The sequence below is a fragment of the Lepidochelys kempii genome, chromosome 1, assembly GCF_965140265.1.
Source record: "Lepidochelys kempii isolate rLepKem1 chromosome 1, rLepKem1.hap2, whole genome shotgun sequence".
NCBI lineage: Eukaryota > Metazoa > Chordata > Testudines > Cheloniidae > Lepidochelys > Lepidochelys kempii.
Genome location: NC_133256.1, coordinates 323417957 through 323490045, shown reverse-complemented (window position 1 = coordinate 323490045; position 72089 = coordinate 323417957). Strand labels below are relative to the sequence as shown.

Below are 72089 nucleotides of genomic sequence, written 5' to 3'. Positions count from 1 at the left end.
CCATGTTGCATTTCAGTGTGGAGGAAGTCATCCAAAACCTACACAGGAATATCAGCAGTTTCTGTTAATAAAGATCTAAAGTTGATTGAGATTTTTCAGAAAAAAAGGTGCTATATAAATGTGAGTTATTTCATTTTTGGTACAAAATTACGCAAAATTATATATTTTTAAGAGCCTCATGGGTTTCTGGCAATTATTATAAAGTTTGGACACCCTTTCAATTTGAGTGACATGATTGACGTCAGTACTAAATCAAGGGATATTAATTTATTAAAATAATGTGTTATATGATAAAAGATCTGTTCATCTTCCAACAATAACGTTCTTTCTTCAATTCTTGTTTACTTTGCTTTATGATGGGATTTCATGCAGTTGAGATAACTGATGGTGAGGATAATTATTACATTCCTTGGAATTTTAGAATCCATGATGATCTAAAGAGAACTGTAGATCTCTGTCGAAAAGCTGAAGCAGCTGGAGTTTCCTGGATTACAGTTCATGGTAGAAATATAGAAGAACGACATCAGCCAGTACATTATGATGCAATTAAAATAATTAAACAAAATACGTCTATACCTATTGTAGCTAATGGAGACGTTAAAACTTTAAAAGATGCAGAGAATATTCATCATATGACGGGGACAGATGGTAAGAACTCAGCATACTTTGGGTATTATTTCAGTAAACTTGGGAAACATACTTTTTAAAATACACAATTTGTCTGTAAGTTGAATTTATATTTGAGCGTTTTGCACTCTTCAAGGAATGAACTGAGATATGAAGTTCATTGGTTCCAACATCTTAAGGATTCATGAGCAGACACACTTAAAAGCTGTTACCCACACAAAATTCTCTGTTACGCACTCTAGGGGCACCCACCTTTACCCTTCCATGGTCTCAAGGTGTAACCTTCTTAATTTAGGCACCCACCCTTACCCCATTCCTAGGGCTCAGGCGTAACCTTACACTCTAGGGCACACACCCTTATCCTGTTCCTAAGACTCAGGCGTAACCCAGTTAATTTAGGCACCCCCATCCTTTCCCAGTTCCTAGGGCTCTAGGCAAAAGGCACCTAACTTTACCCCTCTGTGGGCTCTGGGCTCTACTTCTCCGGGCTCAACATAAACACCCATTCCCTGTGGACTCAGGGCTTAATCGTTCGAGGGTTTACAGGGTCTTTTACCAGTGAAAGAGCCTTACACAGTAATATCCTGCTTAACCTCTATTTATTAACAATCACCAAAACAGAATGCACATGCGACACATACAGTGCTCACCACTCCCAATAAGAGAGATGAACTTTTCTTGATGGCCAGTCAGGATCAGGTCATCTGGGGGACTCCAGTTTCTGCTCAGTGTCATTGGCAGAGTGTTGAGGTCTGTCAGTTCTGATCTTGGGCCTGTGTCCTGGAGTTGGTTCCCAAAGAAATTCCTTTTGGACCACGGTTTATATAGTAAAACTTGAGTCCTGCTAAAATGTACCTTAACCAATCATTTTACTAAAATATTACTAACTAATCCTACCATATAGTAAAACAATTATTTAACCAATCATACTCCACTTAAGTGATCACTTAAGATGATCCCACCTTGATTATCACTACAAAAGGTTTTCTTTCCCCGGCGCCCCCCGCTCTCCTGCTGGTAATAGCTCATCTTAAGTGATCACTCTCCTTACAGTGTGAATGATAACATCCATTTTTTCATGTTGTGTGTGTATATAAATCTCCTCACTGTATTTTCCACTGAATGCATCCGATGAAGTGAGCTGTAGCTCACGAAAGCTTATGCTCAAATAAATTGATTAGTCTCTAAGGTGCCACAAGTACTCCTTTTCTTTTTATTTACACTGACTGTCCGCAGGCACGGCTGCCCGCAGCTCCCAGTGGCCACGGTTCGCCATTCCAGCCCATGCTGCTTCCTGCAGCTCCCATTGGCTGGGAACGGTGAACCGCGGCCGCTGAGAGCTGCAGGTGGACAGTCAATGTAAACAAACTGTCTCACGGCCCACCGCAGGGTGCCCACCACTGGTACAAGGGGTGCCTCAGTGGCAGCCATTTTGGCCCTTGCAGGTGGGAGATGGATCTGTTACTGTGGCAAATAAAGGGAAGAAGGAGGAGTACTTTCTGTCCTGGATTTTGTCAAGTATCTGGCTAGTCAGTTTCAGCATTATTGTTTCCTTGTACTCCCCAGTCAGTCTGTCTGTGTCACAGAAATGTAGGGCTAGAAGGGACCTCAAGAAGTCATCAAGTCCAGCCGCTAGCCCTGAGGCAGGACCAAGTAAACATAGACCATCTGTTCTTATAAACCTCCAATGATGGGGATTCTACAACCTCCTTTGAAGCTTATTCCTGTGCTTAATTGCTCTTATAGTTAGAAAGTTTCACCTAAATCTCCCTTACTGTGGATTAAGCCCATTACTACTACTTCTTTGGATACAGAAAACAATTGATCCCTGTCCTCTTTATAACTTGCCCTTAACAAATTTGCAGTCTTATCATCAGGTTCCCCTCTCAGTCCACTTTTCTCAAGACTAAACATGCCCAGTTTTTTTCTCCTTTCCTCATAGGCCAGGTTTCCTAAATCTTATATCATTTTTGTTATTCTCTGGACTCTTCAGTTTGTCCACAGCTTTCCTACAGCGTGGGATGCCCTATTCCCACAATACAACTGGATGCCCTATTCCAGCTGAGGCCTCACCAGCTAGTGCAAGTGTTCTTTAAGTCATTTGAGTTACACAAGAGATGAATTTGTTTCCTCACTGTGTGTCAATCAGTAATAAATTTTGCTCAAAAAAACAGGATCATTCTATGTTTTAACTAATAAAAAGAAAATATTACTGGAGGACTGGTTGTGGTTGTTCAAAGAACTGGGAAAGAAAAGTTCCCATTCTGTATATGCTGTGTTTTCTTTCAAATTCTCTATCATGAAGTGCTATTAAGCTGGGTAGACTGGACCTTTAAATATCACAGGTAATCTTGGATTTGGACTGTTAAACAGAGTTTCCCAGGGTGCAACTGTCATATTGGCTTTTCAGCTTCTACTGATCTGTAGTTAGCTATTCACAAGTATTAGATACTGTGGTGATGGGTGCTATACAAAACCCTCAGGTAAACATAAAAAAGTTAAAAGTTAAATTGTATATTAACACTTCTCAAATTTTCCATTTGAAGGTGTAATGGTTGCTAGGGGACTCTTAGCCAATCCAGCCATGTTTGCAGGATATGAAGAGACACCTTTGAAGTGCATCCAGGACTGGGTTGACATTGCTCTTGAACATGGGACTCCTTTTACGTGCTTTCATCATCATTTAATGTACATGATGGAACGGATAACTTCAAAACAGGAAAAAAAGGTTTTTAATGTTTTATCAAGCACCTCAGCGGTTCTGGACTACCTTAATGACCACTATGGGGTGTAACAGCTTTTAAAGTATTTTAATCATGTGAATATTGCATTTTATATTTTAGAGCTGCGGGTACATTGTTATAGTGATAGGTTTCCCCATGCTTATATTTATTATTCAAAATCACAGTGCATGAAAGATCTCATGCAGTGTAACATTACTGGACATTTCTGAAGTGATCATTTTATATTAACATTATTTTCCACTCAGGAAATATTCATGACTTGAAAATAGCTTTTTTATATATGGCAATGCATTACCATACATAAGATTGTGATGCTGTAAGCAAAGTGTCTTATTAGAAAATAAATTACATATGCAGTACCAAAGTGCTTTCAAAGATCATCCCCAATGCTGCTACCCTTACTCACGTGACTAGAAGAGCCACAGGAACAGGCTCAAAGTGTATTAAACAGAATTACATAGAATTGTTCACTTAATTGAGAAAAGCTCAATTGAGACGCCCAGCAAGTATTTATCTAAAGTGAAAATTCAGTATTTATATTTGGTTTTAATTATATGGGCCCCTAAATCACAGAAGAGAAAGGCTTCACACAGCTGCCCCTCTTTAGGTTTCCCATTTGCTGCTCTGAAGGCCTGAAATCCCTTAAACTGGCATTGAACTCAGTAGAGTTCCAGATTTTCTTAGCCAAGTGGAAGAAAATTAAGAAATTTTAGTTTCCACTCCTTAATTGATTTTCAAATGGAAGATGTGTCTCTTTAATGTTAAGGAATACTATAAATCCAGAATGAAATTGTTTTGGTAACTCAGCTCTCGCGTCAGACCTTGAATCAGTACTTGAAATTAAGCATGTGCTTGTACTGTCCCCTTCACTTCAAAATAGGGCTATGTCTATGCTTCAGGTTAAACACATGTTTAAGTAACTTGCAGACTTAGGGCACAGATCTTAAAAAGATTTGTTCAGCATGCACTATGTACAGTATATGTTCCTAAAATCAAGTGGGTGAGGTGATATCTTTTATTGGACCAACTTCTGTTAGTGAGAGGTAAGAGTTTGAGCTTACACAGAGCTCTTCTTCAAGACTGGGAAAGGTACTCAGGCCACTTCAGACCTATCTCAATACAACTACGTTGCTCAGGTGTGAAAAATCCAATTCCCTAACCCACTGTGTAGACTACGCTATGTCAATGGGAGAGCTTCTCCCATTGATATAATCCACCTTCCTAAGAGGTGGTAACTAACTACAGAGCTCTCCCATTGGCTTAGGAGTGTCTTCACCAAGACCAACTCCTCAGAGTGTTACAGCTAACTAGAAGGTGGAAGAGGTAAGGGCTTAACATCTTTCAAGAGACCATTCACGGTGAAGTGGGTAGTATCACCTCTACAGTCATAGAATAAAGGAGGCATTAGTAGGTTGCAGATTTTTATAATGAGCCATAGATCCAGTGTCTTTAAGTCCATGATTTTTGGTGTCTAGCGGTTATGAATTTGAGTTCCCAAGCTTGTCTTTTGAAAGTGTTGTGCAGGTTTCCTTTGAGGATGAGGATAGAGAGGTCAGTTATGAAGTGATTATTTTGTGGAAAGCGTTCACCCACCCCAGACATCACCAAACTCAACCATTTAATCCTCACCCATAACAATCTTACATTTACCAACAAATAATTTATCCAAATCAGGGGGAACAGCCATGAGTACTGGGATGGCTCTCCAGTACATCAGTCTTTTCATTCTTCTTAAGGAAGAATTTCTGGACAAATGCACCACAAAACCAAGGATACTGATATTTTCATTTGCTGGACAGATGACCTGAAGAACTCTGTGTAAGTTCAAAAGCTTGTCTCTCTCACCAACAGAAGTTGGTCCAATATATTATTTCATCCACCTCATTTCTCTAAGATCATGGGACCAACAAGGCTACAACACTGCTAACAGTAGATGTTCCTGTACAGCAGGGGTGGCTAACCTGTGGCTCCAGAGTCTCATGCGGCTCTTCAGAGGTTAATCTGCGGCTCCTTGCATAGACACCGACTCCAGGGCTGGAGCTACAGGTGCCAACTTTCCAATGCTCACTGTTCAACCCCTGCCTCTGGCACAGGCCCTGCCCCCACTTCACCCCTTCCCCCAAGGCCCTGTCCCTTCCCCAAGCTCTTGCTCTTCTCCTCACCCCCCAGAGCCTCCTGCATCAGGCACAGGGAAGGAGGAGAGATGCTGATCGGCAGGGCGGCTGGCAGGCAGGGCACTGGAGCCAATAGGGGCTCCTGACATAATACTATGGCTCTTTTGCAATGTACATTGGCAAAATCTGGCTCCGTCTCAGGTACAGGTTGGCCACCCCTCCTGTACAGTGTATAATAATGACATGACAGTATGTAACAGAGCATAGCAGGGCCCCCTTTGCTCCTGCCTCACGCCAAAAAAAACCCTCAGAGACTTTGTGGTTTAGCAATCACTGGTGCAGTTTATTTACAGCATGTAATCCCACCACCTTCTCACCATACACAGCTTGGGGGTTTCAGCCTTAAGGACTTGTCAGTTTCTATAACCAAGAGAGAGGCACTCCTACTCTTCTTCCACTCTCTAGCTTCCCCATTTTTCTCTGCCTCCTTGGCTTCTTTCCTCTGAGGCTTTTATGCAGCCGCAGGCTAATTAGGCTGGCAGCTGTTCCCCTTTGCCAATTAGGCACAGGTTTCTCTAACGAGCTCTAATCTACCTTGCATAATTGGAGCTGGCATGACAGAGGACAGGCTCAGCAGTTTGTGCCCAGCACCCTGTCACACAAAATTGGATAAAATGAGTGTGGGTAAGAAGCAGTCTTTCTTCTGAATCACCAAAAAAAAAAAAAAAAGTTAGAAAACTTTTAAACCTGGTTCTCTCAGCCAGGTTTTCACGATCTTGTCTTTTATAAATTGTTCACGCAAAGCATGATTGTCACTATGCACTGTGTTTTCCATAAGCAAAATGTAGTGAAAATTAGAACAAGGTAGTAACATTCTACACCTGCCATTTGAGTCCAGTATAATAAAGATTTTGAACAAAAATCATGTTTCATATGGGGTATGTTTATAAAGTAATTCATGCCAATAAGTGATAAATTATAAGGAATTAGGAGTTTGTTGACTCTCATACCTCTGGAAGTATCAGTATAGTTAAATATAAAAATATTTTCTAATTGTCTGAATCATATATGTAATCATTTTGTAAGTGATTAGACCTGATTAACTTTTGTATTAAATCCTTCATAAACTGTTCTGGGGTGGTGTTCTGATTCCCCCAACCCTGCGTTTTATTTTGGAACAAATGTTTTTTACATGAGAATTTTTAAATATGACAGCAGAAAAGATGAGAGTCATTGTTTAGTTTTAATGAAGTATGTGCCACAGTTGAGACATTACAACAGCATTATCTAGGTTTATTTATTGAAATAAAGACCGTTTACAATTTTGAGTTTTTCTGTCCATAGCATTCAGGATCCTGTACTATCCTGCTCTGGTCAAAAACCTGACCAGTATGAATTTATTACTCAGTTCGCCGCTCCCTCGATGTGGGGAGGAATATACACACCAGCCCTTCTTAACTGAGATGAGATTTTCCCAAATACTTCACTTAAAAACACATTGATTAAGATAAAACAAAACAAATGTATTAACTACAGAAAGATAGATTTTAAGTGATAGCAAACAGATCAAAGCAGATTACTTAGCAAATAAACAAAACGCAACTTAAACCTGATATGCTAAATAGATAGGATTTGGATTAGCAATTTCTCACCCTTACTGATGATACAAGCAGTTCACCAAGCTTCCATACACAAGCTAGAAATCTCTTTAGCTTGGGACCAGCATTTCTCCCAGTTCAGTCTTTGTTCCTCAGGGTTTCCAGGTGTTCTCATGTGTGGGGAGTGAGGCCAAATCATTATGTCATTCCCCACCTTATACAGTTTTTCCATACGGCGGAAACCCTTTATTCTAAGCTAAATTTCCAGCCCAGTTTATGGAAAAATACAGGTACCAAAATGGAGTTCAGTGTCATGTGGTCTGGTCACATGCCCTTGCATGCCTTGCTGAGTCATAGCAGCCATTACTCATAGGTTAGCTGAAACATTCCTGGGTGAGGACAGCCTTTTCCATGGTTCATTGCCTTTGCTGATAGGCCATTAGCACTGTCTAACTTCTTCATTGTTGTACCTGAAAGGCTCGTTGTAGGTGTTTCCAACTTCACAACATATTGCGTTAACACATACATAGCAAAACTTCATAACACCAAATACAATGATAGCAGGTACAATCCAGTGAGATATTAATGTTTAGCAGATCAAGACATTTAGAATGATACCTCACAAGGCATACTTTGTACAAAATATAATTATATGACAGTGGTGAATATGGGGTACTAGGGTGTCACAGATGGATCTTGTTTTCCATTGAAATAAATGGTAAAACGATTCAGTTCAGTAGGATCAGGATTCTTTATAGTGTTACTGTATATACCCTTGGAAGTTTCATTAATCAAATTTTGTACTCAACCACCCACTACTTATCTCTAATTGCTGAGTTCTTTAACTCTTTGTTTTATGTACTCATCATGAGCAGGCCTGCTGAGTTCAGAGAGTCAAGAAGGGAGGATTATTAGCTGTGATTTCTTAACATAATTAATTTGGCTTCTTTTAACATTTGGAGATTGTTTATTTAATCCATGGTAGACCATAGGTCAGGGATGGGCAAACTACGGCCTGCAGGCCACGTCTGGACCATGAGACCTTTTAATTTGGCCTCAAGCTCCCACTGGGGAGCAGGGTTGGGGGCCTGCCCTGCTCTGCACGGCTCCTGGAAGCAGCAGCATGTCCCCGCTATGGCTCCTACATGTAGGGGCAGACAGGGGGCTCTGCACGGTGCCCTCGCCCCAAGTGCCAGTTCTGCAACTTCCATTGGCCGGGAACCGCAGCCAGTGGGAGCTGCAGGGGCGGTGGCTGCAGATGGGGCAGCACGCAGAGCCTCCTGGCTGGCACCATGCCTCCGCGTAGAAGCCAGAGATGGGACATGCTGCTGCTTCTGGGAGCTCTGGGAGCGGTGCCTGCGGATCTGTGAACCCCTCGGGCCCAGCCCGGAGCACCCTCCTGCACTGCAAATCCTTCATCCCCAGCCCAACCCCAGAGCCCGCACCCCCAGCTGGAGCCCTCACCCTTCTCCTTCTTCCACAGCCCAACCCCCAATTTCATGAGCATTCATGGCCCGCCATACAATTTCCATACCCAGATGTGGCTCTCAGGCCAAAAAGTTTGCCCACCCCTGCCATAGGTGCTCGAACAAGGGGTGCTGGGGTTGCTGCCACACCCCCTGGCTTGAAGTAGTTTCCATTATATATGGGGTTTACAATTTGGTTCAATGGCTCTAAGCACCCCCACTATAAAAATTGTTCCAGCACCCCTGTGGTAGACATAGAATGCTTGCCCCATATTGGGATTTTTTTAATATTTATTACCTGCATATGCAGTTGGGTGTTACTAACTTAGGTCCTGAACCTAAAACAGTAAGCATCTTCTGTACGGGGCTTTCAGCTCTCCAATCCAAGACATCTGTGCCCACACAGAACTTAATTTAAATGAATGGGGCTCCATGTAGGCTCAGGGTTTACCTATGGAAAGTAGCATATACAACTGGGGCATTAGCTGATACCAATAGTAATTTAAGGGTTCTTGATTGGACCCAGTTCTCCACTACTGCAGTCAATGGAAGTTTTGCCATTAACTTAGGGTTGCCAACGTTCTGATTGCAGAAAACTGAATACCCTTGCCCTGCCCCTGCCCCGCCCCTTCTCCAAGGCTCCGCCCCTACTCACTCCATCCCCTTACCCAGGGGCAGCAGGTTTGTATAATTTTTGGTGGTGCCCAGAACAGGTTCCTCCACCACACTCACACACACACACACCCCTGCCTAAGGCTCTGGGAGGGAGTTTGCGTGCAGGCTCTGGGCTGGGACAGGGGGTTGGGGTGCAGGAGGGGGTGTGGGAGGGCATGTGGGCTCTGGGAGGGGGGTTGGGTGCTGGGTGCGGTCTCTGGGCTGGGACAGAGGATTGGGGTGCAAGGCATGGGGCTGGGCCAGGAATGAGGAGTTTGGGGTACAGCAGGCAGGCTCCCCCTAGCTCTCTCCCCACCGGCAGCAGCGAGCTCAGGGGGAGAAGGGCTCTTCCCTGGGCCTCCCGGCACTCACCCAAGCCGCCCCAGGCTGCTACTCGGAGTCACCTGCTGGGGGGGGGGGGCTGCCATGCGCCTCCTCCCCCCCACCCCCCCGCAGGCGCAGTAGCCACCTCAGCCTGTCCCTGGTGCCGCTCCCTTGTAGCCATCAGTGGCCAGTGAGGGAGTGCAGTGTGGAGCTGCAGGGGGCAGCTGCCTGCTGCCTAGGGCAGGCAGGGACACTCGGGGAAGGCGCGCAGGGGTGGCAGGCGGGGCCAAGGGACACTCCAGGGGAGGCGCGCAGGGGCAGCAGGCAGGGCTGGGGAAGAGAACCGGACATGAACATTGGTGGAGTTGGGCCCCCCAGGCCCTGAATTTGCTGGACCCCGGGCATACAACTCCCCGCCCCTGCCCCTACCTCCATCACTCACTCTCCCTCACCTTCGCTCACTTTCACTGGGCTGGGACAGCGGGTTGAGGTGTGTGGGGGGGTGAGGGCTACAGCTGGGGTGCAGGCTCTGGTGTGGGGCCAGGGATGAGAAGTTTGGGGTGGAGGAGGGGGCTTTGGGCTGGCGCTAAAGGGTTTGGGGTGCAGGAGAAGGTGCAAGCTCTGGAAGGAACTTTGGGTGTAGGCTCTGGGAGGGAGTTTGGGTACGGGAGGGGACTCTGGGCTGGGGCAGAGGGTTGGGGTGTGGGAGGAACAGGCTGCGTGCTCTGGGAGGGAGTTTGGGTGCAGGAGGGGGTTCAGGGCTGGAGCAGGGGTTGAGATGTGGGCGGGGTGAGGACTCCAGCTGGGGGATGCAGGCTCTGGGGTGGGGCTAGGGATGGGGTGTAGAAGGGGGCTCCGGGCTGGGGCCAAGGGGTTCGGAGTATGGGAGGGAGTTTGGGTGAGGAAGGGGCTCAAGGCTGGGGCAGGGAGTTGGGATGCGGGAGTGGGTGAGGGGTGTGGGCTCTGGGTAGTGCTTACCTCAGGCGGCTCCTGGAAGTGGCCGACATGTCCTTGTGGACCCTCGGCGCAGGAGCAGCCAGGTGTCTTTTTGCGCTTCCCCTGTCTCCAAGCACTGCGCTTGCAGCTCCCATTGGCCATAGTTCCAGGCAAATGGGAGCTGCAAAGCTGGCGCTCAGGGAAGAGGCAGTGCACGGAGCCTCCCTGGCCACTCCTGCGCCTAGGAGCCAGACATGACAGCCGCTTCCCAAGAACCATGCAAAGCCAGGGCAGACAGGAAGCCTGCCTTAGCCCCACTGTGCTGCCGATCGGACTTTTAGCTGCCCAGTCAGTGGTGCTGACCAGAGGCGACAGGGTCTCTTTTTGATCAGATGTTTTGGACCAAAACCGGACGCCTCACAACCCTATATTATCTTCAGTGGTTGAAGGTTTAGTTACATGGTCCTCTGCTCTTGCCAGATGGTATGTGTGGGTTGACTTCTGCCCATATAGAATGTATTGCATGATGAATCCTATGCTAAGAAGATCATAACCTTAGTTGACAGGCACTTCAGAGTAGGGATATACATATAACCTGCCATGAACACTGTGCTGCAAAACTACATGAATAACAATACATTTAAAAAAATTGTTTTAATCTGGGTCATATTATTCCAAATAAATCAATTGATCAGAGTAAAAAAGAAAAAAAAACCAAATTCCAACACCAGTGCTATATGATGCAATATAAATACATAATATTCAAATAAGGAAAAAGTATCACCAGCAGGCAAGGTATCACAGAGAGAGCAAAGAAAAGAAGACCACCATACTGAATATCTTAGAATCAAATTCAGTATAGTTTTTAGGCTGACTTCATTTTACCTGAGATCTAAAGACCAGCAGATGCCAGGGACAGACACCATGTTGCTACCCACACTGCAGGAAGCGCCTCATGTTGCCAGGCAGTGAGTAAATACCTCTGGTACTCTTTAAGCTGCTGTCCTGCTATTTGGAGAGGACTGGGTGGGAGGCAAGAAGTCCTAGTTCTAATCTTGGCTATGTCTGTGGCTCAGTGTCAAGGCACTTTTCTGTCTCTGTTTCTTTGTATGTAAAATGGTGATAACAATATTTATAAGGCTTAATTACACACACAAAATTACATTAAAAGGACATTATTAACGTTGGAAAGCCAAACATTCAAAAGTTAGGGAATGCCAGAATTACGGTTATCTGTGAAACCTCTGTGACGCTCTGTACCTCAGCACCCCCATCCTTGTAAAATGATTGTGTGGTATCCAATGCAAAGTTTGTCATGTCAGGTGTCTTTGGAAGGCTCATGATGCACTGAGCATTGTTGTTACAGTAAGGTTATAGGTTATAATTTCATGTATGTAGTTATGAGGCTGAATATGTACCCTCATGGCTTAAAATAAGCCTAGGCAAAAACTCTCCAAGAGCAGAGAGGCAGTTCACACCTCATCAGGACAGGTATGGGACAAACCCAGCCCTGCCTTACAGGAACAAAGGACACTGGCCTAGGCAGCAACAAAATGATCTGTTGGACTCTCGAGTGAGACACCCCCTTTCCTTTGGCCAGTTTGGGTCTGCGATGAGGTAATGCTCACCTGACTCTGAAGATGAGGCTCAAAGCCAAGAGGGAAGAAAGAGCATGATAAAAGGGAGAGACTTTGCCATGCTCTTCCTCTCTCTTCCACCTACATCTACAGATACTACACCAAGCTGATCAAAGGGGAGAGCCTGGCTGAAGAGCAACCAGCCAGCCTGTGGTGAGAAGCATCTAAGTTTGTAAGAGCATTGAAAGTGTTAAGATAAGCTTAGAATGTGTTTTGCTTTTATTTCATTTGACCAAGTCTGACTTATGTTTGGACTTATAATCACTTAAAATCTATTTTTATAGTTAATAAATCTGTTTGTTTATTCTACCTGAAGCAGTGCATTTGGTTTGAAGCATGTCAGAGACTCTCCTTGGGATAACAAGCCTTGTACATATCAATTTCTTTGTTAAATTGATTAACTCATATAAGCTTGCAGTGTCCAGGGGGCATAACTGGACACTGTAAGATGGAGGTTCCTAGGGTGGTGTCTGGGACTGGAGATATTGACTAGTGTCATTCAGTTGCAAGTAGCTGGGAGCCGTTTACATGCCAGAGGCTGTGTGTGAACAGCCCAGGAGTTGGGGTTCTCACAGCAGAGCAGGGTAAGGCTGGCTCCCAGAGTCAAGGATTGGAGTGATCTAGCAGATCACCGGTCCAGATAACACCAGCGGGGAACATCACAGCCTCAATTGAGCCCTCTTGTGCATATGTATTCTGGTAGTCTTCAATTACATGATCCCATTCTGTACACTCCACAGGACCCCTGCCAAAGGCCTGGTTCTGACACAAAGGCCACCCCCCTCTCCCACCAAACTTCAAGCCCTGGTTGGGGCATCCAAGTGTTTCAAATAAAATGTCTCAAGAATTTAACAAGAGCAAAACAATGTATATTACCTAGTCTCATTTCTGGAAACAGCTGAACGGTTCTGGGTGACATTAAAAAAACCGAGCCTGACACCCAGCATGAGAAATTTCAGCCCAAATGGCTAAAGCCTGGCACAGTTATCAGCAGCTGTAAACAGGGTCATGTCAGGGGAAGCATTTGGCAACCTTAACAATAGGCAGCGCCCCCAGTGGCACCTATAATGTCTGTAGTACTGTGAACATGCTTTAAGCATGCTCAATATTATTGCTCTGCCCCCACCGCACCCCCTGGAGTTCCTATGGGGTGGAGTTCTCCCGGAGGAGCCAGTTTTGGAAGAGCCAGAGGTAAACAGGGTTGCCAACTCTGACTGAAGCTATTCCGGGAGATTCCCCCCCACACACACACACATGACATAACGTCATTTTCTTAAAATATCCTATTAAAATCTCCTGGGTTGCTTTAAATAGTCACCAGGAGATCGATGTGGATTCTGGGAGACTCCAGGCCCATCCTGGAGGGTTGGCACCCGTAGAGGTAAAGGTGGGGCGGGAGCCTGACTTGGGCAGGCAGCGGTGGCCTCTTTTGCCAGACCCAGCGGCGGCTGCTGTCAGTGGCGAGAGGCAGCAGGGGCGTGGAGGCGGGAGAAAAGCCAGAAGCCGCAGGAGGGCAGAGCCACCAGGGGCGTGGGAAGGTGAGAAGAGGGCCAGTCACGGCGGGGGTAAGGGGGCTGGGATGAACACGGCCCAGCCCAACACTCGCTCCCTGGGGAGAAGGAGGCGCCTCCCCTATGCACGAGGCGTCCCCGCCCCAGACGCCCTCCGCCCCGGGGGGGCCCGCCTGCCCGCAGTCCCGCCCCGGCCTCCCATTGGGCGGGGAGGCTGTGACCGAGCCCGCCGGCCCGCCTCAGGCGTCCGTCAGCGGGTGCGGAGGACAAGGCGTCGCTAGTCAGGCCACCCCCTTTTCCCCGCCTCAGGCAGGCCCGGCCGGCCTCACGCTCCGCGGGCGGGAGGCAGGTTTCCGCGGCTGCCCCGAGGCGGGAGGCAGGATTTTGTTCCGTGTGAGTCAGTGCGAGCCTGACACCCTCCTCGCTCCGTGCCGCTCCCCCGCCGTGCCTCGGCCGCACATCCCAGCAGCCTGGGCAGGCCCGGCTGAGCCGAGCTCCGTGCCCCGGAGCTTGCCCAGGCCGGTTGGCGGCGGCGGCGGCGTTTCCGGGCGCTTGGCAGAGGCTTTGGCCTCTGCGCCGGGGAAGGGCTGGGGGCTCCCTGTGCAGGAGCGTTGTCTTGGGAACGGGAGGGGGGGGAAATCTCTCAGCTGCCCCCCCCCCCACGCACGAGGGAAAGGAGTCGCCTGTAGCGCCCAGGCATGATTCCTCCCCGGTGGCGCTGGGCGGCTGCCCTCAATACAGCGCCCTGGCCCTGGGCGGAGGAGAGGCTGTTTGTGCAGTCTCGAGGCCGCCCGAGCTCTTCATGCGGGGAGGGGAGGGAAGGGAAGGCTTGCGCGTCCTCCGGACTAAGTTACTTAAAATCCCGGCCCTTTGCCCAGTCACCCACCTTGAGACCCCTCCCGGGCATGAGGGCGTGTTCGGGCCTTAAATATCCGGTTTAACTTGAAATGGGGAAGCTTTGGCTCAGCCTGAACTCTGCTCGCTGCGGGATTCATCCTGCGTGCCTCCAAGCCAATTTGCAGTGACTGCTCTGTCTGTCCCCCCCCCCCCCCCCCTGCAGGCCGTCCAGGGAGAAGATGACTTTTCAGTGGACAGCAGTTGCAACCTTCCTGTATACTGAAATAGGAGTGATTTTGCTCCTCTGTGTACCGTTTATTTCTCCACTAAGGTAGGGATCTACTGTACACTAAATGGCCTTGTCTTAAGACATCTTATAAGGTTTTTATTTACATGTTGCTGTTGTAACACACCTAACATTGTGGTTCAAGTATATTTTCACTACTACATTTGGGGCTGGTTGAGAACTGAATTCAATAGGAGCTACTTGGTGCTTAGCGCTCTTGAACATCAGGCCACTTATTTAGGTGCTTAAACCCACACCAAGGAGCTTAACTTTAGGCATCTATTTTTGAAAATCTTGGCCAGAATTGTTTTTTTTTCTGTACCAGTTGCTAATAATTATTTATTTCTAGTCATAATTCCAGTGTGCCCTCCTCTCACGCTCTGTTTTAATAAGAGGAAAGTCAATCCATTTAATTTTATTTTCTGAATGGTCAGTTTAGAGGAGAACGTATGGCTTCTTTTCATACTAAGTTATTAGTGGCTAAATAGGCAGCAGCCTCTTTTCAGAGGAATCTGAATTATCAGAGGTGAATGGGTAGCTATTTTCCCTGGTGTGGCCTTGCGCCAGGCATTGGGAATGGAAGGAAATATAAAGCAGTCCTGCTTGTCTCTGTTGACTAGGTGTAATTTGTGAAGATTCTTCCAAAAGTGCAGAATTCTCCTGCTTGATGTATGGAATTTAACAGAGCAGTAAGAGAGGCTCCTATAAGCTTATATGAGAACCAAAGAAATTGGTGTTAGTCCTAGAAACACGCCAATACATAAGTGTTTTAAAACTAATTCCCCCAACCTTTAGTAAGGGGAAGAAGCTGAAAAGGAAGTAAACCAGCTACCCTCTCTTTATGCAAAGTACTGCCTTCCTTACCTAATTTTCTTAAAACAACTTTCTCTCGTACCACTGCTTACCTTTGATCACGTAAATTTATTGTTTCCCCTGTGTGGGAGAGCCCTGTTAGCTCCAAAAATGTTGCTAGAGGATTAAACCGTAACATTTTGTAGAAAACTTACTATTGCCTCAGAATATAACATAATCTTCTATGAAATATGTTTATTTTCTGCGGCCTAAGACACCAGTTCACATCGTCAGAATGAAGAAGGTAACTTTTCCCACTAATTAATCTGTGGACTTCTTATAGTAACCTGAGCAGGAGGATGACTTTCCCTGTCCTATTCTTAAAATGAATTCCACACACTGTAGAGTCAAAACTCAACCACTTCCTGGGGTTTGCGCTTGTCATCTTATTGTTAGTTTCTGTATTAACGAAGTTCAGCTCTCTAGAGAGCCACTCCTCCACCTGCTTAACAACACTTCCACACAGCATCTGTTGCTGCTGCTATGTATACATCCGCTAATAGTTGATACTTCAGAGTGGAATGGGACATCCCATTTCCCCCACGCCCTCTGAAAATCTAGCATGAGAACTTACGCTATACCTGATCTCCACCAGGTTGGAATGCTGAAATGGTTCTCAACCGATCTTAGACCTTACAAGTGGAAATGTGATGGGTTGGCATAAAATATATTTAGATTAATTTTTTTATTCTGTCAAATCAAATTTAGAATTGTCAAAATAAGATTAATTCTAGAGGCATCATTCATGCAGTTAGAGCTGTGACATTTATTTTAGGATTTATATTTAGTGTAAGGTTTTGTATTCCCATTGCCGTTGTATCGGAATGCCTCCCTTACGATTTAAGAGAGAGATGCTGTAGGTCCATAGTGATCTCTTCATTTTGATCTGAATTGTGCTTCCGGAAATTACTGTAATTGTAGTTATCCAGTACAACTAACTTTTCCACTTGCTGCCCTTAGTACGTAGCCACAGCCACCCAGAAGGGTTTCTTGCCCAGTCCCTGAGCATTCCAACTTCCTTTTCTTCTGCCAAAAGGGAGAGATGAATCCTAAATCCATATTTCTTCACAACTCCAAGAGCTGATTAAGGGCCTGTTCCAAAGTCTACTGAAGTCAATGGAAAGGCTCTCATTGGCTTCAGTCAGCTTTGGATCAGGCCCTGCAGCAGAATCTCTGAGGTTCAGGCCTCACAGATTACTCACTAGGACAAAGCAGTGAAGTACGAGACAGAGTACAAATGGAAGCATGCTGGACAGTTGATTGGATTGCTGCTGACTGACTGCCTAGTAGCTGGAGTGAGCCGAACGGTATAATTTGGCAGGAAGATCAAAGACTTGGGAGTTGGAGGGAAAAGGAATCTATTCTAGGGGACTGGGAGGAAGAGTTTCTTTTTGGATGTGAGGGGCTGAGCTAGTAGGGAAGAGCTTTTCTCTGAGAGTGGTGGAAGCTTGAGGCAGAAGTAAGAATCTTCCTTGAGGGGTCTCCCAATATTTTGATGGATCTGTGCCTCACTTAGCCTCCATCCACCCATGCACAACTTTAGATCTCGTTCAGTTTGGATTTACACTGTGTTCATTAGCCAGACAAGTGTTTCCCCTTTAGCAAGGGTGGGTCCTGTGGCATCATGTCTGCCAACAGAAGTATTGTCATTACTGTCTGAGTTCTGGAAAACAACTGTATGTCCTGTGCTTGCTCTGTAATGGTACCATTCCAGACAGCTATATTTATTTCTAAATAGATTTGTCACCGGTCACATCGTGTGGGTAGGCTTTTTAGCAGGTTGCATGGTACCAGAGATTGAGATATTTGGGCACAAACCTTTGCTAGCAGGGAGGTATGAGCCTCTGGAAGTATTGTGAAGGCAACATGCTCCACTTATGGAAAAAGAAGTGACTTGCATCATTCTGGCTGGCACAGGAACTGAATTCAGTGTCTTGGGTAAGGCTTTGAGGATGAATGAAAGAAAAGAGGGATGTTTATCCTTAGGCTTGGAAGACTCTCTGAAATAGTTTTATTGTCTCCTCTCTGAAACATTTTTTTGGGGGAAGCGTCAAATTCATTGCTTAGGTGATTAAGAAACTGTCAGGTATAGAGTTGCCAGTACTATGCAGTGGTGGGAGGCCAGTGAGGAAGGGGTTAAAGAGATCCTGTGGGCACAGTCAGGTCAAATCTAGTGCCCCTGTGAGGCCCTTCAAACCTGGAGAGGAGCTCCTTCAAAGGGAAGATCCAAACACAGCACAGGATGGCACTCTTAGAGAAGCACAATGGGAACATAGATCTCCCAAACCCCTTGGAGCAGGGACTGCTTACCAGCAGAGCTGCTGAAGAGCTTCAGCTGCTTGGACCCTCTGGAGAGGTGGAAGGACCATCTTTACTTCATTTTTTTTTTTTTTTTTTAAATCAAATCACAGAGCATGCAGCCTGGGCCCCTAAGGCACTCAAGGTTAGGAATCCAGCTCTCTTTGTAGAGATTATTTACCTTTTGCTTTCTGAGGAAAAATGATTTGAGCCCGGAGTGTTTTGTGGGCTGCAGAACATAACATAAGAACGACCATACTGGGTCAGACCAATGGTCCATCTAACCCAGTATCCTGTCTTCTGACAGTGGCCAGTGCCAGGTGCCCCAGAGGGAATGAACAGAACAGGTAATCATCAAGTGATCCATCCTCTGTTGCCCATTCCCAGCTTCTGGCAAACAGAGGCTAGGGACACCATCCCTGCCCATTCTGGCTAATAGCTATTGATGGACCTATTCTCCATGAATCTATCTTGTTCTTTTTTTTAACCCTGTTATAGCCTTGGCCTTCACAACATTCTCTGGCAAAGAGTTCCACAGGTTGAATGTGTAGTGCCTGAAGAAATACTTCCTTTTGTTTGTTTTAAACCTACTTCCTATTAATTTCATCTGGTTACCTAAATTCACTGTAAGATGCCAAGCGGCCATGCAGCAGTCTATCAAGGGCCACACAGGTGGGAAGAGGCACCCCTCCCCTAGCCCAGCCCCGCCCCGCTGGAGCTGCCGCGTCTGGGGAGAGGCGCCCTGGCCCAGAGCTGCCGCAAGAGAGGGCTGGAGGGAGTCCTCTCTCCCTGGGGCAGCCTGCACCCCAAACCTCTCATCCCTAGCCCAGAGCCTGCACCCCCAGCCGGAGCCCTCACCCCCCACACCCCAACCCTCTGTACCAGCCCTGAGCTCCCTCCTGTACCCCGAACCCCTCATCCCTGGCCCCACCATAGAGCTCACCTCCCCCAGCCAGAGCCTGTACCCCAACCCTCTGGCCCAGCCCTGAGCCCTCTCCCACACTCCAAACCCCTTGGCCCCATCCCCTCCATGCATCACCTCCATAATAAAATTCATTCCACACATGCAGGTAAAAAATTAGAGGGTACACTGCTGGTTACCCCTAGTTCTTGTGTTTATAAGAAAGAGTAAATAACACTTCCTTATTTACTTTGTCCAGATTTCATAAACTATCCCCCTTTAATCGTCTCTTTTCCAAGCTGAAAAGTCCTAGTCTTATTAATTTCTCCTCATAGAAGGTGTTCCATACCCCTAATAATTTTTGTTGCCATTTTCTGTACCTTTTCCAATTCCATTATACCTTTTTTGAGATGAGACGTCCAGATCTGCACACAATATTCAAGATGTGGGTGTACCATGGATATATAGAGAGGCAATATGATATTTTCTGTCTTATTATCTACCCCTTTTCTAATCATTTCCAACATTTTACAGGATTATTTTGTTTAATTTCTTTATTTTGGATTGCTATTATACCCAGAAGAAAGGGGGAGCTGCCTCCCTAAGACTAACAGCGGAGGGCTCCACTTCAGACTCCGAATAGGCAGTACAGCAATGCCTACAGCCAGAGAAGGATGTCTGGGACAAGAGAGGTGCCCACTCTCATCCCAAGGGGGTGTCTTAGAAATACAACCTATGACATGGTGGAGAATGTGGGCATTTGCTTCCTAATCCGACACAAGGGTAAACTGGAGGAGATTGAAAGCCCATGCATGTGAGAGATAGGAGAACCCAAGCAGCATGGATCCAGAGCAGTGGTGCAAGTGGCTAACAGAGAGCCAGCAACAACAGGCAACTCAGTAACAACAGCTCCTTCAGCAGCTATTGCAACAGTGGGGTGCCCCACAACAGCTGCAGATGAGCCAACATCATCAGCTGCTATGAGAGATGACAGCCAAGCAGAAGGACCTGCAACAAAACCTGGTACAATAGTGATTGATGGGCCTACAACCTGATGGGGCAGCTAGGGTTCAGCAGTTGGCCGTGAGCCCAGGGCCAGTGCTGCCACTGGTATATATGAAGCTGATTGAAACAGGTCCTGATGTCAAGAAAGATGTCCACTTTAGAGCAGATGGCAGTGGCCTCCCAATGTCCTCCAGAACATTGGACCCTGCCCAGCACAGGCAGACTACCAAGGGCGTGACCCAGTGGCTGCACAGAATTATACACTGGTTAAGGCTGCCATCCTGGACTTTTTCTATATTAGTGAAGAGAGACACAGGTGCTGCTTGCAGTCAGAAACATATTTGTCGGGAACATGGCTACAGTGGGTGGCCCAGAAATTGAAGGACCATTTGCTGGTGGTGGTTGCAGCCAGAGGAGCAAACTGGAGCTCAAGTGGATGAGTTAATAATGGTTGAGCAGTTCATATGAATAATTCCCACTGGGGGACCACCCAGGGTCTTTAACTAAGGTGATGGAAAACTTGATGGCTGTTGAGGAACCTCCAGGAATTTGGGGGAAGGACATGCTTGGGCTAGAAAGCTGACCAGTCTGATGTGAAGCCCAGTCAGGAGATGTCCCTGATCAGCAGATGATGTCAAGTATGTGCCCTTTCCGTTAAGATGACACCTCCTCACCCTAACTCTGAGCAATTCACAGCGACAGGTGAGGAACGGACTGGACAAAGCGTAACCAAGGCAGTTGGTCCCTGTCCCAGCTACTGAGACTAAGTACGGATTTAAATGCCAAACACACCTACAACAGGCAGGGTTGTCCTTGGTCAAGAAAATGGGCTCACACCATGACATGGTAACTTGTTTCTTGTGTGGGCAGCTAGGAACCCAAGAGAATGCCCCCTTATGGAGTAAGTGTGTGCCGAGGTATGGACAGCAAAGAATAGCATAGAAGTAAGGACCCACCAAAATAACGGACCAGGAGGACAAAAGTGCAGTGTCAGTTGGATTCAGGATGTGGCCAGACTTTGGTACAGATTCCCTTAGTCTCACCTGAGGTCCCTTTTACCCTGACCATCGTCCTCCAGTGCATAAATGGGGATGTGAAGGCCTACTCCAGAAGACTGTGTCAGCATACGGATACGCTCCCAGTGGCTATATCCTCAGTACTGGTCTACCGTGTCGCTACTGGTTGGGATTGGTGGTACTTTCGGGAAATTATCCACAAGTTAGGAAAACCAGAGACCGCAACCACTGACCCAGTGTCAACACCTAGGGTTGTTCCTGGACTGGTAGAACTAGCTGAGTTAAGAGAACCAGAGGATCTCTATGAGAGGAGTTTGAGGCCCACTGGACACCCATCCAGGATGCAGACAGGCAGTAGCCAGTGGATGACTGTTGCCAGATTTAGAAGCCCTGACTCATGATGCAGGTTTTGTCTGTGAACTGGAGGGAGCGGGGGGAATCCTACACTGAGCAGGGCTTATGATCAAATTCCTGTTGTAAATGTTGAAATTTTGATGTCTGAGGCAGTGGTTCCATTTCATAATCTGTGAAGTATGCCTATAGCAAGTTGAATGCAATAAACAGACTGAGGAGGTAAAGATCCAGTTATTGGTACCTCCATTATCCAACCAGGCACTCCTACAGCTAGCTCATGACATCCTATCTGATGGGCACTTTGGACAAGGTTTTCTCCCGGTCTATGTATTGACTCATTTCTGCTGGCCCACTGACCACCATTAGCTCAGAGAATACTGGGTCTCTTGTCCATAGTACCATTTAACTACCCCAAAGGCTCCTTTGATCTCATTCCCCCGATCAAAACTCCCTTAAGGCAAATCATGACTGATCCTGTAAAACTCCTAGAGTAAAGTGTGGTGGGCAAGGAACTCTTGCTTGTGATCCTGGCCATCCCCACTACACTACACAAAGGCAACAGCACTTGCCCTGGAACTTTGAGCAAGGATTCTCCCCCCCCCCCCTCAAAATACTGACCAATCAAGGGACCAACTTTTCATCCCACTTAATGGAGGACTTATGCTCCCTATTGAAGATCAAGTCTCCAAAGACTTATGTCTACCATCCGCAAACAGATGGATTAGTTGAGAGATTCAACAAAACCCTTAAAGTGATGCTAAAAAACAATTTCTGTCCTCTGATCCCAAGTATTGGGACCAATTACCCAGTACTTCCTCCCTTCTTGTTTGTCATAAGGGAGGTACCCCAAGGTTCCACTGCATTCTCTCCCTTTGGTCTGTTTATACAGGTGACAGCCTTGAGGAATATTTGACCTCCTATATGAGGGCTGGGAACACCATGGCCAGATGATATCCAGTATGGCCCAGTATGTTTTCCATGTCAGGGAGTGCCTCGAGTCTGGGAGTTTTGCTTGTGAAAACCTGTTGGGGGGAGCTTGCAAGAACAAACATAGCCAGGATGCATGCCTACTGACCTTCCAACCTGGGTAATGAGTACTTTTGCTACTCCCTAGCATGGAATCCATAGTGCTAGACAGGTGGCAAGTGCCTTTTGAAGTGGTTTTTCAGTTAGCCTTGTGGACTACAAAGTCTGCCTGCCTGGCAGGAGGGAAGAAACCAGTGTTTCCCGTGTGAACCTGCATAAGCCTTGGAAAACCAGGGAAGGGATGTTTAATGCTTCTCACCTACCAGAACCCAAACTGGGGTTTCAAGCCCCCGTTTACCAAGAGTCTGCACAAGTGCAGATGGGTGCCAGTTTCCTAAACAAAGAGCCTAGGTTTTACATCTCGTTGAGGCCTTCTGCAATGTATTCTCCACTGCACCCAGATGGAATTGACTAATACACCACCATATCAAGACAACATACCCTATGCCACAAGTGGATGAGCTGTTGAAACATTTAGGAGCTGCCAAGTATCTCACTACAGTAGATTTTACTTCGCTGCTGAATCACAAGGAAAAACAGCCTTCCTGATACCCCTTAGGGTCTTCCACTTCCAGACAGTGCTTTTTGGCTTGCATGGAACAGCTGCAACATTTAATGGACAAGGTTCTCAGACCTCATCAGCAGTATGCCATTGCATATTTGGACAATATATATAGCAACAACTGAGATGATTATGTGCGGCAAGTACAAGCTGTTTTTCAGTTGCTGGCTGAGGGGTGAGGGCTCATGGCCAATCTGGCCAATCAAGAAGTTAGTTACTTGGGTCATAATGAGGGAGGAAGCCAACCTGAGCCATTGATTATTATAGTGTAGGCATTGTCAGCATGTTCCATTCTCTAAACAAAGAAAGAGGTAAGATGCTTTCTTGAACTAGCTAGGTGATTTGTCCCTGGCTTTTACCACTATCGGGACCCCTCTGATGGATCTAATAAAAGGTGGTAGTCCAAAGAAAGTCCACCAGAAAGACAACTGTTAGAAGACTTATAACACCCTGAAAAAACAGTTTTTACAAAAGCCAGTTCTCTTCACTCCATAGCACATAGCAGCCTATGGAGAATTTCAGCTCAAAGAAATTTAAGAAAGCTATGCATAACTGAAAAAGGTATTCTGGAAGTTAAACTAAACTATAGTGATAATCTGTAGAAAGAAAGCTGCTGTATGGATGTCATTACAGGTTGAATAAGAATATCTGGTTTTATGATGTACGCAGATATTCACTGTGAATTAAAACATTAAACCCAGTTTCATTTATGCTGTAACTAGGATTTCAGTTGTCTTCCCAGTTGATGAGTAATTCATTAACCCACAATACTACTAGCTCCCAGTATTCATTCAAATGTTAAACATAATGCTTGATATATTATGGCACAAATGAGCCAGAGTATAATGGGATATATTGGGCTCTTCTAGAGTCCAATTTATTTTGTGCTAGCTCTGAGGTTGATTTGCAGCATTCAGGTCTCTTAAAACATTATTTTGAAAGAACAAAATCCTTTTTTGATTTAAATTACATGTTTAATTATCTCGTTGACAAAACTGTCACTGTCAATCTTGCTGGATCAAAGATGACGTTTAGCACTTGTGACAATACCTTTGGGCAGTGGCTTTCAAGTTGTGCTCTGCAAAGCACTTTTAGATGGTCTTGTGAGCTGTGTGTGTACCTGCTTTAACTGCTGTGACAGTTGAAGCAAGAAGTGGTTCTATTGTTCTTGAAAGTTTCAGTTACTCAGGCCTTGTCTACACTGGCACTTTACAGCACTACAACTCTCTCCCAGCGCTGGTGCCACGACTGGTGCCGTAGCTAGTGGGGACATGCCCTCACTTGTCTGTTCAAGCAGCGCTCCTGTGTGCCTGTGCTTGTTTGGGTTAATGACCAGATATTAAAATCCTGATAATAAGCAAAACTTCCTGTCCGGTGAGTATATTAAAAATACCAAAATATCTGGATGGATGGAACCAAGCTGCCAAGTGACTCATAACAGAGGAATTGCCATATTGGATCAGATCAGTGGTCAGTATCAACTGCTTTTGAGGAATCAAATGTCTGGAATAACCTGTGCACAGAAGAAGTTTCCTCCTAATAAATCCCTTCCAAAACTTTTTTTGGGAGGGCAGGGGGTGGATGAGGGGGAGAGAATGTCCACATTTATTCTGTTATAACCTGGGAAGATCACAGTATTGTGACTATAGGCAGTGAAAGGAAGTTAGTGAATTCCTACTCTTGGTGAGAAACAAGCAGATACAGTGGGTGGAGGGCATCACATTAAAGTAAACTTATTTTATCTTGTGCTTATCTAATATTTATGTAACTTAATGTTATAGTTGACATAGGGCAGCACTGGCAAGGCAGCTGTTCCTGAGAGGGTCTCTATCTTAAGTGGTCCAGCATATAAAAATTGAGAATTTCTGCTTATGGGATTCAACCTTTAGTGTCTCCTTTAAGAATCACAAATCTGCCTTAAATCAATTTTTTTAAATTAGCACAACTTCTGAGCATCTTCTGCATATAATGGAAATTTGTTATATTTATATGATATTTATTTGGATAATATTGCACAAAATTTTTTAAATCCTTCACCTGAGGATTGATGAAGAGATTCCTCTCCTTGAAGAGACTTCCCATTACTTTCAAGAGGATTTGGATCAAGTCCTTAGTAAGATGCAAACCAACAGAACACACACAACCTAACAAAATACAAATTTTAAAAATATTTGTGCATCATAATTATTTTCTGATGAAACCCTCTGGCTCAAACATTGAATAATTCTCAGATGATAAACCACTACTAGATTTGGGCCAAATAATCTAGTGATGTAAATTGGCATAGCTCCTTTGCAATCAGCAGAGCTATGCCAGTTTGCACCAGCAGAAAATAGGGCCTTCTGTCTTCCAGTTTCTCTCTTACTGGTTTGCAGTTCATTTAAACATTCCAGACTTCTTCTGTTGTACTCTTTGCTTTGAAAATCTGAAGTTTTTGCAGATCTGTCCATTAATGCTGAATGACTAAATAAAACAAAGCCATGACATTCATCATCCAAGACCACTGTTTTTTAAACATTATTTGTCGGGGTGAGGGGTTTGTTTCCATTTTCCAGAGAATGGCTTCCATAGTGTATATATCTTTACTCTTGACCAGAGATGTTAACTCCCTCCCCTAAAATGTAAACCCAAGAGTAGGATACATCTCTTCATTTTTAAGGAGGAATGAGGTGCCCAGTGGGGAATTGCTCAATGAGGTGGAGAGCTTTTTCTTTTTCATTGTTAAAAGATGTGCCCTCTGGCAAGGAATCACTCTGGCAGAATGAGTTACAGCCACTATTTTTTGTCAATTTATTTCATTTTAATGTGGGGATCTTATGATTTACAGATAGCTTTTTCCTAACTCACCTGAAAAGACTATTTGCAGGTAGCTAAAAATTAAATGGCACACTATGGATTATGCATTTTCCCCTGAAGTTCTCTGTTCTGTAATGGGTGTAGAGCATACAAGTAGTAAAGCTAAGTTTATAGGCAAAAGAATCTACAGTTGAAAATAGCTAATATTTTTGTAACAGATTTTTTTTTCAATATGAATAAACACAGTTTGTAACCTTTTCTGTTTTGGGGTTTAAGAGAAGTTAAATTGGGTTGTAGGCAAAACTGTAGTTAGCTTAACACTGTTAAATTGCAGTTGAAATAGTTGTTACTAGATCTTGCTGATTGGTTATTATGAATTAATATTATTGATAAACTCTTGTATAAGGTGATCATCTTCTAATGTTTAATTTTTGGGGGATTAACACAATGCTATTTTACAGATGGCAGAAGATCTTTGTGATTCCAGTATGGAATAAAATAGCAAATTATTGGAATAAGGCATTCCTAACAATAATCGTTCTACTGATTGTTTTGTTTCTTGGTAAGTAGTAAATCTTTCTTGTGTGTTGAAAATTGCTTAGAGGGTACACAGGGTCCATGGGCAATAGATAAACAGAGTACAAACTGAACATGACTAGAAACATTTTTGATATTCTTTAAATTTCAGTTCAAACACTTTTTTGGAGGTGGTACATTTAAACTTTTGTGTGCAGACTTAGTAACACATACACAATAGTACAGTATTGTGATGATGCAGGAGAACAAATGGAACTTCAGCCAGACCACTTGTTGTCATGCCATCAGAAATTACAAGCCAAGTATGATTAAGATACGTAAGTCATTGGATGGTAGATTTCCAAGGAACGCTTAAGTGCTGGTAGGAAGATGCTTCAGTAGGTGGCACTCTTTCTCTGGACTAAAAGAAAAGGAGGACTTGTGGCACCTTAGAGACTAACCAATTTATTTGAGCGTAAGCTTTCGTGAGCTACAGCTCATTTCATCGGATGCATCGATGCATCCGATGAAGTGAGCTGTAGCTCACGAAAGCTTACGCTCAAATAAATTGGTTAGTCTCTAAGGTGCCACAAGTACTCCTTTTCTTTTTGCGGATACAGACTAACACGGCTGCTACTCTGAAACCTTTCTCTGGACTGACATTGAAATAATGTCCCAGAACGATGGGGAAAAGGCAGTGTTCTGTTGGAGGTGCTTTTTCTCAGACTAGGCATAAAACTGAGATGCTGGCCACAGCTGGTTTTGAGGGGGAAAAGAACATTGGAACCTTAGAATAGCATCAAAGTCTAGTGAAATCTGAGCTTGGGCAATAACATTCTGCCTGGCTAAATTCATTGTACTTCTGTCACAAATTACTCTGCGGGGTTTCTGTGTGCTGTTGAACATCTACTGTCTTTGGTGATGGAAGTGATTCTTTTGCATGAGAAGGAGAGAAGATAAGTTAGTAAAATGCTTTGAGGTGAAAAATGTTATGTAATTCTAAATGACTTTAAACAAAGTGAAACTGACTAGATTTACTGTCTAGGATGAATGAAAGAAATGCAAGAAGTAAACTTCAAAAAGAAAACTAGACTGGAAAATGTTCTTTTTAATAAACTAACTTGTAGTAATGCAAGTACAGACATCTAAAATATAAATAATATTTAAGTGCCTATTCTAGAAGACCTCCAGAAACCTTAACTAGATATTGTGGAGAATGTCAATACAATAGAAAAAATAGAAAAGTGGTGGATTTTTATTTTCCTCCCTGAGCTCCAACTGGAAAGATTGTGAGTAAAGTTTGGTCAAACTTTTTGTTAAGGAAAAGCAGATTTGAGCTGAAATTAAATATGGGGTATCCTTGTGAAACCGTAATACAGCTGTCTTAAGGCAAGGCCTGAACATTCCCATGGCATAAAAGGATGGAAATTGGTTTGATCTTTTCAGTTTGAATACATTCAATATAAAGTTTAACCCCAGAACTTCTTACAAGTTATGTGCATGTAGAAAAAGAAGGTTATTATAATGGTAGCTTGTATGTAGTGACATGCAGATGCTTTGCTGTAAAGTGAAATGCAGCAGCAGATTAACAACACACAGTGTTGATACTTCAGAGTTTTAGGACAGGAAGTGAAAGGTACCTTTACCTTGGAAGTGATATGTTAGGTAATCAGAATTTGATACTTGAAATCAGACTGGGAAACTAGGATTAATACCTTACTCTTTAAAAAAAGTGGGTTTTATGATGACCCCAAGTTTTGTCTCCAAAAGATGGCAAATCCAGCAGCAAATCATCACATAACACGATGATGAGGGAATTGGTTCAATAATGCATTGGAGGGAAGAATGTGACTTGCTGAATTGCCAGCATCATCCCCTACACTGTCTATGTGCTCCCGGGAGGTCTCCCATTCCAATATTAATTTAGCCCAACCTGGCTTAATGCTTATGTACACTTGAGATGCCACATCGGCACAGCTGCAATGATTTACTGTAGACAGTACCTCTGATGATGGGAGGGGTTCTCCCATTGGTAATAAACAGTGCTAATAAATAATGGTCACATAAACACCACCCTATACCGGAAACCTACTGACCGCTATTCCTACCTGCATGCCTCCAGCTTTCACCCTGACCACACCACACAATCCATCGTCTACAGCCAAGCTCTGCGATACAACCGCATTTGCTCCAACCCCTCAGACAGAGACAAACACCTACAAGATCTCTGTCAAGCTTTCTTACAACTACAATACCCACCTGCGGAAGTAAAGAAACAGATTGATAGAGCCAGAAGAGTTCCCAGAAGTAACCTACTACAGGACAGGCCTAAAAAAGAAAATAACAGAACGCCACTAGCCGTCACCTTCAGCCCCCAACTAAAACCCCTCCAACGCATTATTAAGGATCTACAACCTATCCTAAAGGATGACCCAACACACTCACAAATCTTGGGAGACAGGCCAGTCCTTGCCTACAGACAGCCCCGCAACCTGAAGCAAATACTCACCAACAACCACATACCACACAACAGAACCACTAACCCAGGAACTTATCCTTGCAACAAAGCCCGTTGCCAACTGTGCCCACATATCTATTCAGGGGACACCATCACAGGGCCTAATAACATCAGCCACACTAGCAGAGGCTCGTTCACCTGCACATCCACCAATGTGATATATGCCATCATGTGCCAGCAATGCCCCTCTGCCATTTACATTGGTCAAACTGGACAGTCTCTACGTAAAAGAATAAATGGACACAAATCAGATGTCAAGAATTATAACATTCATAAACCAGTCGGAGAACACTTCAGTCTCTCTGGTCACGCAATCACAGACCTGAAGGTCGCTATCTTAAAACAAAAAAACTTCAAATCCAGACTCCAGCGAGAAACTGCTGAATTGGAATTCATTTGCAAATTGGATACTATTAATTTAGGCTTAAATAGAGACTGGGAGTGGCTAAGTCATTATGCAAGGTAGCCTGTTTCCCCTTGTTTTTTCCTAAACCCCCCCCCCCCCCGATGTTCTGGTTTAACTTGGATTTAAACTTGGAGAGTGGTCAGTTTGGATGAGCTATTATCAGCAGGACAGTGAGTTTGTGTGTGTATGGGGGTGGGGGGGTGAGAGAACCTGGATTTGTGCTGGAAATGGCCCACCTTGATTACCATGCACATTGTAGGGAGAGTGGTCACTTTGGATGAGCTATTACCAGCAGGATAGTGAGTTTGTGTGTGTGGTTTTTGGGAGGGGGGTGAGGGGGTGAGAGAACCTGGATTTGTGCAGGAAATGGCCCAACTTGATTATCATGCACATTGTGTAGAGAGTTGTCACTTTGGATGGGCTATCACCAGCAGGAGAGTGAATTTGTGTGGGGGGGTGGAGGGTGAGAAAACCTGGATTTGTGCTGGAAATGGCCCAACTTGATGATCACTTTAGATAAGCTATTACCAGCAGGACAGTGGGGTGGGAGGAGGTATTGTTTCATATTTTCTGTGTGTATATAAAGTCTGCTGCAGTTTCCACGGTATGCATCCGATGAAGTGAGCTGTAGCTCACGAAAGCTCATGCTCAAATAAATTGGTTAGTCTCTAAGGCGCCACAAGTACTCCTTTTCTTTTTGCGAATACAGACTAACACGGCTGTTACTCTGAAACCATTGGTATCAGTAATCCACCTCCCCTAGAGGCAGTAGTAGGTCAAGGGAAGAAGTCCTCCTCAACCTAGCACTGTCTACAAGGGGACTTAGGTCACCTTCACAAAATCACTCAGTGGTGTATATTTTTCACACCCCTGAGTGACTGAGCTGGGTTGATCTAATTTTCTTGCATAGACCAGCTCTTAGTTTCAGATGCTGCTGATTGCAGCCAAGGCTGTTGGCCACTTACGTTTCATAGGAAAAGATGGTAAATTAACATACTTCGCCCACACTGTATTTAGACACTATTTACAATAATACAACTCATCTGAAAGGATTTTTTGTATACGTTAGTGAATGTGAATAAATTTCATTATGTTTGATTGGGCTCCAGTAAATACTTTTTTCATAGTTACAGTGTAAAGGAAATATAAACATTGCTTCTGTCTGATCAAATCTTAATTTGAACCATATATGCAACATCTACTTAGCAAGAGAAATCCTTAGGGAATGGGAGGGAGATCCGTTTTTGCTTTTCTCACTGCTCGCTAAGCAGCTGGAATCTGGTCTGCGTTGGCAGTATCAGAAGTCATTACCATCTGATGTGACTCTGCTAGTGTTTGTGGAATGATTTTTTTGCCTTGGTCCAGTTCCTAATGGGCAGGTACAAAAGATACCATCATAGCTGGTACTATTGTATCTAGTCAGAGGACCGTGATCTAGCATGGTGACTGAACTACCTAATCACTCCACAATGATTCCTTCCGGTGGGTCAGGCACATTTCAAGAGCCGTTGAAGTTGGTACTGCCACTAAAGGGATTTTGCTTCTTTTGTGGACTGAAGAGACTGCATATATTTCTAGAGCTCTGTCTTACACAGTAGCCTAATACACTGAGCCACAAACGCACATTAAAAAACAAGGCAAAACAATTTTTGTTTTTGTTTTTCAGATGCTATTAGAGAAGTGAAGAAATACTCAACTGCACATGGGACCGAAAAGGCTGCAAATATCAACCCCAATGCCTATGATCATATTCAGATGAAACTTTTTAGGTCACAAAGAAACCTTTACATCTCTGGATTCTCTCTGTTTCTCTGGCTGTAAGTATAAAATTTACTATTCCAATTTGTGGACAGTGTCTCTCGTACAATAAATACTGTACAAGGCAGTAACAAGAAGATCAGAAAGCTGGATGGACAGATTTATAAGAAAAGATTGAAAGAGCTAAATAGGGATGGCTTGGCTAAGATAGTATAAATGCTAAAAGTGAAAAGGAATTACTGAATGTAATATACACAGATATAACTAGAAAAGGAAAATTTGGGGTGACCATTAGGAGAAACATCTCAGTCAAGCAGTTATTTGGCAGCAGGTATTTCCATGGGGAAGTTGTAGGAGCCCAATCTTGAGACTTTAAATCTAGACTAGATAGGATAATAGAAAATGTATTTTAGGGAACAGACTTGGACTTGTAGTACGATGGGACTAGATAATCTAGTTCTTTTTAATCTCTCTGACTTCTATAACTGTTGATTTCCTTCTTGGAATTTGTCAGTTATGAGTATTTTTTTTTAACTGCAGATTTGCAGTAAATAAGTTACACCACCATTAAAATAATTCTAGTAGTCAGCATGTTGGTATTGAGAACCTAGGCTCAACTCTAACTTGACTGTTTCACTGAAACTCAGCAAGAGCTTGGATCTTTAGGAGCAATATTCCCAGCCTCCAAGACAGACTGCATATGCTTGGCTATTGAGCACTTTCTGAGAGATGGCTAACCACTATATCCTTTTCAGCAGGTTTAAGTGGTTATGCAGCTAATAACACAGATCAGTGTAAATTTCTGAGTGAATGTTTGTGTTAACAATAGTAGCTAGCCCATTTATGTTAAGGAAAGATGGGCAGAGCCTACCTAGAATTAAAGACCCACCCACTAAATCAAGGGAGGGGGCCACAGGACCAAGGATCAACTAATTCCATGAAACAAATAATGAAAAGAACAGGAGTGCCTGTCCTTGATTTAAAACAAAGGCAACAGATGGGGACATTGAGTAGTGAATCTAGTCAGTGCCCACTACTCAGTTAAAGCAGTCAAAGGAGTTGACATATGCCACCGAGAGGAACTCTGCCCAAATACCTGAGACACATAGGTACCAAAAGTAGGCATCACAGTTAGAGAGAACCTCTTTGTCAAGCTGCTTCTTCCTGGACTGATGTATGGCTCTTGGCCAGTGCCGGTAGGAAGTTGACTGAAAGGTCCTGTTACATCATCAGGTCATAGACAAGGAGTTAATAAAGGAGAAGATATGGAGAAAGGTGCAGCCAGAATCTCAGCAGGAGGTTGTGGAAGAGCCAGAAGAGAGGCTGCAACCTGGTCTGCGGAAGTAGGCATGGTCTAGGGTCTCGCAGGGGACAAATACTGCGTTCCATGAACTGTGCCTGCAGAACGCCTGTGCTCACTGCTCCATGGAGGAGCCCCCAGATTAAGTCCTCAGTGGACCATGGAACCAAGGTGGAATGAAAGCTGGTGCACTGGGAACCTCACCCTCTGCAGGGGGTAAAAGGTCTGACCACTTTGTATCAGGGTGAGACATGCTAGTGAGGAAGTGGATGGTGTGAAGAAAGCATAAGCTGTTCTCGAGTTACTGTTCAGAGGTGGATTGCCTGGATATCGTTCCCCCTACTCAAGTGGGGCATGGAGGTGAGGGAGAGGCCCAATTTCTGAAGTCTGAACAGTCCTGGGATAGCGATGGGCATGGAGAACCTTCTCACAGCACGAATTTGAGATAAGCAAGAGAGGCAGGGAGCAAAGCAGCCTTCACCTCTGGAACCTCGTGGGGACATAGCGGGTTGACAGCCTCATGCACTGGACAAGCAGTGTTGGATCCACCAGTCCCACTGAGCACAGTCCAGGAAGTCTCAGATTCTGATGACATTAGTCAGGCTGGTCCTTCAGCGCACCAGGGGAACCATATTCACCTATGAATGAAGATGAGAGTTGTGCAGCAGGGGCTTGAGGAAGATGCCTCTCCCCATCTCCACAGCGGCCACAATGCACTTCTTTGCAGAGCTTCCAAGTTCTGAGAAGGTCCTGGTAAAAATAACAGTACCTCAGAGAGATCTTGGGTTAGAGAGCCTCCCCCAAGGTGGTTATGAAAACTTCCACAATTGTTGCTAAGTTGATAGCTCTACAGACTGAAATATTTTCTTTCAATTGAAAACTCTTATTTTAACCTGTAGAACAGATAGAACACAAGTCACAATAGCACAATCTCATTACCTCGTCTTGCTTCTACCCTGCCCTGGAGGGACCACATCTAAGGATGAAAGGATGGTTAATTGTTCATGATTCCTTGGCCTCTGTGCTAGGACTATCAACAAGGGGCTCAACTTAATTTTTTGGGCCCAACTTGGTTTTTTACATTAATTTATTTCAACTCATGAAGCTCTGTAGGTGCCTGTTTCATGATTTGGGAGCCCATTATCTCATTTTTATATACACAATAGTAAACATGATAGAATATAATCTTATCTCTGCCACCGGAATATGAATGGGATGTATAGTAAAAAAGTGAGTGCGATACAACAAACTCATTCAACTAAACCTGTCCATCTCAAAAAGTAAGAGGAAGTGGGAAAAGATGAACTCTACTGCATGCCTAAGTGTATGTCTACGCTACAAACTTTAAGTTGACATCCAGCTGCCACAATAATTAAGTCAGAAGTGCATTTCCACACGAAACTAAGTGGAGCGTGTCCCACTAGCAGTGCTTGTATTGATGCTGATAGCAGTATACCATGGGTAGCTATCCCACAGTGCAACTCGCCATGGGGTTTTGGGAAGGGCTTTCAATGACTCATGGAACCAAAACATTTTCATGGGGGAACTGGGATCCTGGCTTCAGCATCCCATGGTGCATCCTCCTCCCCCGCATCTCAACTGCAACTGATAACATTTCATGCCTTTTTTCAAAACACTGACAAAGCTGCATGTGCACCATCTCCTGAGAAGCCTGGATCCCGCTCAGCAGTGACTATTGTGAGCATTACAAACACCACACGCCTTATCTTGCAGTATTTTCAGAGCGACGAGAGGAGCCGCTGAATGTAACATGGCAATGTCCTTCAAGCAGCCATGCTGGAAGCCATAGAACGAAACAATTCCCGATTGCTGCTGGCAGTCGTACAGCAGCTGAACACAATGGAGCGTCGTTTCTGACCCAGAAACAAGCGCTGACTGGTGGGATCACTTTGTTATGTAGTTATGGGATGACTATCAGTGGCTGCAGAACTTTGTATGTGCAAGGCCGCTTTCCAGGAGCTGCGTGCGGGGCTCCCAACAGCCCTGCAGCACAGCAATACTAAAATGAGATGTGCTCTGACAGAGAAAAAGCAAGTGGCAATCACTGTGTGGAAGCTTGCAATGCCAGACTCTTACCGGTCAGTAGGGAATCAATTTTGATTTGGTAAATCCACGGTGGGGACTGTGTGATCCAAATATTCAGGGCCATTAATTGCATGTTTTGTTGAGGGTAGTGAGTCCCTTGGCAATATGCAGGACGTATTGGATGGTTTTGCTGCAGTGGGGTTCCCTAGCTGCAGTAGGGCAATAGGGATATGCATGCCATCTATCTTGGCACCAGACCACCTTGCCAAAGAGTACATAAACAGAAAAGGGTACTTTTCTCCCCATTCCTGCTGAAGCCCTGAGCCCCGGCAGGCATGCCCCTTGGGGCTGAAGCCCTGAGCAGGCACCTACTGTGAGGCTGAAAGCCCAAGACACCCCTCCCTATTTGGCAGAAGCCAGAGGTGACACATGGAGAGGGGCACATGGAGTCACGTGCCCCCCCAGATTTTTGCCAGGGTTTGCTGGACCTGCTTGGTCACCTGGTGCTACCAGGCCCCCTACCTGCATGGCAGCTGCGGGAGCTGGCAAACTGGGAGCTGCATCTGTGGGCAGAAGCAGCAGCAAATAGCAGGGAACTGCACGGAGAGCTGTTGTTTGTTGCTGTCTCTCCCCACGGAGCTAAAGCAGCGACCCCTCCCGACAGCTCCCAGAAAAAAGCATAATGTGGGAATCACGTGCACTATTGTTTGCAGTCCGAGTAATTGAAATGAAAACTGCCACCATCTCCCCTAGGTGACCTCAGCTGATATCATCCTCCTGAGGGTAGCAGAGGCAGCAAGGGAACAGATGCTGCAATGATGCCAGCAGAAGTAATATTGGAGTGGTGTGGGAAAGTGCCCTACTGTGGTGGAAGAAATAAGGCGCCCCCCCCCCCCACCCTCCCGAAACCTTCTGCAACAGATTGCAGAGTACCTCCATGAATCTTTCCTGGAGATCTCTATGGAGGATTCCCAGGCCATCCCTCTGCACATAAGCAGTTTTATCCATGGGGCTCCCTCTGCCTAGCTGGTGCAGCCACTGGGAAGCAGATAGCCACTGTTCCTCATCATTTTAAAAAAAAAATAAACAAGAGTATAAGAACATGTGACCCCAAAATATTAGCTGGAGTTGCATACTCACCAGAGATGCCTTCCCCGGCATCAAACTTGACCACGATGCTGTTCTGTGACGGGCTGGATCGTTCCTGGGTTTCAAACAGCTCCTGGCTTTCTGGGAGAATGGATCCGCTACTCACTTGTTTCCCATTCTCCTCTTCCTCATCCTAGTCCAAGACCAACTCAGTGTTGCCTGTGGTGGCCTAGGACTCCAATTCCTCAGAGATATCCAGGCTGCTATTGGGGTCGTTGATGGGAATTGCACGTAGGTTAGTTTAGAAGTGGCATGTCTGCGCTGCAAAACCAGAATGACTGTTTCTCTCTTTTCTTCTGGTATGCCTGCTGAAGCTCTTTAATTTTCACACAGAACTGCTGCATGTCCCTAGTGTAGCCCTTGTCCCCAGTGCCACATGCAATCTTTTCATAGGTGTCTACATTTCTACGGCTGGATCGGAGCTGTGCCTCTACAGACTCCTCGTCACACAGACCAATAAGATCCACCACCTCCTGTGTACTCCAGACTGGAGCGCATTTGGGACATTGAATCACCATGATCCACTTGGCTGGTGAGCTCTCCATGCTGAACCGACAGGAAATGGGAATTCAAAAGTTCTTGGTGCTTTAACAGGAGAGGTGCTGTTTCCTGTGTACCTAGCTGTTGAGCAACAAAGTTGAAAACGTTCACCAGAACAGTCACAGTGGAGTATTGTGGGATACCTCATGGACGCCAGTAAAGTCGACGTAAGCAACACTGTCTACGCTGCCTCTTCGTCGACCTAACATTGATTTAAGCACTACGCCCCCTGCAGAGATGGGAGTAGTTAAGTCAATGAAGCAGGCAAGTTACATAAGCAGAATGGACCTGGTAGTGTAGACACAAACTTTTTGATCGATGTAAGCTGCCTTCAACCAACCTAACTGTGTAGTGTAGACCAGGCATAAAAGGTTAACAGGTCTGTTAAAGCTTCTCCCCAGAACAAGGGTGAGGCAACCACTTGGATTTATGAATCCAGGCAGCCATCTTACAAAGTAATTTTTGCTCACTGCTGCCTTCAGCTTTAACAGAACCAGTAACATATTGCCGAAAGGCTCTGGTAATGTAAGGAGGGAAAGATGCATCAAAATGAAGTGGAAGTTTGTGGGTGTTCAGAATAAAGAGGATCTTTGAGAACCTGAATTATACCACTTAGACTCAAGTGTTCTTTTGAAGCATTGGTAGGGAGGTGAAATTGGTGTGTGTTCCTTGTCAGAATTATGGGGAGCTGTCATATTTGGATATCTTGGAAGTAATTATCACTTTAAAATGAAAAACTCTCAGACTTTGTCACACTTTTGTCAACGTGTGTTTTTGTATTTTATTATTTGTGTTAATACAAAACAAATGTTTAGATCCAAAATCATCAATAGAATACATGGGATGTAATATGCAAAAATTACAAATACATTTTAAAATTAAATTGAAAAGTGCTTTTACCCTTGCCTCCTACAAGGGTTCTTATACCATGCTTATTACCATAATATCTTAGCATCTGAATCTTGAGTTCAGGGTTCTATGTTTCTTCTATAACATTAAATAACAGTACAAGCACCTTCAACCTTGTAAGCAGTGGAGGTCCCTGCCCCACTTTTTAAATATGTGTAATGTTATCCTTTGGAACAGTTGACATTCAGAACTGGAATTCAGGTCCTGAAAGGTTTTTCACTTTTCAAGTCCTAATTTTAACTATTTGTCAACATTAAGCTTATGCATGTGTCCTATTAATTTAAGATCCTAAACAGTCTCTTAAATTTATTTATAGAAGCATTTTGTTCACCTTTACATCTAAAATAAATCTTAACTGAAAGCAAAGAATCCTATTAGGAAAAGTAATGATGCTTAAATTCTCACTGTGTTTCTTCCTCAGTGTATTGAGACGTACTGTCACCCTTATTACTCAGTTGGCAAAAGAGATGGGAATTCAGGTAGCTATGGAAATTCAAGTAGCAAATACTAATGAAGCTGCCAGAAAATACATGGAGGAGAATGAATTATTGCAACAGGTATCTTAATTACCTTTTTAATTATCTTTTTTTAAAGGAAATAATTACAGCAAAAACTGTATGAGCTGTAAGACCCATAGGGTATGTCTACGCTGCAGACACCCATGGCTGGCCCATGCCAACTGACTCATGCTCGTGTGGCTCAGCCTAAGGGGTTACAGTCCTAAAGCCCAGACTCCAGCCTGAGCCCTAAAGTCTACACTGCAGTTAAATAGCCCCTTTGGGCTCCTCTCAGTTGTGGAGCTGCTTTCTGGGTGGGTTCGCCAAACATGAAAACCATTCTTCTGCATAGTTCAGCCCACTAACTACCCATCATTTGTATGACTCCGTGCTATGATGCCAAAATGTTAATAAGGGTTCTTTGTCTCAAAAACTTTCTATTTCAGTCAGTGATGCGTTCCCTGGGTAAGTGCTCTTTTCTTAGTCTCCATAGGCTTGTGTAGCGTTTCAGAGCATGTTTGCCCCTACCCTGGCTTTTAGGTACCAGCAGGAGGGGATGAGCTGCATAGGTTTCAAGATTTCCACTCAGTTTATGGCAGTTGTTTGACCCTACCACTGTGGTTACCTCCTCATGCTTCTAGAACAGTGGTCCCCTAATTGTGGGACATGCCCCTCAAGGGGGACACGGACAAATGTTCGTGGGTGGGGGTGGGGCACATGGTGGGGCCCGGGCCAGCCCCCACAGAGGTCAGGGAGAGAGAACCATGCTTTCAGCCCCACTCTGCCCCCAGGCGCAGTTCCACCCCTAGACCATCTCTGCCCTCATTCCCTCTCTGTCCCCAGGCCAGCTCCATCTCAAGCCCCAGCTCCTACCCCATCTCCAGTTCTGCCCCCAACTCTGCCTTCAGCCCAAGTTCTGCTGCTGAGGAAGCCTTAGCTGTGCTGTAATGGAAGGGGTCATGGATGGATTCCCTTACTGGTAAGGGGGGGTGGAACTGTAAGAGTTTGCGCCCCACTGTTCTAGAACAACGTGCAAGAGGGGGATGTGCTGGAACTATGAGTTTCATCCCCTATGATTTTAATTTAAAAAAAAAAAATCTAATTACTGTGATACTATTGGATATCACAGGTTCAACTGAATTGGAATGCATGGAAGACCTCCAAGGAACAATTAAAGGCTATAGGAAATGGTGTAGGTGATTCTGTAGATGGCATTATTTCCTGTCAGTATTGAGCTAGGTAGAGGGACTATTATGTTGATGGAAGTGCCATGTTTCACAAAAATAGAGAAATGAGATCCTGACCACTTGTGATCATGAAAGGAGTATTTGGATCTTTACTGGTAGCAGAACCTCTACTCTTAATCTGGCCAAATTCCAGTTTAGACAGTTATATTCTCTCTACTTAAATTTCTTCTGCAGTTGAATTTTACTAAATTTGTATGGGGTTTTTTACTGGTTTTTTTTAAACTCCTTTATGCATTGTGGTGTTACATTAAATGTTTATATCACCCCAGAGGTGGTTATATTTTAGTAGTGGCTGATGTGATTGATATCTCTAGTTCGCATTTCTTTCTGCACAGGATTTTTGAAACACACATTTATATAGCACTCTTCTTAAAAGCTGTTGTTCACTCATAAGAACAGCCATATTGGGTCAGACCAAAGGTCCATCTAGCCCAGTATCCTGTCTTCCAGCAGTGGCCAGTGCCAGGTGCCCCAGATGGAATGAACAGAACAAATAATCATCAAGTGATCCATCCTCTGTTGCCCATTTCCAGTTTCTGGCAAACAGAGGCTAGGGACACCATCCCTGCCCATCCTGGCTAATAGCCATTGATGGACCTATCCTCTATGAACTTATCTAGTTCTTTTTTTAAACTCTGTTCTAGTCTTGGCCTTCACAACATCCTCTGGCAAGGAGTTCCACAGGTTGACTGCATTGTGTGAAAAAATACTTCCTTTTGTTTGTTTTTAAATCTGCTGCTTATTAATTTCATTTGGTGACCCCAAATGAACCCCTAGTTCTTGTGTTATGAGGAGTAAATAACACTTCCTTATTTACTTTCTCCACACCAGTCATGATTTTATAGTCCTTTATCATATCACCCCTTACTTGTCTCTTTTCCAAGCTGAAAAGTCTGAGTCTTATTAATCTCTCCTTATATGGCAGCCATTCCATACCCCTAATCATTTTTTGATGCCCTTTTCTGAATCTTTTCCAATTCAATAATTTTTTTTGAGATGGGGTAACCACATCTGTGACCACATCTGCATGCTGTATTCAAGATGTGGGCATACCATGGATTTATATAGAGGCAATATGATATTTTCTATCTTATTATCTTCCTTTCTTAATAATTCCCTACATTGTGTTAACTTTTTTGACTGCCGCCGCACATTGAGTGGACGTTTTTAGAGAACTATCCACAATGACTCCAAGATCTCTCTCTTGAGTGGTAAGAGCTAATTTAGACCACATCATTTTATATGTATAGTTGGGATTATGTTTTCCAATGTGCATTACTTTACATTGATCAACATTGAATTTCATCTGCCAATTTGTTGCCCGGTATTGTGAGATCCTTTTGTAGCTCTTCACGGTCTGCTTTTGACTTAACTATCTTGAGTAGTTTTGTATCATCTGCAAATTTTACCCCCTCACTGTTTACTCCTTTTTCCAGATCATTTATGAATATGTTGAATAGGACTGGTCCCAGTACAGACCCCCGGGGGACTCCACTGCTTACCACTCTCCATTCTGAAAATTGACCATTTGTTCCGACCCTTTGTTTCCTATCTTTTAACCAATTACCAATCCATGAGCAGACCTTCCCTCTTACCCCATGAAAGCTTACTTTGCTTAAGAGTCTTTGGTGAGGGACCTTGTCAAAGGCGTTCTGAAAATCTAAATACATTATATCCACTGGATCCCCTTTGTCCATATGCTTGTTGACCCCCTCAAAAAATTCTAGTAGATTGAGGCATGATTTCCCTTTACAAAAACCATGTTGACTCTTCCCCAACAAATTCTGTTCATCTATGTGTCTGACAATTTTGTTCTTTACTATAGTCTCAACCATTTTGCCCGGTCCTGAAGTCAGGCTTACCAGCCTATAATTGTCGGGATCATATCTGAAGCAATTAGATTACATCCACAGTTAGTAGTTCTGCAATTTCACATAAGAGTTCCTTCAAAACTCTTGGGTGAATACCATCTGGTCCTGGTGACTTATTACTGTTTCATTTATCAGTTTGTTCCAAAACCTCCTCTAATGACACCTCAATCTGGGGCAGTTCCTCAGATTTGTCACCTAAAAAGAATGGCTCATGTTTGGGAATCTCCCTTACCTCCTCAGCAGTGAAGACCATCTGAAAGGATTAATTTAGTTTCTCCGCAGTGGCCTTATCAACTTCCAGGGTTGCCCAACACTTTGCTTGAATGAGCTCATGTAATAGCATGAATTGATTTAAATCAAAGGATTTAAATAACCGATTTTAATAATTTAAATAATAAATTTTAATAGTGTTTGCTCATTTTAATCATACTTTTAAGTTATTTCCTAACAAAGTTGATTCTCATTGGTTGGTAACCATTAAAACATGTTGATGTGCAACTAAAGATAGCCTTTACACTAAATTTGATGTTTCTTTTTGCTAACAATACACTTATTTAAGCAATTATATCGCTTAATTTATATTTAGGTTAATGATTTATGCATTTATTTTTTACCAGATGAATTTTTATTTGTGATTTGTGTTAAGCTCTATTTGGATGGAAGTTCAAAGTTGATTAAAATGCACAAAAACAGAATTTAATTATTTTATTAAATCTACCTTTAAATATGCTGGATACACTATTTTTATGTATCAAAACATGGTTTGCCTTTCAAACTAATTTATTAAACAAAGGAAATATCTGTAGTTAGTAAATTGAACTGATTAATTCTGGTCACCATGTCTTTCAGAGTTTTAGAACTTGTAAATTTCATCCTCTCACACTTTGTTTTCATTCATAGATTGGACGAGAAAAAGAAGTTTCATGCTTTTTCAGCTCCCAGTTGGTTTCCTAACTCTGAATGAACTAGTCATTGAACTGAACTAGTTCAATAAACTGAAATGAGGAAAATGGTCTTTCTGCACTTGCAGAAGAGGCCACTGCTATCAAAAGCTGGCTTAGCACTTCAGCAAGCTCTGATTCCAAGTTGCTTAGCCAGTGACTTCCACCAGTTCAGTAGTTTGACTTTCATTAAAGCTTGGCAGCAAATACAGATTGCTTAATTGTATTTTTTAGTATTTAAATTATTTTAATTCATTAAGTTTAGGCCTTCACATAGATTAATTTCAAATTTCATTGTAAATATATTCATTTTTTAAAAAGAGATCAGTTTTCAATTTAAATAAAAATCCAATTTAAACTAAAACTAATTTTTATTTTTTCTTAATTAATCCACCATGTCATATAATCACTTACACAAACATCTAGTATTATGTTAGCTATTGGCATGGTAGCTACTTTCATTATGGCTGTTACCTGGGGATTAGCTAATTTGTTTTTACACTTAAGATTTAAACTTTTCAAAAAATATTGTTTTAGGAAAAGTAGAAACAAAAGGTTTAAAATTTGCCATTTGAAGTAATCCTCTGGCTGGTTCAATACGCAGTATTGTTAAGGAAGGAAAATTAATTTCATCAGTATTGTGTAACATAAGGAATTTTGCCTGGCACTAACTAGTTGGATCTTTGTAGGAAAAAGTTAAGCAAGAAGTCAAAAATACAAATTTTGGCAGTTTTGTTTCACAACTGAGATTCTGTTCAATAAAACACATTATCAAAATAAAGTTATCTAGAGGTGTGTTCAAGTGTACCTTCAGTGTAAGTAGGTGGTAACAGCTTGTGGAGCCAGGAACCATAACTGTTTTACTGGTAATTCGGGTAGGTGTCTTGTAAGGAAATAAGGTCAGTAGAGTGGATTGTAGGCAAGTCCTTTTGTGTAGTCCATGGTTGTGTGTGTTCATGGAATTCGGCATGTTGCCAAACTGCCACAATCCCGTGTTTTGGCTGGGATATCTGCCATTTTGCTCTAGCCAGATGCCTGACATCTTGCATTTTCTGTCCTGCTGGGTTGTGGCTGCAGCTTCATCTTCCTCTTTCTGTGCTGCTTTCACTACAAAGGGGACTCTGTTACATAAGAAGTACATTCTCCCCTCTTGTGAATAACAGAGTCAGAAAGCAGAGTAGCCCTCCTGGCTCTCAGGATCTTCCTTGCATATCTGTGGAGGGGTGTGTGTGTGCGCCCTGAGGGGAGAACTGTGGCAGCCAAGGGCCACGCTGGTGGGTTGCAGGTGCCAGGCAGAGCTCCATCCCGCTTGGGATGCAAAGCGTACTGACTACTCCAACATTTTATTTGGTAGCTCCTCTTTCACCCGTCTCAGATGATTTCCCAAGATTTTTATCAAGGGCCTTTGCTCTTTCTCCTGAATATTCTGAGCAATCTCATTTATCTCATGAGTTCAGCTCTTTTTCCTATGTACTTGACTCTTGTATCTACCTCTTTACTTTTGAATGATCTCCTCCACCCTCTGTCGCTCAGCACAAGAAAATGTGTTGCTCCTTTTCTTCACCTAGAAGCTTGCCTCTTCTCCTGCTCTCCTTAAATGGGACAGTTCACGTTCATGTGTTTGATGTGGGAGGTCAGATGAGCAGAGGATTGAATTTCTTTGAAGGGAGAATACTGGGGAGGGAGGAGTACGCGCATGGGAAAGGAAGTTGCAGGAGAAATGAGGAAAAAGTCACAAGAAACAGTGACTAATCCTGGATATTTTATCATTTGGTAATTAAGGCACAACTGTTTAATTGCTTGAAATGAAAAGATTCATAATAGCAAGTACAGTAAGTACATAACTTTTATTTAGTGCCTAATACGGCTTTTGGGGGGACTTCCAGGTGCTTAGCATTTCTGGAAATCAGATAAAACTGTATTTAAGTACCTAAACATCTTATAAATATAAAAGGTTAAGTGATGACTTGATCACAAAATACAAATATTACAAGGGGAAGAGATTTCTGATAATAGATAATTATTTTATCTGGCAGATAAATGTTTGGAAGCTGCCCCTGGACAAATTCAGAGTAGAAATAAAGGTACAATTTAACAGTGAAGGTAGCTAACCATTGGAGAACATGTGGTAGATTCTCTATCACTTGCGGTCTTTAAATCAAGACTGGATATTTTTTTTTTTTCCCAAAGAGATGCTATAGTTTAAACACATTATGCGTTTGATGCTGAAATTATTAGGTGAAGTTCTTTGGCCTATGTTATGCAGGAGGTTATAATAGACAATCCTAATGGTCCTCTTCAACCTTAAATGTTATCACTATATTTATGGATGCATCTGTTTGGGGTGGGTTTTTTTTCCCCTCCAGAGGTGCTAATCTTTTCTTGCTTCTTTTTGACATCAGTGTGAATTGAAGACATCCAGCACAATATAGGATCAGGGCCAATGTTGTTTAGTCATTTGTATTAGTATCGAGCAGTAATTTAAACTAATACTAACTATATCCACAATTTTTTTTGATAGGCGTTGAATGAAAAAGGGAAGTGTGAAAATGAACAGGCACTAGAAGAAGACAATAAAAAACTGAGGCAAGAAACTGAAAAACTGAAAGCGGAATTAAAGAAAACTTTGAATGGTAACTTTTTTTTTTAATTGCTTTCTTTTTAATGAGAATGACTTGGCATTCTATGCCTCAAAGCTTAGCAGTTTGGTCCTTAAATTCAATAGTCTAAGAAATGTCCTAACAAAAATATCAGATTCCTCATATTTATTTGTTCAAGTAATTTTGATTTTATTTCCTTTTTAAAAAAAATAAATTAAGCTCACTTGATCAAATAATCCCTGGTGTAAGTCAGGTGAACTCCACTTACTTAAATGGAATTTTGAGACCTTTGTAAGCAGGTGCTTTTGGGCCAGTATTTCAGGTACAGTCAATGTCACTTTGTCTTACAGTAAACATGTGTTATGCAAAGTTGTACATTGTAAACAATTATAATGTAACTAAGGCACTAGAATTATAACCTTGAGCTGTTTTAATTCAGTGGGGTAGGTCTTGATATCAGTTTTATACTGTATAAGAATGCACTTTACAGGTACCAAGATGACCTTTCACATCTTGTAATACATAACTAGGCTTGGAAAATTGTGATTTTTACTTTTTTAAAATTTTGGTGGATAGTGTTGATGATTTTAAAGCATTTTTCTGTTATCAATTTAAATTTTCACTTGTCCTATGCTGGATGGTGAAAGCATAGGGCTGTAACGCCAGGTACCAGTGCATTAGTCTAATGTTGTTGTTTTTCATTCTGGTTAACCACTGGAGTGGGGCATGGTCCATGACTAGTGTAAATGGGCCCCCGAGGAGGTAGTACCGCAGGGCATCACAGGCCCATTGCACTAACAAGCATCACAGGCCCATTTCACTGTTAGTGCTGCTTTCTCTATTACTGGGTAGTTATTCTCATGGAGGAATAATTTCCAACTAAAATATAAGACCAGGTGGTCTTCTCTGTCGATTTCTTGGGAAAGGACAGCCCCGAGCCCTACCTCTAAGGCCTCCGTGTGGAGGATGAAGTCAGTCGAAGTCCAGGCTATATAGGACTGGCACCTGGCAGAGGCACTCCTTGAGTGTCCGGAAGATGTCTTCGCATTCTTGGGTCCACGGCACGTGCCGGGGGCTGTCCTTAGTCAAAAGTCCCGTCATGGGGCCTGCAATGGAAGCGAACTGGAGAATGACTTGCCAATAGTAGCCAGCGAGCCCCAGGAATTGTCGCACTTGGTGTTTCATGGTGGGCAGGCCGCCAGTGCTTGAACCTTCCCCACGCGGAGTGTCACCCGTTCTCTCCCTATGGCGTATCCAAGGTACGTTGCCTCTTGCTAGCCAATGCTACATTTTTTGGATTGGCCGTTAGTGCCGCCTTTCGCAGGGATCTCAGGACCGCAGTTACCCATTCCAGGTGGTCCTCCCACTGGTGGCTGTAGACTACGACATCATCCAAATACGCCGCTGCATAGTCTTGATGGGGCCATAGGAGGCGGTCCATTAGTTGTTGGAATGTCGCCGGGACCCCATGGAGGCCGAAGGGCATCCAGGTAAACTGGTAAAGTCCCGTTGGGGTGGTGAACGCCATCTTCTCCTTAGAGATGGGGTCGAGCGGGATCTGCCAGTATCCCTTACTGAGGTCGAGGGTGGTGATGAAATGGGCCTCCCCTAGGCAGCCAAGCAGTTCATCCACATGGGGCATAAGATATGCATCAAACCTTGAGATGGCATTGACCCACCAGAAGTCTATACAGAAGCGCTGTGTTCTATCAGGCTTGAGTACCAAGACCACTGAACTGCGCCACTCACTCTGCCATGGCTCGATGACTCCTCGGGCTAGCATGGCCTGTACTTCCTCCTTGACCTCCTGCCGCATTCGGTGCAGCAGGGGCCTAGTCGTCTCCCGGACTACCTTCCCTGGTTCAGTCTGGTTGGCATGATGGACCAGGGTCGGGTAACCGGGTAGGACCATAAAAGTTCTCCTGAAAGCCTGCAGGAGATATTGGACTTGCTTTCGCTGCTCCTCCATGAGCATGTCGCTGAGCTGGTGGCCTGCAGGGCCCTCTGTCAGGGGCATGCAGGGACCCAACTCAGGTTCTAGCAGGTAAGGGTTAATAGGCCCTCCCACCACCATGTCAATAGATTCACGTGATATCACTGGGTCATCTTGCGCCAGTCGGACTGGTGGACCTCACAGGCGACGGGCCCAACCTTCCGGACCACCTCATAGGGTCCCTGCCAGCAGCTTCGATTCGCTAGACAGTAGGAGGAGCAGGACCCGATCATTGGGCTCAAAGACACGGACCCGCGCTTCCTGGTTATAGGTTCGTTCCTGGGTTTCCTCTGCAGCTTTTAAGTTTTCGCATGCTAGGGCTCTGGCCTGAGTGAAGTGCTCCTGGAGCTGGAGAACGTACTTCAGGAAGCCCTGGGTTGGCGATGGAGACTGCTCCCATGTCTCCCACATTAAGTCTAAAAGGCCCCACGGGCGGTGGCCATATAGTAGCTCGAACGGGGGAAAATTTTGTTGATGACTGGGGTACCTAGCAGATTGCCAGCAGTAAGGGTGGGAGTAGCTGGTCCCACCAGCGTAGCTCCTCTGGGGAGTACTTGCGCAGCATTTCCTTCAGGGTCCAATTGAATCGTTCCACCAGCCGGTCAGTCTGTGGGTGGTAGACGGAGGTGCATAACTGTTTAACTCCCAGGAGCTCGCATACCTGCTGCAACAGTCGGGAGGTGAAGTTGGTGTCCTGGTCCGTTAGGATTTCCCGGGGCAGGTGCACTCGAGCAAAGACCTTCACTAGTTTGCCGGCAATGGTTTGGTTGGTGGTGCTCCGCAATGGCACGGCCTCAGGAAAACGGGTGGCATAATCAACTATGACCAACACATACTGGAATCCCATGGCACTTCTCGGGAGCGGATTCACGAGGTCCATGGCCACCCGCTCAAATGGCATCTCCACTATGGGCATGGGAACCAAAGGGTCCTTGGGTACCCCAGGGGAGCCACTAACTGGCACTCCGGGCAGGAGCTACAATAGTTTCTCACCTCCTGGTGAATGCCGGGCCAGAAGAACCGCGTCAAAATCCGGGCGAGGGTCTTTTCATGGCCCAAGTGCCCTGCGGCAGGGATGTCATGTGCAAGCTTCATTACTGCTCGGCTGTGGCACCAGCAGCTGGGTCCATGGTTCTTCCGTGCGGGGTTTCCATTCCACCCCAGTAAAAACTGTCATGGCATAGCTCAGAACGGGGCCCTGATTTGTGCTATGCAGGTCGATCATGGCCCCATCGACAGCAACTGGTTGTCTGTAGGCGCCACTAAGGGTGGTGTCTACTCTTTGATTGCAGCAAAAATTGGTATTAAGTCAGGGTTCGACAGCCAGCCTAGGCGGGGGGTCCACAGGTTCCTCAGTCCCTCCCTCAGGTTCCAGGTCCACCTCCTCCTCCTCCAGGTGGACCTTGGGGCAATCCCTTTCCAGTGCAGGGGTCGAGCAGAGGATCTCCTTGAACGCCAGCCAGTCACGCCCCAGAATCACCAGGTAGGCTAATTGAGGGGCCAGGCTGACGATCATCCGTCGTGTGACCCTGGCTACCGTTCGTGGGATCTGGGCACTGGGGTAGGGCCGCACGTCGCCATGGATGCATTGCAGACGGATCGTCCCCAGGTGGGGGTCGGCCCAGGGCCCCAAGGTCTGATGGATTAGCGTCTGGCCACAGCCCAAATCAGTCAGGGCCAGGGTTGCGTGGTCCCCGACAACTACTGGAACCATGATCTTGGGGACCTGTGGCAGCCGGGCCCAGGTCTCTCCCACACAGATGTGGCCGAAGCTGCATTCCATCTCAGTGCAGTCACACTAGAAGTATTCATATTTCCCACATAAAAAACAGGGCCCAAGTTCTGGGTGACCATCCCGGGTGGGGGCTCCCATCAGGCCCCTGGGGGGACTCAGATTGGTCCTCGGGACACTTGGCATGGGGGGATGGCACAGATCCTTGTTGAGGTGGAAATTCAGGGCATCTGGCCCGGAGCGAGCCTCTTGCCTGCGGGAGAGACTCCGAACTTTGGTCTGAGCCCCCTTTCTTTTCAGGATTAGTGCACTCTGGCCCTGGGGGGTGGGCTCTGGTAGCTGGCCCCACCAGCGCTTCGGCCACGAGGAAGTCTTCCATCAAGGCAGCGGCTAGCATTGCTGGCTGATGGCGAAGCACCCAGACCCTTCCTCGTGCCAGGAAGATGTAGACGAACTGTTCTAAAATAATTTGTTCCGTGACCTCATCCATGGTCCTCCTCTCCGGCTGTAGTCACCGCTTACATGCTTCCTTCAACTCTTGGGCCACCAACCAGAATCTGGTGCCTGTGGGGTAGGTTTGGCTCCAGAACCACTGCTGAAAGGTTTCCGGGCTGACATCCAAGGCGTCCAGGATTGCTGCTTTTACCTTGCTATAGTCCCTTGCATCCTCCATAGACAGCCAACTGTACACTGTTTGGGCTGTCCTGGTTAACTATGGGGCCAAGAGAGTGGCCCGTTTTGGTCAGGAGCCCACCCTGAAACCAGCGCCACTCTTTCAAAAACTACCAAAAAGGCTTCAGAGTTGTCATCGGGTCCCATCTTAGTCAGCCGCACCAGTGCAATGGTGCGGGGTGACGCAGCTGCGGCTGGGGCGCCGTGGGGCGAAGCAGTACTATCGTCAGCTGCTGCAGGCATTGCCGCTGTTGTTCCTGGTTCTAAACCCCCAGGTCCCGAATCAGCTGCTGTTGCTGTCCTCTCAGCTGCTGGAGCTGGGCCACCTGCTGTCGCTGCTGGCTCTCGGTCAGGAGCTTGATGAGTTTGTCCATATCCATGGCTTTTTCTGGGGTACGTTCACCCTCCCCCCAGACCCTTTCTCACAGCAGTCGAGGGATCATGCCCACATTCTCCACCACATGTAGAGAGGTTAGCTGGGGCTCGTCTCTCTCCGGGGCAGCGGGGAACCACACCGCCTCACTAAATTCGGGAAGATGTCTTGTGGGGACTTAATTCGGCTGCGGGAGTCTTCCTCTGCAGCCCTTGTGAGGGCAGAACTAAACACAGTAAGCCCAGGACCTAGGTCAGGGCAGGGCAATGGTGAGTCAGGCCCTCAGGCAGGGGTTGAGCAACCACAGTATATAACAGCAAGCCCAGGCCCTAGGTCAGGGCAGAGCAATAGAGAGTCAGGCGCTCAGGCAGGGGCTGAGCAACAACAGCATATAACAGTAAGTTCAGGCCCTTGGCTCTGAAGGGCTTGAGAGGGGGGAGACTGACACCAGCAAGTTGGGTGGCGGGGGGACTCAGGCCCTCCCACTCCACTGTGGCCCTAGCAGCAGCAGAAGACCTGCTGCGGCCAGGATCCCCACTGACTCAGCAACACAATGACATGGGTTCTGGCAGTGCTGCAGCCAGACTAGGGTCAGCTGCTACTGGTTACTTCCAGACTCCCCCTCTTGAGGTACCTGGGTCAGGGTGGTGTCCTCATTGGGGTCCAGCACCATGGGTTCCTCGGGATAGCTGGCAAGGGCAAGCTTGGCAAGTCCTCCGGGTAGCTGGCACGGGGCAGGTTGGGCCAGTCCTTGGGTTTATTGCAGGCTGCTGGGGTTTCCCAGTTGCGAGCTAGGCCGGAGGCGTCTGGCCTCCCTGGTGGCTGCCCTTTCAGTGAGCTCTGGGATCGGGCCTTTATACTTCCGGTGCCATGCCTGACCCTCTAGGGGGCGGGCTCAGAGCTCCCTGACTCTACCCACTCTGATGTCCAGAGGGTGTCCTCTCTCCAGGGTGGCAGGGAACCACACTACATTACTACAAGATTCAAAAAGTTATTTTTATAACTTTTAAAATACAAATTGTCAATATCAGATGTCAAAATATACAATCAAAATATCCTTAAGTTCTCAAGCAGCATTTTTCTTTCTTTGCCTATCTATACATTTTGATTAGCATTGATGGAAACATTTTTCATTAGTTTGTGTGTGTTCAGTTAAATTGACATTAACTTATATTTACTGATACAAATCTTATGCTTCCAAGCCTATGTATAATCTTCCTCCTCATTCCAAAAAATGGATGGTATATGAAAAGTTTATTCGGTACAGTGTATCTTTTAAACCACAGATACAAGGTAAGCCTTTACTGGAATTCTGACTCTCTCTCTCAACTGTAGAGACATTAACTTTTTCTTTTCTTTTTTCTTTTTTTTTAAATGGGGGGATGATGTGCTTTGAAGCATGACACCATATGTTATCAGCTACCATGTTTAAGGTTTAGGCTGTCAGAACTGCTTTCTTGGTTAATTGACACTGAGATAAAAGCAGATTTTACCTGTTTGAAGATGTCCTATTTGGATCTTTCAAGGTGTGTGACATTTATGAACACCCACCCATCTGAAATTAATGTTTTAGATAACATCACTTGTGACCTTGCGAAGATCAAATCGACACAATCTAGTCCAAAAATGTTTTTCCTTGACGATATACAGAATGCTGTCACTATAAGGTAGCAGTTCTCATGAGATCACAGAGTGGTCATTGCCCTGGCTAGAGTAGTGTGCCTCTGCTACTAGACTGCAAGAATAGAAACTCCAAATGCTTAATGAATCATAAGTTGTCAGTTCTAAACCTAAAGACAAATTAAAACTGCAGAACAGCTGTTTTTAGTTGGGCTTGGTGCATTAATACATCAAGAATCCATTATTTTGAATGGAGGGGGTCTCCTTTACCCTTTTCCCTGCCAGGCAGGTTTGATTGTGGGTTCTCCCTCCCCTGCTGTTTCCTTACAGAAAGGGAAGAAAGGCTTCCTTTGAAGTGACAAGCTCATTGAAAGGAGAATGTAAATGCACATGTGTATTTATATTGGCAGGGTATAGCCTTAATATATACGATAAGCTTTTTAGCCAGGAATGTAATAGAAAGCTGGGGTGAAAGTAGGTTTATCACATGCCATCTCAGCTGCAGTCCCTGTGTGGGTTTTGGGGGATGTCCTTCAGCTAAAGTGCACCAAAAATAAGTCTCCACAAATTCAATTTAAGAAGTTGTATTGTGAGGAATCAGTTTCTGACCCTGTCATATGCACAGGGTTAAAATATGGTTGTTAACCATGGGGAGACTCCTAGGCACTACAATAATACAAATAATAAAGGTCATCCTGCCAGGATGTGTCTACACTAGATTTTTTTTTTCTTAACCTTGAATTGGTTAATTGCTACTTAACTTGAGGTGCTCAACATGAATGTAAAAGCTAATGTGGGCACACCCCACATGTTTGATCCAGGCTATATTTATTTCAATTTTTGTATCAAGTTATTGAGGTATGTCTTGTAAAATTTCAGAATATAACTTCCTTAAAACTGAGCAGTGGAATGTGAAACTTCATGGTTTTTAAAAGTAAGACCAGTGCATTAAAACAAGTTTTTCAGTGCGTTATTTTTAATAATCTCAACTTTGATCTTTCTTATCTGTGTTGCGCTTTGGTGAGCACGTATGACTGAAAAATCTTTGAAAAACCTTCTATTTCTTCCTTTGTATTTGCATAGTTGCAAAGTAATGTCTCTTTGAAGTTTCCTTTTACCTAATCATGACAGACCTAAACCACAAACAAAATTAATGGAAAAACCCTTTATGGTTTTTCCTATCCTTATTTTGGTAAAATCCGGTATGGTTTGACTGCTTTAAAAGACTATGTTTTTGCTCTTTGAATGGCAAATAAACTGTGTACACAGCATATTACACCAAGCGATTCCAGACATCTCTTGCTGTAATATGAAGCTGGTCTTGAAACACTTTGTACATAAGGATGGAATCCTGTGAGTGGTTCATTTGCGTTAAAAAGTGGCAGTATATTAAGGCACCCTAGTGCTGCCATACTTAAAGTTCCAGTCAGAGTTGCATTTAGAACTAAAATCCTTCTGTTTGACATTTTAATAATAGAATTTTGTATCCAGATCAACACACTAACTTTATGGGAAAGGTGAACTGTTATGGTTTTGGTTTAATGTGAGATCTTTTTGAATTTTCTACTGGGATCCAAATACTGAGGGGGTGTTTTTTGGAGGCCCTCTGAGGAGCAGTCTCTTAATCATGTTAAAACTACAAACTGGTGCGTCAGTTTAGAACACACCATTTTTCCTAGAGAAGACAAGGCCAGAATTCTAGATAAGGGGTTACCTAAATCTGAGAAAAAGTTGGAGAGGAACTAACAACAATTTCAGACAGGTTTTTGTTGTGTTTTGTTCTGGTTCTCCTATCCCCATTTAGGCCTCTTTTTTAGCAATGCTATGGAAGTGAAGGGAAGGGGGCTTTTATTTTTCTTTATTGCAGACCCACATACTGAGGGCTTTACAGGCACCCAGCAGTGGGTTAGCTAGGACTTTCAGAGCCTAAGTCCATTTTTAGCATACCTGGACATGTAATTACATGTCCTTAGAGAGAAATTCTGAGATGGCAGTTTATAGATGCACATGCATATTATGAAGACTGTTTCACTACTATCTTAAAATGACTGAATGCTGGCAGGATTTAATAGTGGTGATGTAGACCTGATGATCATGAGTGACTGACTGTCTTCTGGTATGATTTTCTGTATAAAGCCAAAAAAAAAATCCAGAAATAAGAAAATATTTCTCCTTTTGCACATAGATACATTTCAAGACTATAATTGCTTATAATAGGAAAATTTTCATCTAAATTCTCAAGGGCTCTTAACCTGTCTGCTAGCACTGTACTTATTACCTTCTGCATGTAGACAAGTTTACTTATGGAAAACTTGTGCATACAAATTTGCAGGGGCACGTCTCAAGGCTATTTCTGAAATTGTGAAGTTTCTTTGGTGTGTTTTAGTTTCCTAAATTTCAATCAATAGTAAACATCATAACCCTACATACTGAAACAACATAATACACTATTTTGCTAGTGCCATAAATTGTCTAAAAACCCGCAATGAAATAAACTGGTCTGAGTTTAATTTGCAGGACTTTCCTTCTCTTAGCTATCCTTTTCATGAATGGATTAGAAAAGTCTTGCCTAGTTGAATACATTTAAATGACTATATATTAACCTCCTCTACCTTGTCTCTCTGTATATTAACCAGGCATTTGTCTTATCCATCCTTTCTCACTTATGGATCCTGTACTTTAGGGAGCTATTGAAATGTGAAGTATTTGTTGTTCATGACGATGGTACCTTTTCTGAGGGAAGTACAGCAGAATTGACCTACTCCTTTTCCTCCTCAACTCACCTGGCCTTCTGCGGGCACTGCACTAATATCATCTAGTAAAAGCTACAGCTTTATTTACACATAACAAAATTGTTATACGGATTGACAAGTATTAATTAAGCATTGCAGCAGAACAGATCCCTGCCAAATTCCGCAGTAGTATGTGAACATCTCATTATAATGCTCAACTCCATATGACTTGCACCAAATGTTCTGCCTGTATCTGAGAGCATGACAACCCTTCTGCTCTTCCATTCCTATATATTTTCATTACATATGACCCTTCTTCCATACTAGACTCCATCCATATCAAAGCTGTTCCACTACACAGAATAAGAAATCCAAAATAAGAGGACACAGAACCCCACTGACATGTCTCTTTTTTCCTGTCAGCCTTCCAGCCACAATAAGCAAAGGGGATAACATCTGTCTCTTTCGTTGTTTAATGTGGCATTCATGTTTTGCAAAACGTTTAAAGTATGTGTGGGGAGAGAATTTTGAACTTGATGCATAAAATTTTCAAAAGTGCATTTGGTACATCGAAGCTTAAGTTTAAGTCACTTTTGAAAATGAGATTTCGGGTATGTCTACACTGCACCTGGGACTCGTGCTAACTTAGTTCAAGCTAGTGTGCTAAAAGTAGCAGTGGGGATGTTGCAGCACTGGCTGAGACTTGGGCTGGCAGCCTGAGTTCAAGCCAGCCTGACCCCCTGGGTCCAAACTCAGACAGCCCAAGCTGCCTCCAGTATTGCAATCTCCACACAGATGTTTTTAACACACTAGCTCAAGGTGAGCTAGTGCAAGTCTGTCTGCCCACACTGAGAATCTCACCTCCTGGCTGCCGTGTAGACATACCTTCAGGTGCTTTTGAACACATTATATTTACACACACACACAGAGAACTAAAAAGAATTCAGAATAGTTCTCAGAGGCTGATGTGGGGCGGGGGGAAGGAAAAAGATGCTGTTGAAACAGGATCCTGGATCCTTTAAACAGATTTGATTTGTGTACAAAATAATTGTAACAAGAACATTGTGTTGCTAGTTCTCTGGGTTTTATGGGAGGAGGTAAGGGATGGTTTTGGCCAATCTAGTTTTAAAATACACACACCATTTCAAGACCTATAATATTACAATCATTAATTTTTTTTTAATTTAAAATAAATTGATGCAAGATTGTTCAAGATTTGAAAGGTATGAACAAGAAATGGGGACACATGAAAGCATTTGATAAATTTTATCACTACCAGTGAGAGTTCAGTTTGGGCATTATGTAGGTTTTTGTTTTAAAGAGGTGGGGGCAGAGACAACACGGGGGGGAGAATGTGGGGTCCCCCCCCAGATTTGCTGTTTGGCTTGTACTAAGCACGCTCAGTAATACTGCTGAAGCTGGCTGCCCTCACTCTGTCTTCCCACCCCTGCTGTCGGCAGGCACAGGTCATCTCTGGGTGTGGGTTAGAACCAGGCTGAAGGGATGTGTGAAAATGCCCTTTACGTGAAAACCTTCACAGGATCTCAAAACATTTTACAAAATTGAGTAAACATCGGTTTCCATCTACAAATGGGGAAATTGAGATACAAGAAGGTTAAGTGACCAGGTCAGGTCACATGTTGAGCTATTGGCAGAGCTAGGTATACAAGACAAGCCCACCATGCTCCCATCCTTTTGCTTTAACCTCTAGACCATAACTTTATTAAGGGGCATCCCATACAATGTAGTACATGTTATAGCTGAGTATTTCTGGTTATAGTTTTTCAAAGGGATATCATTAACCCTTGTGAGGAGGGCTTTTGCAGGCCCTGCCAATCTACTTAAGTACCATATTAAGATGTTATGAAGTCCCTCTGCAAGGGAGAAACTTGATTTGAATTTGATAAACATTTTATCCCATTGCTTGGAATTGCTCACTCAACATAAAAACAGTGAAAATGCTGGGGGGAGGGGAGCCAAGTGAATTAGTTTTTAATGAAGAATTAACATTTCTGAAGGATGTGTTCTGATTTAGAGCACAGTACTGAGAGTCAGGAGATCTAAATATTACTCCCAGCTCTACAACTGGCTTGCTGTTATCTTGGACAAATCCCTTAGCCTGTCTATGCCTTATTTTCCCTTCCTGGAAAATGTTTTGCAAATACACGTTGAGATCCTCTAAAGAAAGTGGCCCTTCACATACCCTTTCAAACTATATAAGTGCAAAGTATTAGCAATTTTAAAAAAAAATTACCTTGCAACCAACACTGATTTAATTGCTGCATGAATTATCTGGTAGCAAAGCCATTTTCCTAGTAAAGGATTAATAGTTTGGGCAGGGGAAGAGTCTAAGAATTGTTGTGATGAGCTGATCCGCCACTTCTGCGGAGAGGAGTATGTCATAGGAACACTGCAGCCTTTCCAGTTATTAGGGTGGAGAAGCCCTCTTAGAACAATTCCAGTCCTCTTCTGTGGCCCAGGCAAGAGCATCCTACCCTTGCCCATTTGAGTTTTTAAGGCTGGGATTTGGGGACAGAGACTTTGAGAGTTGGAGGTGCTGAACATGTTCTTAAATCTACACTTTTCAATGCATGTGGTTGGTCACCAGTGAAACATAAGTATTTTCATAAGTTCATAGGGACAATAAGGAATTTTTAAAATATAATAGGAACAAAAAGAATCCTGACAATGGTATTGGTCCATTACTAAATGGCAATGGTAGAATTATCAGCAATAATGCAGAAAATGTAGAGGTCTTCAGTAAATATTTCTGTTATTTATTTGGAGTAAAACAGATGATACGGTCTCCTCATATGGTGAAACACACTTTCCATTTCACTAATATCTCTGGAGGATGTTAAACAGAAGCTACTAAAGTCAGATACTTTAAAATCAGCAGGTCCAGGTGACTTGCGTTCAAGAGTTTTAAAAGAACTGGCTGAGGAGCTCTCTGGACTGTTAACGTTGATTTTCAGTAAGTCTTGGAACACTGGGGAAGTTCCAGAAGACTGGAAGTAAGCTAGTTTGCCAATTTTTTAAAAGGTGAACAGGATGACCTAGGTAATTATAGATCTGTCAGCCTGACATCAATCCCAGTCAAGATAATGGAGCAGCTGGTACAGGACTCAATTAGTAAAGAACTAAAGGAAGGTAATGTAATTAATTCAAATCAACATGGTTTATGGAAAATAGATCCGATCAAACTAACTTAATATTTGGTTTTGATGAGGTTACAAGTTTGGTTGATAAAGGTAATAGTGTTGACGTAATATACTTAGGCTTGTGTAAGGCATTTGACTTGGTACTACATAACATTTTGATTAAAAAACTAGAATGATATAAAATTAGCACACATTAAATAGATTGAAAACTGGCTGATAGTTAAATTTTGAGACCAGTAAACAAGGAATCATCATTGAACAGGTTTGCTTCCATAAAGGTTAGTTCTTTCTTCGATTTAACATTTTTGTCAATGACCTGGAAGAAGACATAAAATCATCACTGATAGTTTGCTGATAACACAAAAGTCAGGGGAGTTTTAAATAATGAAGAGGACAAGTCACTGGTACAAAGCAGTCTGGATCATTTGGTAAACTGGGCACAAGCAAACTTTTAATATAGCTTAAATCTATGCATCTGTTAACAAAGAATGAAGACCATACTTACAGGATGGGGAAATCTATCCTAGGAATCAGTGATTCTGAAAAAGATTTGGAGGTTGTGATGAATAATCAGGTGAAAATGAACTCCCAGTGTTATACTATGGCCAAAAGAGCTAATGTGATCCTGGGAGAATCTTGAGTAGGAATAGAGAGGTTATTTTACCTCTGAATTTGGCACTGGTGCGACCTTGCTGGAATATTGTGTCCAGTTCTGCTATCAACAATTCAAGAAATATGTTGATAAATTGGAGTACGTTCAGAGAAGAGCCACAAGAACAATAAAGGATTAGAAAACCTGCTTTATAGTGATAGTGTGAAGGAGCTCCATCTGTTTTGCTTGATAAAGAGGAGGTGAAGGGGTAACTTGATTACACATTATAAATACATACGTGAAGAACAGATATTTAATAGGGGGTTCTTCAATCAAGCAGAGAAAGGTATAACATGATCCAGTGGCTGGAAGTTGTACCTGGACAGATTCAGACAGGGAATAAGGCTTATATTTTTAATGGTAAGAGTAATTAACTATTGGAAGAATTTACCAAGGCATATGCTGGTCATTTAAAAATCAAGTTTGAATGCTTTTCTAAAAGATATGTTCTAAGAATTATTGTGGGGAAGTTCTATGGCCTGTATTTAGACAGGAAGTCAGAGTAGATTATGGTCCCTTCTGTTCTTATAGATGCACAGATTCTAAGTGCCTTTATGTCGCTAAAAGGATTTTTGGGGGGGCTTTTTCCCTTTAAAAAAATACCTTGGAAAAGCTTGTAACACAATCCTAGCATGTAAAATAACAGTGTAATCTTAGCTACATTGTGCACATTTTCTACATTATTCTGGTTAAATGTATTTGTTCACTGATGTTGTCATAAGATTCATATTGTAGAACATGAGCATGTCCAGTGCAGCTAAGTTAATGATTCAGACATCATTACTATAGGTGGGGATTTACCATAGGGTTGATTGGACGGCAATGTGTGGCTCACAGGGAGGTGTTCAGAAAAGGTGGTGGGGAAATAACTCTGCAAAGGCAGCACAATTCTTCTCATAGAATCATAGAATATCAGGGTTGGTAGGGACCTCAGGAGGTCATCTAGTCCAACCCCCTGCTCAAAGCAGGACCAATCCCCAACTAAATCATCCCAGCCAGGGCTTTGTCAAGCCTGACCTTAAAAACTTCTAAGGAAGGAGATTCCAGTGGTAACGCATTCCAGTGTTTCACCACCCTCCTAGTGAAAAAGTTTTTCCTAATATCCAACCTAAATCTCCCCCACTGCAACTTGAGAACATTACTCCTTGTCCTGTCATCGGCTATCACTGAGAATAGTCTAGATCCATCCTCTTTGGAACCACCTTTCAGGTATTTGAAAGCAGCTTTCAAATCCCTCCCCGCATTCTTCTCTTCCGCAGACTAAATAATCCCAGTTCCCTCAGCCTCTCCTCATAAGTCATGTGTTCCAGTCCCCTAATCATTTTTGTTGCCCTCCACTGGATGTTTTCCAATTTTTCCACATCTTTCTTCTAATGTGGGGCCCAAAACTGGACATAGTACTCCAGATGAGGCCTCACCAATGTCTAATAGAGGGGAACGATCGTGTCCCTCGATCTGCTGGCAGTGCCCCTACATATACATCCCAAAATGCCATTGGCCTTCTTAGCAACAACAGCACGCTGTTGACTCATATCCAGCTTCTCGTCCACTGTAACCCCTAGGTCGTTTTCTGCAGAACTGCTGCCTAGCCATTCAGTCCCTAGTCTGTAGCGGTGCCTGGGATTCTTCCGTCCTAAGTGCAGGACTCTGCACATGTCCTTGTTGAACCTCGTCAGATTTCTTTTGGCCCAATCCTCTAGTTTGTCTAGGTCCCTCTGTGTCCTGTCCTTGCCCTCCAGCGTATCTACCTCTCCTCCCAGTTTAGTGTGATCTGCAAACTTGCTGAGGGTGCAATCCACACCATCCTCCAGATCATTTATGAAGATATTGAATAAAACCAGCCTGAGGATCAACCCTTCGGGCACTCCACTTGATACCAGCTGCCAACTAGACATGGAGCCATTGATCACTACCTGTTGAGCCCAACAATCTAGCCAGCTTTCTATCCACCTTATAGTCCATTCATCCAGCCCATACTTCTTTAACTTGCTGGCAAGAATACTGTGGGAGACCGTGTCAAAAGCTTTGCTAAAGTCAAGGAACAACAGGTCCTCTGCTTTCCCCTCATCCACACAGCCAGTTATCTCGTCATAGAAGGCAATTCGATTAGTCAGGCATGACGTGCCCTTGGTGAATCCATGCTAACTGTTCCTGATCACTTTCCTCTCCTCTAAGTGCTTCAGAATTGATTCCTTGAGGACCTGCTCCATGATTTTTCCAGGGACGGAGGTGAGGCTGACTGGCCTGCAGTTCCCAGGATCCTCCTTCTTCTCTTTTTTTTAAAGATGGGCACTACATTAGCCTTTTTCCAGTTGTCCGGGACTTCACCCGATCACCATGAGTTTTCAAAGATAATGGCCAATGGCTCTGCAATCACATCCGCCAACTCCTTTAGCAGTCTCTGATGCAGCGCATCCGGCCCCATGGACTTGTGCTCGTCCAGCTTTTCTAAATAGTCCCGAACCACTTCTTTCTCCACAGAGGCCTGGCCACCTCCTTCCCAAGCTGTGCTGCCCAGTGCAGTAGTCTGGGAGCTGACCTTGTTTGTGAAGACAGAGGCAAAAAAAGCATTGAGTACATTAGCTTTTTCCACATCCTCTGGCACTAGGTTGCCTCCCTCATTCAGTAAGGGGCCCACACTTTCCTTGACTTTCTTCTTGTTGATAACATACCTGAAGAAACCCTTCTTGTTACTCTTAATACCTCTTGCTAGCTGCAACTCCAAGTGTGATTTGGCCTTCCTGATTTCACTCCTGCATGCCCGAGCAATATTTTTATACTCTTCCCTGTCCAATCTTCCACTTCTTGTAAGCTGCTTTTTTGTGTTTAAGATCAGCAAGGATTTCACTGTGAAGCCAAACTGGTCGCCTGCCATATTTACTAGACTTTCTACACGTCGGGATGGTTTGTCGCTGTAACCTCAATAAGGATTCTTTAAAATACAGCCAACTCTCCTGTACTCCTTTCCCCCTCCTGTTTTTCTCCCAGGGGATCCTGCCCATCAGTTCCCAGAGGGAGTCAAAGTCTGCTTTTCTGAAGTCCAGGGTCCGTATTTTGCTGCTCTCCTTTCTTCCCTGTGTCAGGATCCTGAACGCGACCATCTCATGATCACTGCCTTCCAGGGTTCCCATCCACTTTTGCATCCCCCTACTAATTCTTCCTGGTTTGTGAGCAGCAGGTCAAGAGCAGCTCTGCCCCTAGTTGGTTCGTCCAGCACTTGCACCAGGAACAGCAGCGATCAACTCATTCTGTAGTCCACAGCAGGGATCAATGGGGTTTTCGTCATTTCCCCACAGAGGGGGAAGGGACAACTTGGCCTTTGCTTTCCTTCGGCTAGGATTCGGTGAGGTATTCCTGTCATGAGTCTGTTGTGGTCAAAACATTGAGACGATGCAATGAGTTGTTTGCTTTGTTGATCTACAGATATCTTTAGATATTTTGTTCATGTTTAGAGATATGGGTGTTTTTAGTTATAACCAAAGCAGTGTTCAGCTTCTTGTGAAACAGCCCAGTAGCTACTATTAGATCAAGTTACCAAAATATTGTATGAAAAATAGTGCAATGGCATTAGATTGTGAAATCCCTAAGTATGAAGAAAAACTATTAAATCCTGGAGTATGTTTCCTTTTTAGTTTTCTATACAGCATAGAGAGGAACCTCAAAGTGAAGAGGGAAAAGAGAACATGTGTTTACATTTTATTTGCAATGTAAATATTAAAAACTTATAAAGAGTAACACTTATTGATTTGATTCCCACGTGTGTGAGTGTCAGATATTTCAGTAGCAGAAGAGAAAGTTAAGTAATATAAGAAAGGAAGAGAATTTCAGCAAAGATTGTAAATATAATGGAGAGTTCACTTGTCAGATGTGCAGAATGGCTGGCTGTTCCAAATTATGGGAGTTGTGGAGAAGAAGATTCTTACATTAATACTAGCAAGATGGTATTAAAGGACGAGAGGAGGACAGTGCAAGACTAGCAGAGAGGGGGAGTGAAAGGAGGAATATAGAGACACAAGGAGTGAAATCCTGGCTCCATTGCAGTCAGTTGGAGTTTTGCCATTGACTTCAGTGCAGACGGCATTTCATCCCAGGTCTATGAGGTAAGGCTATGGAACGTTTAAAAAAAGAAAGCCCATGGAAAATTTAAAAAATAAGGTTGATTTTGAACTAGATTGTCAAATGAAGACCCAATGGAATGTCTAAAAAATGTGGATGTTGCAGTCATCCACCTTCGGGTATATGTGAAGGTATATAGTATCTTTCTTCATATGCTGGAGTCTGGAGACCTGGGTCTTGGGAAGGCATAGAAAAGGAAATTCCAGAAGTGAGGCATAAAGAAATGAGGCGTGGATGATGATTTCAACAGAGGAGCAGTCAAGGTAATAGCAAAATAAGTGTTGCCCCTGTTTCAGACTAGTTCCCCTGTTCCTTCTCTTTATTAAGCACTTATGCTTTGTTCAAAGTCTGCTGAGAACAGCATCTTGGTTTATGATTGCATCTGCAATTTGCTAGGCGTGTTCTGGGGACTAAAGAAATGGTCACTATCTTGAGCTCATAGTCTAAGGACACTGACAAGGGTTGAGGGAAGGCAAGCAACAAAGGTAATTTTTTAAAAAAAAGTCACCTTTTACATTTTGTTACAATTAGACTTGCTTTTAAAAATAGCTTTGTGGGTTAACCTCTTAGGCTAATAGTTAATAGCCTGTATTGCAATGTGGGTGATCTAATTTGGAGTCTGTCTCTTGTACCTCCTAGCATAGGTAGCTATACAGGCAGCACGTTAACGCCATGTCTACACTACAGCAACTATAATAGGACAGCTATGGCAATGCAGCTGTAGCGTAGATGCTTCCTAAATTGATGGAAGTGTTGTTTTTTTTTTCTTTTGATATGGATAATCCACCTTTTGGAGAGGTGATAGCTAGGTCAATGGAAGAATTCTTCCGTTCGCATATGCAAGTTAGGCAAATCTAACTATGTCACACAGGGAACAAAATTTTTCATAGCCCTGAGCAATGTAGCTAGGCCAATTTAATTTGTAGGTGTAGAAGAGTGGGAAAGGAGTGCTCTTTATCACCCAACAATGGCATTTTTGGCCTTGTTGATGAGCTTTAAAAAGTCCTGTTCAGCACTTCTTAGCCATAAGGTTGATGGCTATATTGAAGGGCCTCAAGTGTTGTGCGATATACAGCAGTACTAAAAAGGAGCTTGGAGCTCCCATAGAGAAGGGGGGCAGGGGGGATTGTTTCATTCCTAATTAAAATGTTTTTGAATTCCATGGACAAAACTGCTTTGCCCTCCTGAAATCCCATTTCATTCCTGAGTTATGTTCTTATGTCAAAAGGTTTTGGAGCTATCTGCCACAGCACATAGGAATGTCACATCACTTTAGTTACTTGGTAACGTTTTTGCTTAGGAAAGGTCTAACACATTACTAAAATGAATATGTTGCTGAGGAATATCGCACCTGGTCTTGCAACACTTATTTGCCAAGTAGTCCAATTAAGGTCAATAGGGCTAGACTACTTGCAAAAGTAAGGCTTGCAAATATAAGATGCTTGATGTAACATCTGGGTAGACAAATGGTGGTGTATATTATCAGGCTGGTTACTTTAATGAGCATAAATCCATTATGTATTTAAAATAATTCAAACTCTCATCACCTGAAACGTGTCACATTTGTCTGAACTTGGGATATCCTATAGTAATCAAATCTTACTGCACAATGGAACCTCCAGTAGATACGCAGTCCCTAATTCTGGGAACAGAAATATAAATCAAACTGGCCTACACTTTAAAAAAATCAGTTTGAGACACTTCAGAATGCCATTCTTTTACAAATGAAAAATGATTGGTGAAATCTGACTATATGTAAAATGCATATTTTCTTATCAAAGTTAAGTGAATTATATGACAAATTAGATTTTACTCCAAAAAGCAAATGGACAGAAAAGATACTGCAAAACATAGAATATCTTCTCAAGTACCAAACATTTAAATTATTTGAACAACTTAACTTCTAGGTACCACTAAATAAGACATTTCTGCACACGGAAAACTGGATAGGCATGCAAAACACGCTGTCTCCAATAGAAATTACATTCAAACAGATCTTAAACCCTCTTATAGCACTATTTGACACTATAGTGACAGTTCACCAGAATAAAACAGGTGAACTAAAGAGCAAATAGGTGACTGGGAAATTGTCTTGGGCAGTAATGGCAGCTCTAATAGGCAAAGGCAATTGCAACTATTTTTATGCTCCTAAAACGGGGGGACAGAAAAAATCGTATACTTGTTGGAAAACTAACAGGAAGTCACCTCTCCATATTCTTGAGAAGGCTTGGTACAAATAGGCTTCTGGTTGTAGAATGATGTGAGAGAGAGTGAATATAGCTCCCTAGCCCTTTCCTACATTCTGACACATCTTGGTTGAATGTAACAACAAATCTCCAAAATAGCTGCCCCAAATTATGAAATCATTGACTAAAATCATTTCATACTGTCCAGGTTTGGACACACAAACTAAACGTAATGTAAGACATAAAGGTGATCACAATGAGAATTAGACAATCATACAGTTCAGTAGATGGTGCAATTCTTTATAAGGTCATCAACTGTTTATAAGTATATTTCTTTTCTAACCAAATCTATAAAGGAAAGGGAATGGAAACTCATACAATATATTAAACAATATGAACTTCTTCTGAAACTTCCTAGTGTAATAATTTTGAATTTCATTTTCTTCAGGTAATAACTCACAAACTACTTAAGTACCAAATATCTACTTACCTGTGATTGTTTAAAGTACAATGGCAATACTTCATATTTACAGCAATGTGAGATCAGATTCAGACCCTTCGTTTTTGAAGTCAATAGACATAGACCAATGCGAGATCAGAATTGGGACATATATATCTGGTGCACATGCTGTTAAAGACAGAATTGAAACTTTACTCTTGGACAGCTGTAGCATTATTGCATAGATGTTTCTTCATATCAAAATGCAGTGACTAAAGTGTTTTGATAAATTCACTTCTATATCTTATAGCCCTTTCCAAGGCAACAAATGAAGTGACTGCAGTTAAAAAGCAATCTGAAGGCCTTAAAAGAGAATATGATCGCCTTATGAAAGAACATGAACGGCTGCAGGTAGGTGGTTGTGGTTCACTGCATGAGCAGAATGTTCTGAAATTGTACTAACAAAATTACACAAGTTGGATGTTTCTTTTCCAAGAGCAAGAGAATTTATCAAACCCTTCAGTATATGTTACAATGGAAATTACTCCCTGAAGGTAATAAAAATACCTAGTAGAATTCTGCCTTCTTGCAGGAATCTTATGGCAAAGTTGGGTAGTATTTTTCTGAGGTAAGGAAAGGTGGCATCATCAGATTTCTAGGTTGATGTGCTGTAGCTTGGGGGCTGAGTTCAGGATTCATGTGAAGTCCTTCACTCAAGGACTGAGCCTGAAAGCTTCAAGAAGGTAATGGAAATTACAGTGAGAGGGAGGGTTTGGGGTTGGTTTTTGTTTTATGGTTTTAAACATTCCTCTATGATATTTGCAATCCAAATGCTGCAGCATTGTTAATGCTCAAGAACCAGGAAGCAAGAGACTACAAACAGGTCAATCTAAACACTCTGTTCAAACTAAGTGATGTGCAAGATGTTAACAGGCAGCCTAACTGGCAAAAGCTGAATAACACTTTAAAAAATCATTTCATGGATTTTTATTGGGCTTAAGGGTTCAGAGGCATTGAAATACTATAAAAACATAGTTAGGGCTGGTAGCACTGCCTGTTAAGATTGCCAGACCCTTCCCATGTAAGACCCTATTTTCAGTTGATTCAAAATTGTCAAACTTTAATTATATGGGATGAAATTTTCCATTCCAGGTGTCTGCCTCGGGATCAATTTTTTTCTTAGTTTTTCAGCCAAAATTGTTCAGCTGTTTCCAAGAACAAAGTTGTGGAAAATACATTGTTTTACGGTATTAACAAAATTCTGGTGAGCTTTTCTTTGAGACGCTCTAGTGCCTCTGTGCTTTGGAGCAGTAACTGGAAATTTGGCAGCCGATGGCCTTTGTGTCAGGAATGTACCTGTGCTGTTGGGAAAAATTGGTGCAAATTTTACTAAATTACAAACTATTTAAATATTTAAAAAATATTCACATGACAGCTAAAACATCTGAAGATTCTGTCTTTCCTGAGCATGCTCCAGCCCCTCAGAGAACCTGTACTGACTAGACTATGCATATGCAACCCCCAGAGTGACTGAATATATTCCAGCCCAGAGCTTTAGGGCAGAAGCTGGATTTTCTCTGTAATTGCAGCTCCGTGCTGCCTCAGGCTGGGCACTAGAACTGAATACAGGGAGCTAGTGTCTCCTGTGCCGTCAGTGGCACGCAGACCCAGAAACAGTTTTGCTGCTGCACAGGGAGCATGAAGAGGAAGCTACTTGACTTAAAATACAGAGAGGACAAGAGCAGCAAAAAGGAGTGGGGGAGGGAGGGAAAGGAGTAGAGTGGTGCAAGGTATCTGATAAAACTGAGGGTGGGGAGAGAGAAAATGATGGAGCTGGGGAGACTGGTTGGGCAATAAGACTGAGTAAGGAGAGGAGACTGGGGGCCTGTCCCCACTTATCAGGGGATCGATGCACAGCGATTGATCCACTGGCGGTCGATTTAGCAGGTCTAGTGAAGACCCACTAAATTGACCACCGATAGCTCTCCTGTCGACTCCGGTACTCCACTGGAACAAGAAGCATAAAGTAAGACGACTGGAAAGTTTCTCCCATCAACCCCACGTGGTATGGACATCGTACTAAGTCGACCTAAGGTACATCAACTCCAGCTACATTATTCACATAGCTGGAATTGCATAACTTGGGTCAATTTAGCCCTGTAGTGTAGACCTGCCCTAGGATTTGGATGGGGAGATAGCAGGGGGAGGCTGAACTAGGAGACTGGGATGAGAAGCCTGAGAAGTGGAGAGTTGGACTTGGACAAGGAGCCCAGGGGTGGGAAAGAGACAGGATTGTGACACGTTGAAGAGGATGAGGCTGAAGGAGTCAAGTTTGGGGAGGGGGGCAGGAGAGAACAGGCAGAAAAGTCTTAATGCTCCCTACAGTATAGTCTCTTCCAAAGCCAAGAATGGAAACCAAGATTCCTGAGTCTCACCATTCCTCTGTCATCAGCAATATCTGTGAACGCCCCTGGCAAAGTGTGTGTCTCATTCCCCCACACTCATGCTGATCCACATTGAGGATGACATCCTAGTACTCCTATCAGTTACTCCATTAGCTCAAGTGACAGATGTGTGTGGTGGATCTAAAGGTTCCAACCCTGCTGATGAACCATGTGGGTGTCCATATGATGCCACATGGTGGAATTTGTTTTTGGTTGTCCTTTTTTTAAAAAAAAAAAAGGAAAGAAATTGCACGCACAAACACAACTGTTAAAAGAACATATTGAATGAGGATAAAAGCAAAATATCAAATAGGTGCACATTGACTGTCCATCCTGAGCGCTGGCTCTTTGGAAGAAATAGTAGATGTGATCATGTAAGGAAACCCCATGTCATAATGTGCATGCACACAAGAGAGCCAAATTAAGGTTGCACAGGCAACCTTAATTCTGTTGTTCCTAACTTTTTGAGTGTTTGACTTTGCAACCTTATTGTTACTTTAATATAGTTTTTTTGTGTACAAGATTGCTTTTCCCCTCTCCCCTCACCTCTCCTTCAACTAAGCATTGAGCATATTTGCCTCTTTTCTTCCTCCCGGCTCAGGACAAGTAATACCTTATTAGTTCTATATTAACATATACTCACTCTGAGAAAGATATGGTCATATACAATTTTACAGACATTGCTAACACACGTGAACCCCTGCCAATACTCAGCCTTGACCTAAAAAAAATCAAACTCTGAAGTTCTGAGAAGCTGAGAGAATTCTGCAACTATTCTAAAGTACAGCTTCAGTTAGAGAAGTAACTCTGTAAAATGTCACCACCCACATTAGCGCCCTCTAGGTCCATCATGTATGTTTACTGGAGAAAACGTCATTTTGTTTCTGTTAATTGTATTAAGCAACTTGTTTGTGCCACTGGAACTAGACTCCAGCAGTGCTGTACTGGAGAGAGCAGAATTCTATTGACTCCTACATCAACAAAATTGCCCACCAAGTTCTAAGTGTAGAATCTTCATTATGGGTGGTGATGTAGCCTCCAGAAAGAATACAGATGGCTTTCAGGAAGAGATTGCAGTCTATTGTGGGGTTTTGTTTTGCTGTTTATAAACCTTTGATTTGCTAAATGAACAAACTTTATTTCTTAAAATGAAGAGAATATGGAACTCCACGTGTAGTTTTGGTGTTTTTGGTCACTTTTGACAATTGCTGCACTTAAGCTAAAATCTCTATGGGCTTGTCTTCACTACCAGGGTAAGTCAACCTAAGTTACATTACTCCATGTACGTGAATAATGTAGCTGGAGTTGATGTAGCTTAGGTTGACTTATCCTGGTGTCTTCACTGCGCTGCATTGATGGGAAACGCTCTCCAGTCGATTTACCTTACTCTTCTTGGAGGGGTCGACCGGAGAGCGCTCAGCCATCGATTTAGCAGGTCTTCACTAGACCCGCTAAATTGACACCCACTACATCGATTGCAGCAGCATCAATCTCCCTAATAGTGAAGACAAGCCCTTTCTTATATATAGGAAATCAACATGAGTGTTGAGGAAGACAGACTTTTCCCCTCAACCCAGAAGCCAGACCCCAACCACCTACATAGCTGCATCCATACTGCAGCTTATGAGCTGTAGCAGGAGTGGCCAAACTGCAGCTCGTGAGCCACATGTGGCTCTTTTACAGTTAAAGTGCAGCTCGCAGAGGCCCCCCCATCCTCTGCCTACCAGACTGGGGTTAGGAGGAACTCAGGGCTTCTGCCCTGCAGCAGGGTGTGGGGCTTGGGGCTGCTTCTGCACAGCAGGGAGGGGTTCTCGGGGTTTCAGCCTCACAGGGCGCGCCTGCCAGGGCTTAGGACTTCAGCAGGAGCAGGGTTGAATCCCCAAGCCCCAGCAGACACACCCCAGTTCTCAAACTTCTGAAGATTGTCATCTCTGGCTCGGAGGGTCAGTGAGTTTGGCCACCCCTGAGCTATAGTAATAGCTGCAGCTTACTGGCCTTTTGGGACGTATGGTTGTAGTTAGTAGGTCTGTACAGTGTACTGGCTAAATCTCCTGGCCAGCTCGCCCACCCACAACCCCTCCCGAAGTCCCTGTGGAGAGAACTCCAGGGATCTTAGCTCTGGGATGTGAAGTCCAACTGTGCCATTCCTCATCTTCTTGGTTCTCCTCATGCAGTAGAACCATAGTGTTTCTGATGCATTCTGAACTTGTGTGGCCACAGAGAGAGCCCAGTATCTCTTGTCCTTTCAGGATTTAACATTAGGATATTCATCCTGAGAGATCAGTTACTAATCTTGCCAAATGCAAAAATTGTTCATTTGCTTCTTTCTGACATGTCTGTCTCTTTGTTTGCAGGACCTCCTAGATGAAGAGGAGGATAAGAAAGACCTGTAGAAGCAATTCAGGAAAGACTGCTTAGATATAACTGCATCAGTGTGAAGTCTCTTGTTCTTCTCTTTAACCTCCTGAAGTAGATGGCACAAGGTTTGATTTTCTTAAGAAAATCAAATGCACTGTAGTTCACTACTCAGATTCTACTTATCGCTCTTGGTTGCCAAATATATTCCGTGTTGCAATGAGAATACTAAGTGATATATGGGATATGCCTTGAAGTTCATATTTCAGTTCTTGTGAGGAAAAATATAAGCATATAATGGAAATTTTCCATCTGCACTAAAAACTCAGATGATCTCTATCCTTTTGCCCCCAAAAATGGTAAAAGGATGATGCACAATAACACCAATTGCTTGTAACATATGAGTGGTTTTGTAAATCACACTAAACCATGAAAACATGGTGACTTTAACCCTTTTTTGCCAGCAGTCCTATGAAATTTGATTACTTATGGGTTAAATAAGGCTAAATATTCTTCATTTTCCATTCTACTTATGTAGAAGGATTTGATTGACAATCAGTAAAAATATGGAAGTTAGATTTCTAAGTCCACCTCACACTAGTTTGTTTTTTTCCCATTGTGCCACACAGATGGGTGTGTTTCACAATTATCCATTTTGCATGCCTTTGGGTTATTCTTTTGGAGTACTTCAGAATTTTTTGTCATAAAAAATAGTATTCGTGGGGTTTTTATTGTTCCCTGATCCATTTGTACAAGGATTTAAATCTATTGTTTACTTTGTGTGTGTGTGTGTGTGTGCCGCTGAGCTTTCTTGCTTTGCAAAGTGTAAAATTCTTTAAAGAACGTTCATGTATAATTTACTTATACTGATGAAAAGCAGTTCATGGTTTAAGGAGTAATCCTACAATACCTCAAATTAAATATACATTATCTGTTCTTTTGCATCTGACAGCTAAATTGAGTAATTTTTTCATTAGTGATTCAAATTTTGTACTTAAAAGTTGGATATGATGATTATATTAAAGGGATTGTTTAAGCTTATGAGTTTCAGTGTGTTTGTGGAAAATGTCCATTTTATCTGATAAACTGTCTCTATTAAAACCTGAAAATCAGAGTTTATAATTACCCACATGAAGAACAAAACAACATTTTCATAACATTACTATTTCACTTGCCTTGTCCAATAAATATGTATGTTTGATGCTGATAATAGTGTTTTTAAATTAATACAGACCGGAGGGTTCAAAAACTAATGTTAATCCAAAAGTTCAGAACAGACCATCTGAACACATGTCATACAAAAAAGTATGTGCTCAGCAAAGTTATTCAGCCTAGCAGGGAAGTTAGTGGCATATGCTTGGGGGGGTGGGAGGAATTTTTTTTCTATATAGAAATTTAAAACATTTTTTGAAATTCAGGCAAAAAATGAAAATGAAAATATATCCTAGAATCATAGAATATCAGGGTTGGAAGGGACCTCAGGAGGTCATCTAGTCCAACCCCCTGCTCAGAACAGGACCAATCCCCAACTAAATCATCCCAGCCAGGGCTTTGTCAAGCCTGACCTTAAAAACTTCTAAGGAAGGAGATTCCACCACCTCCCTAGGTAACGCATTCCAGTGTTTCACCACCCTCCTAGTGAAAAAGTTTTTCCTAATATCCAACCTAAATCTCCCCCACTGCAACTTGAGAACATTACTCCTTGTCCTGTCATCCGCTACCACTGAGAATAGTCTAGATCCATCCTCTTTGGAACCACCTTTCAGGTAGTTGAAAGCAGCTTTCAAATCCCCCCCCCCCCCGCATTCTTCTCTTCCGCAGACTAAATAATCCCAGTTCCCTCAGCCTCTCCTCATAAGTCATGTGTTCCAGTCCCCTAATCATTTTTGTTGCCCTCCGCTGTATGTTTTCCAATTTTCCACATCTTTCTTCTAATGTGGGGCCCAAAACTGGAATCAGTACTCCAGATGAGGCCTCACCAATGTCGAATAGAGGGGAACGATCACATCCCTCGATCTGCTGGCAATGCCCCTACTTATACATCCCAAAATGCCATTGGCCTTCTTGCTACAAGGACACACTTTTGACTCATATCCAGCTTCTCGTCCACTGTAACCCCTAGGTCCTTTTCTGCAGAATTGCCGCCTAGCCATTCAGTCCCTAGTCTGTAGCGGTGCCTGGGATTCTTCCGTCCTAAGTGCAGGACTCTGCACTTGTCCTTGTTGAACCTCATCAGATTTCTTTGTTTGTTGAGTGTTTTTTCTGATAAAATTTTAGAAAGTAAGGCCCCAATCTTGCAAGATAATCTAGAGGGAATTGGGGCTCTGTGCAGCCACAACGGTCAATCCATGCAGCTCAACTTTTAGGATTAGAGCCTAAAACTTTTATGGCTCCAACTAAATGCTTTTATGTTATCAGCTTGTCTATACAGTAAATATGGCTTGGACACAACCTTAATATTAACATACAAAAACCTACATTTCAAAGTATAAAATCAAGTATAAAATCAAGTACCTAACAGTTTGAAAATACCAGAATTTACCATTGCCCGTGTACAGTACCTATTTTTCCCTACTCTCATTTTCAGAAACAACTGAACAAAAACAGCTGAAATTAAAAAAATGCCTAAAGCAGACACCCAGATTTAAAATCTTTAAAAAGTTTGGCAAAAACATAAGGAACTGAAAACTGGTGCTTATGAAAGTGTTAGAAACCTAAGTAGTTAAAGTTCCTTGTCTGCTCCACCTGAAATAGTACCTAGCATTGTGAAGGATCCCAAAGTTTTGACATGCTATAGAAAGGAATAAAGTACTCTTGCAGTGAAATGCAACTGTAATTTAGATTAACAGTGCAGAGCAACTCTGCACTACCATTTAGGTTAGAATTCTTAGAATATCGTTTGTTTAAGGTGAAGAGGAGAGTGGGACCATTGTATGTCCAATTTTATATACAGACACATACTGGCTGTAAATCATTCTCTTTAAAAGTTTTATAATTACATAAACTTGCCCCTCAGCCTAGCAATTATATACTGGCTGACATAGGAATACTTGTAGAAGCCAGTCTTGAAAAGAACTGGAGGAGAACAGGACAGTAGCCATACTTATCAGTATAGGGAACGTGTTTCAGTAAATGCAGATTTTAAGCAACCCCTAATTTTCAGACTCTCTACTTTGCCTCCATCTCTTGTTTCTGTCTTAAAGATATTCCATTAATGGTACTTTATCAAAATGCATGACAGTCAGATCTGTTAGATTCCAGCCTTCATGTTAAGTCATTGTGACAACTGGGTTCAAAAAGGAATTAGGTCAATTCATGGAGAATAGGGCCATCAATGGCTATTAGCCAAGATGCTCAGGGGTGAACCCCTGATCCAGCTATCGTGGAACCGCCAACTGCCAGAGGCTGGGACTGGACAAGGGATGGATCAGTTCAGTTCTGTTCATTCCTGTTGAAGTATCTGGCATTGGCTGCAGTTAGAGACCCCATACTGGGGTAGCTGGACCATTGGTCCGACTGAGTCTAGCTGTTCTTTGCTCATTAAGCATTGCTCACAAGTATTTGTTTTCATATTACATCTGATGCTTATTAACCTTTGAACTCAAGTGTTCCACACTTGCCATATTATTTGTCTACATAAAGTTAAAGCAATTTTCCATGCTTTCAAAATATAACCACGCTTATTTGGAAAGAGGGTTAAAAGCACATTACAAATATTATAGCAGGTTTACAAATGCCAGTGTTTGTTAAATCTGATTTTTAAAAAACATTT

General features: G+C 43.4%; 2 protein-coding genes across 5 annotated transcripts in view; both read left to right on the top strand.

The window, feature by feature from the left end:
* Nucleotides 1-7185, top strand: part of DUS4L (dihydrouridine synthase 4 like) — a 14685-nt gene extending 7500 nt beyond the window's left edge. For all 3 annotated transcript variants that reach the window (XM_073328450.1, XM_073328452.1, XM_073328451.1), the window contains 2 exons: nt 422-648; nt 3174-7185. In XM_073328450.1, the coding sequence (XP_073184551.1) occupies nt 422-648; nt 3174-3421 (475 nt within the window). In that variant the 3' untranslated portion in view covers nt 3422-7185. The remainder of the gene's footprint in view (nt 1-421; nt 649-3173) is intronic.
* Nucleotides 7186-13719: 6534 nt separating this feature from the next.
* LOC140905331 (B-cell receptor-associated protein 29-like) lies at nt 13720-69527 on the top strand. Of its 2 annotated transcripts, none has more exons than XM_073328454.1 (8): nt 13720-13997; nt 14672-14779; nt 26006-26106; nt 30651-30801; nt 37108-37243; nt 43764-43875; nt 63829-63929; nt 68317-69527. In XM_073328454.1, exons 1-8 carry the CDS (start codon nt 13735-13737, stop codon nt 68353-68355), a joined length of 1011 nt encoding a protein of 336 aa, XP_073184555.1. In that variant the 5' UTR covers nt 13720-13734; the 3' UTR covers nt 68356-69527. The 2 variants fall into 2 exon arrangements, with proteins under 2 accessions (XP_073184555.1, XP_073184554.1); XM_073328453.1 differs by having other exon boundaries at nt 13920-14004.
* Nucleotides 69528-72089: the final 2562 nt, after the last annotated feature.

Excerpts from the sequence above, each read along its gene's own strand:
- LOC140905331 (XM_073328454.1), top strand. The coding sequence starts at position 13,735 with ATGCACGAGGCGTCCCCGCCCCAGACGCCCTCCGCCCCGGGGGGGCCC. Across the intron at positions 13,998-14,671 it reads GAGGCGGGAGGCAGGATTTT|GCCGTCCAGGGAGAAGATGA; the intron begins GTTCCGTGTGAG and ends CCCCCCCTGCAG. Across the intron at positions 43,876-63,828 it reads ATTAAAGAAAACTTTGAATG|CCCTTTCCAAGGCAACAAAT; the intron begins GTAACTTTTTTT and ends TATATCTTATAG.